Source organism: Miscanthus floridulus, chromosome 4 (assembly GCF_019320115.1).
Source record: "Miscanthus floridulus cultivar M001 chromosome 4, ASM1932011v1, whole genome shotgun sequence".
Classification (NCBI taxonomy): domain Eukaryota; kingdom Viridiplantae; phylum Streptophyta; class Magnoliopsida; order Poales; family Poaceae; genus Miscanthus; species Miscanthus floridulus.
Window position 1 is genome coordinate 114,096,781 of NC_089583.1, and position 70,621 is coordinate 114,167,401.

The following is a 70,621-nucleotide window of genomic DNA, read 5'->3' on the forward strand; positions in this document are numbered from 1 at the left end:
TTTGAAAGAAAAAAATCAATTTTAAAAATAGTTTAAAAAAGTGTTAAAAATAAAAAAAATCCAACCTGTCAGGTCATACTCTATTGAATGCAAGTGTGGCAACTCCAGGTACCATCCCGATATTTTTTTTTCTTTCAGGTGAGGAAAATGTTTATCATAGCTTTGACTCTGTCGATGACGATAAAAGAAATAACTACCCAGTTGACTCTCTGAACTCCATCACTCCAAATGGTCTCCCCCACATGAGTTCAAAGTAAAACCAACTACCATATAATCCTTCTCTGCGATTTTGATCCTAACAATGGTTTGTGCAATGGAATGAAACAAATGGTTAGAGCATTCCATGACAATGCAATTGATGTAGAAATAGTTGGTGGGCAGCATGCAGGCAAAAGGTTGTTCATGCCTAGGATTCCTATGTCTCCATTTGATGATATTTCACTTCCTTTCAAGAAAGAGGAAACAATTCCCAATTCTCCTAAGTTTTGCAATGACCATAAATAAAGCTGAGGGGCAAACCATCCCAAATGTTGGGATCTATCTTCCAAAGCCTATGTTCTCACATGGATAGCTCTATGTTGCATTGTCGAGGGTGTGTGTGTGTGTCCAGGCAAACAATAAGAATTTGGCTAAACCAGAGAAGGAATTAGATCCAACAGAGAAGACGTGGTAAAAGGTGGTAAATAATGTCCTAAATGGCTATTTCTTAATAAATCTTAATAAATGCTTCATATTTAATCTTTGTTGGCATATGTGTTTATTGCAGCTATATGCCATGAGTTACATTGGAGCTCAATAGATTGACATTTGGGCCATCTTGTGGAGATGGTCCTAGGCCTAAAGATGTTGCAAAAGAGTCCTTTGCTTTAGGTTAAATCCTCCTTTTTCCTGCTTTTATGCTTCCCGATTGGCCCTAAACTATCAGCGTGTGCTTACCTTTTGCTCGAAATTACTTTCACCACAACAAATGACAGTGCCCTAGAATGTAGAGAAGTACCAAACATCAGCATGATGGCTAATTTGCCCCATCTACAAATTACTTTCACCTACAACTAGCCATACCTGCAGATGGAGCAAGAGTGTGGATACAAAAAATAATTGTATCCAAGTTTACTAGAAAGTATATCCTAAAAATTGTACAAGCATTGGTGTACTTTATAAAAATCAATGCTATTGATACATGAGAAGCTAAGGTTAATGGTTTTGCTTTTCTGTGTAACTCATAACATGGAGAGAAATAGAAAGAGGAAACTAAAATGAATATTCTGAGTTCAGACTTCGGAATAATTACTGATATGATACTATTTCACTCACACTATTTCCATTGGTATGGAGTGAAGGATATACTTTTATCACATTTACCAAGCTGCTCAAGCATGCCCATTTCTATCATTGCAGCATCCTTGTAATGCCACTGCTGATCTTCATAGCCACCATTTCTTTCCTTTTCCTATCCCAACACTTCAACATCTGACCAAAGGTGTGTGATGTATTCCAAACATACACATTCAGTTATGAACATAACATGTTGCATGTATTGCATAGCATGCCCAATGGGAGTTAATCAATTATCTCAGAAGACATGGCCATCCAAATCGACCTTCTCCCAATTTTGCATTGATCTTATCTGCAACTGCAAACATGAAATTTTTTGCATTGATCCTTTTTTTCATTTTATAATCAGTTGTGATCGAGTCTGTCCTTCCTAACTTATGTGTTCCAAATAGGTAAACATATTCTGCTGTGAGTTTATACTTGACTATCCATATTTAGATTTTTATGTGATAATATTGTATTTCTATCGCTCATTCAGTTCTTGAACTGTGCAGTATGGCATCTTTTTAAAAAATTTCACAAAAATTAGAGGAAGATAGCTCAAGGAAAAATAATTGCCTTATTATGTTTAAATGAGGCACAACTAGATCAATATTGTTGATTTCATAGCACAGGCACACTACCAGCGTTAGCATAGCGTAAGGCCAATATTGTTTTAAATTAACTTTCGGACTTAACGTGACCTCTAATAGCACCGACAATCCCACGGTACGGCACGATACGGTACGGTAACCAATCAGCGTGGCAGCAACTTGAATCGTTCCGCGATCTGGGCTTCGTTTAGATTGAGGTTAGGAATCAGTATTTGGTACTGTAGCACTTTCATTTGTATTTGACAATTATTGTCCAATCATAGCCTAACTAGGCTTAAAAGATTCGTCTCGTAATTTACAATCAAACTGTGTAATTAGTTATTTTTTATCTACATTTAATACTCCATGCATGTGTCTAAAGATTTGATGTGATGAAGAAGAGGTGAAAAAACTTACGATCTAAATAAGGTCCTGGGTTCTGGTTTTCAGTGCCCGCGCGGCCGACATCCACGGGACCGGAAGCCCAGGACGGACGTGTCTGGTCGGCTACAAAGATTTTTACTAGAGTACTACGAGTGTCCTTACGTTGCAACGGACATGACATAAATTAAATAAAATATTGGTTAATCAAGTTAAAATTAAGAATATATCAATTTAATTTTTCACATGTATTATATCATGATAATGTTTAGAAACACATTTATTATCGTAATGAATCTGAAATAAAAGCTAGTCTTGGAGCTTGTTGTCTGAAAGTTACGACAAACATTAGTTGTCTCAAAGGCTGAAAATTTATTGCTAGGCATCGAATTGAATTTATCCGTGCTCTGCCTTGCCAAAACATGTATACTCGGACTTACAATATCCTAGCCCGCATGAGGCATGGCAATAATTCATTTTTTAGAAAAAAAAAGTATTTGTTGTCAACACGCAACGCGAAGGGCGACGAACAAGATTTGGATCACGATCATGATCATTGCGTGGTGATATTCGAATAAATTCATTTCTCTTTCCATAATTCTCTTTCCGTTTTATTCTATTTTATTTAGTTGCCTTCCAGTGTCTTCATACGGTGATTATTTGCCTACCGATGATTCCGTGAGTTTTATTTCATTTTATTTACTTGCCTTCCAGTGTCTCCATGTGGTGATTATTTGCCTACCGGATATGGATCGTATAAGATGCGGCGATTATTTGCCTGTCAGATATGGATCGCATGAGTGTTTTGGTCCTGTGAGGTAGATGTTGACAATCTATATGTTTTAGTTGTAACGAAGAGGTAGAGATAGAGATAGAGATAGAGATGGAGAAGAGATATAAACGCCGCCTAACCACACCAGTGACGCAGTGACGGCACCTTTTGGCTGTATTAGCCCTTACTTTTGGCCGAGCTAATTAGGAGCGGGCCACTTGGCAGACTGGGTGGCACCATGTCCACCATGCTTTCATCTGCCCACCACGATTCATTGAGGCGACCGTGCCAAGAAATCTGGGACGGTGGACGGAAGCTTGGCCGATTGCGTTGCGTCAAGGACGGCATGATCGAGCAGGCCCGGCCACAAGCCCACAATCACGGCAGAATCATGTAGTGACAGTACCTGCACTCGTGCGCATGACCCAGCAGCAGCCAGCGTCCAGCGGTATGAATGATTTTGCCGGGACCCTTTGCTCCGTCGCATCCCATCGTCTCTCTCCCTGCGTTGCTTGAGCGTGTCTTGAAAGCTTGCCTTGTAAAAAAGTGGTGGGGACTCTCTCATTTGGTGCGAGCGAACGAGCGAGCGAACAAATGTCTTTGCTGCTTCTTGCTTGGAACTGAGGAATCCCCCGTCGCGGTACAACGAATCTTGAGCGTCTTTTCGCCAAAAATGACATTTGTTCGAAAATTCACAAGGCTGGGCGTAGCCGTATCGAAAGTATGGGCCATAGTAACCATTTTTTTTAAGAATCTGGGCCATAGTAACCTAGCCGTCTCTCATAGACCTTTTTACGGGCTTAACTTTCGTAAAAGTTCGCTTTTTCTCCCTGAACCCTAAAACCGGGCAAAACATCTCTCTCAACTTTTAAAGCCGTTCATCTTATCTCCCTGACCCTGTATAAGCAGTTTTGAAGGCGATTTTATTCTTTTCTTTTTTATTTATTTCGGCTGAATCTTTAAAAAATCATAATAATCAAAGAAAAATCATAAAATAGAAAATCTAATTTTGTTGCACTCCACATGAGTAGATCTACACAGTGAATATATAATATGGCATACTTCAGTACAAAATTTTTGTTGTGGCTTTAGATCTATGCTTTTCTATAATTAATTAGAATAATTCATAGCTGCAGTTTCTATGGTCCAATTGTGATGAAAATTTTATGGTGGGCTAATTATTGTGAACTGTAGTAAAAATTTCATACTCGTTGGATCATATATAGCTTAGTTATAGATTTATTTATATTTAACAAGCATAAACCTAAATAAAATCTATAACTAACTCATACATGATCCAATGAGTATGAAATTTTTACTACAGTTTAAGCATACAATAATTAGTTCTCCATAAAAATTTCACCACAATTGGACCATAAAAACTGCTGCTATGAATTATTCCATTTAATTATAGAAAAGCATAGATCTAAAGCTACAGCAAAAACTTTATACCAAAACATGCCATATTATATGTTCACTATATAGATCTACTCATGTGGAGTCCAACAAAATTAGATTTTTTATTTTATGATTTTTCTGTGATTTACTATGATTTTTCAAAGATTCAACCGAAATAAATAAAAAGAAAAAGATAAAACCGCATTCAAAACTGCTTATAACCGGGCCAGGGAGGTAAGATGGACAGTTTTAAAAGTTGAGAGATGTGTTTTGCCCGGTTTTAGAGTTCAGGGAGGAAAAATGGACTTTTGCGAAAGTTGAGGGAGATAATGCGGACTTTTTCCCTTTTTGCGCGCTTGATCAGGCCCAGGTGGACAGATAGTTGGGCCTGCCCTTCATTGGGCCATGTCGCTTTCTCTCCTCTGGGCCGATCTGCTGCTTGAGCTTAACAAGGCTCGGGAAACATATTTGCACGTGGACGTGGTAGCAAGAGAAACCAGAGCCCAGAGGTTTCAGACGCTAGACCAAAAATGTCAACCTCTGAAGCTGACATCGAACTCGGTTACCACGGTCAGTGCATCCGTACGTGGCACTGTCCTGTCAATCAATTATTGAATCTCGCTTATTGATGCAGGAGGAAGAGATGAAGTGCATGGTTGCACTCACTAGAGCCACTGCACGAGTCAACACAAAGAGGTGAAAACACTGCACTGCACTGAAGTGAACTATCAGCACTGTAGAATAACACCACACACCCTAATCAGGGGGTGGCCTTCATTATATAGCCTAATAGGCTAGGGTTACAATGTACACAGACCAATGGGTCATACGCCCAATATGGGATGTTATAATTACATTCTAACACCTTCCCTAAGCGGGAGTGTCACGAACACAAAGACTAGACATAAAGTCAGTGAACAACTGTACAGGTAACCCTTTGGTCATAATGTCCGCGAACTGATGAGATGATGGAACATGGAGCACCCGAACCTGTCCCAAAGCAACCTTCTCACGGACGAAGTGAATATCTATCTCAATATGCTTCGTGCGACGATGATGAACTGGATTGGCGGTCATGTAGACAGCACTAACATTGTCGCAGTAGACGATCGTCGCCGAAGAGATGGGTGCGTGGAGCTCCTGAAGTAACTGACGAAGCCAACAAGTCTCAGCCACAGCGTGTGCAACAGCACGATACTCAGCCTCCGCACTCGAACGAGAGACCGTAGTCTGTCGTTTAGAGGACCAAGAGACTAAATTGTCGCCGAGGAAGACACAATACCCTGAAGTGGAACGCCGAGAGTCGGGACAGCCAGCCCAATCAGCATCGGAGTAGGCAGTCAAGCTTGTGATGCTGCCTGTGCCGATGTGAAGCCCGGTGGACAGGGTGCCTTTGACATACCGCAGGACACGCTTGAGCATCGCAAGATGAGGCTCTCGCGGGTCGTGCATGAAGAGGCAAACCTACTGAACTGCATAGGCAAGGTCCGGACGAGGCAGCGTGAGGTACTGTAGAGCACCAGCGAGGCTGCGGTACTGAGTGACATCCGCCACCGGAGCGCCGTCCATAGCTGAGAGCTTGGCCTGAGTGTCAACAGGAGTCGCCGTAGAGTGACACTCAGCCATGCCGGCACGCTAGAGCAGGTCCACAGCGTACTGGCGCTGAGATAGGAAGAGGCCATCAGCCGAACACGTGACAAAGATCCTGAGGAAGTGATGAAGATCGAGATCTGTCATGGCAAACTCGGAGTGAAGAAGCTCGGTGAGGCATCAAAGAAGCGAGGTCGACGAGGCTGTCAGGACGATGTCGTCGACGTAAAGTAGCAAGTAGGCGATGTCAGATCCCACTGTGTAAACAAAGAGGGACGTATCGGAGGCCGAAGCTGTGAAGCCAGACCGCCGGATGAAGCCGGAGAACCGCTAGTGCCATGCCCTGGGCGCCTGCTTGAGTCCATATAAGGACTTTTGCAGGAGGCAAACATGGTCGGGAGCTGTCGGGTCGACGAAGCCAGGCAGCTGCTGACAGTAGACCGTCTCATTCAAATGGCCGTGGAGGAAGGCGTTCTTCACGTCCAGTTGATGGATCGGCCAAGAACGAGAGGCGGCGATGCTGAGGACGACCCGGATGGTGGCCGGTTTGACAACCGGACTGAACGTCTCGTCGTAGTCGATGCCGTACTGCTGCAAGAACCCACGAACGACCCATCTGGCTTTATGACGAGCCAGAGAGCCATCAGCATGATAGTTGTGCTTGAAGACCCACTTGCCGGTGATGACGTTGGCTCGAGGCGGTCGAGGAACGAGACGCCAGGTGCCATTGTCCATGAGCGCCTTGTATTCTTCAGCCATCGTCGCACACCAATTCGCATCGATGAGCGCGGCGCGAGAGTTACCTGGCAACGGAGAAGCCAGACTGGAGGCCGCTACAGTGAAGCCATACAGCTGCATGGGCAGCGGTAGGGAACCCGTCTGGGAACGAGTCACCCACGCAGGAGGCTCCTGCGGTGCTGGAGCCTGGGGCAGCACTGCCTGCTGCAGTGGGGCCGAAGGTGCCGCCGATGGCGGATGTGGAGCCAGCAGCGGAGGCTGTGGAGCCGGCGGCGGAGCTGAACGACGACTGTAGTGGATGTCGAATGCTGCCGGGCAAGGGCAGGGGTGACAACACCTGCTGGCGGAGGAGGTGCTGGAGCCGCGGCCTGCCAAGGAGCCGAGGGTAGCCGGTGAGCAGCGCCATGCCACAGGATGGCAGGGTCAAGTCCGACGGGATCGCCAGTGTCGTCTGAGCCAGACGAGGTAGGCGCCACCGAGGTCCGTGAGTGCCAAACGTCTGAGGTAGATGGGGCAGGGGTGGGAAGTAAGTCCTGTAACAAAAAATCAAGAGAATCCAGTCGAGGCTTGGAGGCCGCAAACAGAAAGTGAGTCTCATCAAAGACGACGTGTCACGAGATGATGATCTTGCGAGTGGAGAGGTCAAGACACCGGTAACCCTTCTGTGATGGAGGGTAACCGAGGAAGACACATGCCGTGGAGCGAGGAGACAATTTGTGGCGAGTCATGGCACTAAGGTTGGGGTAGCATAGGCAGCCAAAAACCCAGAGGATAGAGTAGTCTGGCATCTTGTGGTGGAGGAGATGATATGGTATACCGTTATTTTTGGACGAGGATGGCCGCCGGTTCGTGAGGAACACAGTGGTGGAGAGAGCTTCGATCCAATAGGATGGAGGCATGGCGGCATGAATCAGAAGTGTGCGAACACCATTGTTCAGAGTCCGGAGCATGCGCTCAGCGGTGCCATTCTGAGCGGATGTGTAGGGGCACGAGGTGCGAAGGAGAATGCTGCAGCCAGCTGAAAGGTCCTAATATGGCTAGAGGGGGGTGAATAGCCTATTTAAAAATCTACAAATCAACTAGAGCAATTTGATTAGTATGACAAATAGCGTAAGCAAACATGCTCTAGCTCTACAAGGGTTGCAAGCCACCTATTCAACAATTCTAGTTGCAATGATTACTTAGGCACACAAACTTGCTATGTAATTACTCACTAAGAGCTCTCAACCTTGCTACTCTAAAGAGCTCAACTAGATGAATATAAATAATAAAGCAAGCTCTCAATTCTAATTACACTAAAGAGCTTGTGTCAACTAGTTTGCAAGAATGTAAATAAGTGAGTAAGGTGATTATACCAACGTGTAGGGGATGAACCAATCATAAGATGAATATATAGCCAAACACCGGGAGAATGCCAAAGACAAGAGACAATCGATTTTCTCCCGAGGTTCACGTGTTTACCAACACGCTATGTCCCCATTGTGTCGACCAACACTTGGTGGTTCAGCGGCTAAGAGGTGTTTCACAAACCTCGTCCACACGATTGGACACCGCAAGAACCGACCCACAAGTAAGGTAACTCAATGACACAAGTAATTTACTAGAGTTACCTTTCGGCACTCCGCCGGGGAAGGTACAACTCCCCTCACAATCATCGGAGATGGCCACGAACAATCACCAACTCGTGCCGATCCTCCACCACTGCTCCAACCGTCTAGATGGTGGTAACCACCAAGAGTAACAAGCGAAATCCGCAGCACAACACGAATACCAAGTGCCTCTAGATGCAATCACTCAAGCAATGCACTTGGATTCTCTCCCAATCTCACAAAGATGAAGAATCAATGATGGAGATGAGTGGAAGGGCTTTGGCTAAGCTCACAAGGTTGCTATATCAATGAAAATGTGCAAAAGTGCACCCTTGAGCCGGCCATGGGCCTATAAATAGAGCCCCAATCAAATAGAGCCGTTATACCCCTTCATTGGGCAAAACACGCTCTGACCGGACGCTGGCCCTCAGCGTCCGGTCGCCTGATGGACGCCACGCGTCACCAGCTTCAAACGTTGTTCGTCAGATTTCAACGGCTACGAAGCTAACCGGACGCTCTGGTAAAACTGACCAGATGCTGAAGCCCCAGCGTCCGGTCGTTTCCAGTAAGCTCCCCAAGGCATATTTTTTCGACCGGACGCGTCCGGTCCACCTTGACCAGACACAGACCAGCGTCCGATGCAATACCCTCGGTACTGTACAGACCCGTCAGTTTGACCGGACACGGCCTTTCAGCGTCCGGTCACTGCATGACCCAGCATCCGGTCAGTAGACCGACGCCAGCATCATTTCGACCAACTTCATTTCAATTCTAACTTCTTCAACCTTGCTCAAATGTGCCAACCTCCAAGAATTTGCATCTGGCGCAATAGAAAATAGGCATTTCATTTTCCCGAAAGCGCTGAATCCCACTGAGCTTGCGAGGCAGGAGGGAGAGAGGGACCCTAAACCCATCTCAACCCTGCAAACACCACCTCCTTTGTAGATATGCCAACACCATCAAGTGTATCACCTTGTGCACACGTGTTAGCATATTTTCACAAACATTTTCAAGGGTGTTAGCACTCCACTAGATCCTAAATGCATATGCAATGAGTTGGAGCATCTAGTGGCACTTTGATAACCGCATTCCAATACGAGTTTCACTCCTCTTAATAGTACGACTATCTATCCTAAATGTGATCACACTCACTAAGTGTCTTGATCACTAAAACAAAATAACTCCTACATTTTATACCTTTGCCTTGAGCCTTTTGTTTTTCTCTTTCTTCTTTTCTAAGTTTAAGCATTTGACCATCACCATGCCATCTCCATTGTCATGATCTTCGCCATTACTTCATCACTTGGGGTAGTGCTACCTATCTCATAATCATCTTGATAAACTAGGTTAGCACTTAGGGTTTCATCAATTAACCAAAACCAAACTAGAGCTTTCACCAGCCAAGAAGGTGGCGGTGGCATTATTGAGGAACTTGGTGCCATTATCTGCCTGAAAACAGCGGACAGCAAAACTGAACTGTGTGTGAGCGTAAGCAACAAATTGAACAATGTGTTCATGAACTTCAGATTTATGACGAAGAGGGAACGCCCAGCAATAATGTGTATAAGCATCAACTAACACAAGATAAAATTTATAACCAGAAATACTCACAACTGGAGAGGTCCAAACATCACAATGAATAAGTTCAAAAGGTGCTGATGTACTAGAGACCGAACTAGCAAAAGGCAGCCTAGCATGTTTACCTAGCTGCAAGCATGATAAATACGGCGAGCTGCTTTATTACACTAGATAGCTGATAGCTTATTTAGAGTAGCGACGACAGCAGGGGTAGGATGACCAAGGCGGGAGTGCCACAGCTCCGGGGAGACGACAACGACGTGACAGCGAGGTGGAATGCGATGTGGAATGGTGTAGAGGTCCCCATGGCTATTGCACCGAAGGAGGACTGTCTTGGTCTTGAGATCCTTAACAGAAAAACCAGAGGCGTCAAACTCAATTGAACAATTATTGTCGCGAGTAAGCTGTCGAACAGATAACAGGTTACGGGTGAGTTGCGGAGCGACAAGAACATTATCAAGATGAAAGGAACGATCAGCTATTTGTAAGGAAGATGTGCCATGACTAAAGATAGGAATAGATTGCCCATTACCAACCGTAATGGAGGACGGTAGTGACGGGAGACGGGAAAGAAGTATACCGTCGTTGGAGGACATGTGGGATGTCGCTCCGCTGTCCATGACCCAGGGGGAAGACCCCTGAACCGCCATCTGATTGAGGGCGGCAATCAGGCTGGTCGCGTCCCAGGAGCCGTACCCGTACCCTGGCGACGCGGTGGAGTACTGGGCCGGCGCGAAGGCAGTGTGCGCCTGCGGAGGGGGCGACGGCGATGGAGGAGGCGCGGATGGCGCGCCCCACTGCTGCTGCTGAGGAGGCCTGTAACACCCCTGGTGTTACGAGTTTATTTAGCACCGCGATTTAGGCCTAAGAAAAATTTCCGAAACGAGTTTTTCGGGTTTTTAATTTAAAACGTACTTGCTGCGACAAGTGAATCCCGTGTAACTTAGTTTCGTGGACTCAAATCAACGCTCAAGATAAATTACGCAGTGCGTAGAAATATTCAGGAATGTCCGATGACGATTCTAGAGAACGTTTTGTTCGGTTAGATTAAGCATGAAAATCAACTTTTATAAATAAAATAAAATCCATTAATAAATAGAACGATACATATATATATATAAACTCACGGATTTATTTTGTTAAGCATGAACTGACGAGAAAGAGAGCGCAGCAGCTTCATTTATTTTTTCGGCGTGCACCATACTCGCCTGAAATCAAACATGCTTCACTGTAGCTAGCACGTCGTGCACGTCGGGGCAGCAGCACCGCAGAGGAACACTGTAGCGTCGTGGAAATCACTGTAGCGCACAGAAAACACTGTACCACGAAGAAAAACACGGCTTCTGCAGACAACCATGACTTCCATGACCTCTGACAGCTCTTGACTATCTTTAGTATGCACCTACAAACTAAGTCATGTCTTCCTGCTATAGTATACTAGCTCAAGCACCAAAGTTTCCTATGAATTAATTAGCTGTCCCCAAAGTCAAGTCTATGACGTGTTATTAGGAAAAGAATGTGATGCATGAGCAGCATGCCACACACATAAGCAAGTGGTGTGGGAGCTGGGGACTATCGATGCAAGCAGTTAGTTGTTCAGCCTAGCTAGCTTCTCTCACTATCCGACGACGACTACTGTCAGGCAGTCACCATCTGCTGTAATAAGCCCGGTAAAAACACGGTAGCTGTAGCAGCATGGAAACACTGTTCATCCGAAGCATCCCGTCGTTCGTAGCAACGTTTTATTACCTTTAAGCAAGCTAGTTAGCCGCTAACCTTATGACGCGTCGCTGTCGCGCCTTCACGTCGTCTGCCTTTAAAAGGTTACGCTGAGCTGTTCCGCTCCACTGCTCACTTGCTTCTCTCAAATCAAGTTTCTCTGTTCTTGTCCGTGAAAGTTGCGTCTATCGATTTCTCTCGAGCTGCAATAATCAGCTGAGGTAGCTAATCTGCAATTGATCTTCTCATTCTCTAATGTTTCCTTGACTTGTGGTCTCCTTCCCCATTAATTCCTTGACCTGCATGAATGAATCGACACCTCACCACCAAGCACGTTTAGCCCAAAGCACACTCTAGTCCTGATGTGCTCGTCAAGTCCAAAGACCACTCAAAGTCTATCATTTGAATTAATGCACTCATGACCAAAGACCCACTCCAAGTTCATCACGTGAAATCTAATTCACATGACTAGCTAGCCAGATGCCAGCTCCACCTCCAGCCCCGCATCTCCTGCCTATAAAGGGCACGCTAAGCCTGCTGAGCCATCCCACTCCACCGCTCACCATCTTACTCTCTAAATCGAGTTTCTCTGTTCTTGCCTGGGAAGGCTACGCTCTGTTGATCTCCTTCCTCAAGCTGCAATAGACCAAGGTAGATAGTCTCCATACATCCCCTACCTCCCTTCTACCTCCCCATGCCCTTAGATTTGGAAGTCATGGCTAGAATCGCCATCAGGCGAAAGTCCAGCAGCTGTCCATGGTGGACGAGCTGAGGAGCACAAACACCCGGTGCTCTCTGTGTCTCTCTCGAAGAATCCTAGCCGTATACCCACTCTGCTCTTTGTTTAAGTCCACAACAGCAGCTTGTCCTATGCCATGTGCTAGTAGCAAAGCCGAGAACCAACTCAGCTCCTATACACATAAAGTCAAGAGTCATGAGCCATTAATCCACTCCACCAATTTCTTTATTCCTTTTCCCTTTCTAATAACCAGCGGCAGCTCGTGGCCACTAATCACGTTTCATTTTCTCTCCTTGTGATTAATTAGCGGCCACCTTGCACAATTAATATCTCCACAATGCTAACTCCGATTCCATCACTTCTTCTTCCTAAATTCATCTAAAATCGAACCCCACCTATCCATAAAGTTTCATAATTTTTGGAACGTAGTTGAATTTATGTGAATATTTAATTGTGTCTGTTTGCCGAGTACTGTGAGTTCGACGCCGACGGAGGGACGTCGATGGATTGTGGTGTCATCGGGAGTTGCTGGAGACATGGTACTTTTGGAAGCGTGATTGGATTTCTAAGAATTTCGGCTATCGTTGATTATTTACATATATGCATTTGCATCAATACATATCATAATAGGAACGACGGTGGATCGATGATATCAACTGGAGTAGCTGAAAGATGATGCTATGGTGATCATATCACGAAGATGGAATGCTAACTTTTGGTTATATTTTACCCAGGCAAGCCCCGGTGCATAACCTCTACTTTTTTGCAGTTTAAATTATATTTGTGCATTAAGTTTAAGGAGTTGAATGAAACCCACTTGCATATATATCTTTATTCCTATGAGTCTTACTAGTATGACAGGATCGTGTAGAATGCTATGCTACAGGACTCCGATAGAAGTCGAGTGATTATCTGTCACTCGCGAGAGATAGGAAATATATTATTGGATTACTATCACTTGGAAAATATCAAAATGGTGGAAAGGAAAATGGTGACCGGGCAGGGATATGGTTTGGGTATTGGTGAGTGTAAGGAGTTGTGTCGCCGTGGACACGGGGCATAGCTTGGTTACACTATTTTTTCCCTGTCTGGTCGGTTAAGGACCAATCGTTGCATATGACTCTAGGCAGGTCACAGACTTATTATCCCAAGCACATACTTGTGTATGGGCGCTTGGAAGACTTGTTGCTCTCTTGTCGCGGATCCGGCTCTTTCCGGACCGACTGTTAGGGTTTTATTTTGGTGGAGGAGGTCCTTGCACCGCACTGAGTCCGGGACTCAGGGGCGAGGGCTTGGAGTCCCAGTTTGGACGGGGACCTGGACACCCAGGACAGGAGAGTGATGGGTTGGTCCTGCTTGTGCCCGAGGTACAAGCAGGGCGTGTGTTTTCGGGGTACCCAGCCGAGGGCATTGATTCGCGAATCGCCGGGCTATCCGGTACGGCTTGTCTGCGGTTTAGCATTGTAGTAAGAACTGAAGATGAAAGATGAAAGATGGAAAAGGAAATCTGATTGCTTACCACCTACTTGAAAGTAGCACAGGTGCTTACATAGAATGGTTAGTTTATGAACCAATGCGGCTATTATTAAAAATCAAATATAAGGACGCACGCTTAGTAATGCTTTCTGCAAATGCAACCCACAAACCAGATAGCCTTGCATATCCTTGGAGTCTTTTCTTTTCTCCTGCCGGGTAAGTCTTGCTGAGTACAATTGAGTACTCAGGGTTTTATTCCCCCTGTTGCAGGTGACAGGTGGACGCTTGAGCTGACCTTTGTGTGTGGATTCCTCCTGGTGGGCTCAGAGAGGATTTCCTTTACGCTGCGATCGTAGTTGTTATTTATAACCCTCACCAAATACTTTTATAAATGAAAGTTTCATAATCTGTTGCCGTAGTCTATATATATCAATACTTCATCATGTCATTAATAGAGGTTTATTTCCGCTGTAACTCTGTTCATATGTTTCTATTCCGCTGTTCAATTAAATTGTTTACAACTCTGATAATATAATTTCATTCCGCTGTTATGTTAATAATTATTATACTCTGATGTTGTATTAAAAGTGATGTAAGAAATGGTTACGAAGGATGTAAGCTTTATTCTCTCATTTGTGATCCTGATGGCAAAAATGTGGATTTTTGGGTTCTCCCCTGGGGTGTGCCCGACGGAACCAAGTAATTTAGTGTTCTCCCTCGAGTGCTTAGTGTCTAATGGAAGACAAGCACTCCTGTGAGGCATTAAATTAGGCGGTTCTGCCATAAGGCCACTGCTGGACAGCCCAAGGGTTATAGCAGACCCAAGGACCGGCCGGCTGAGGAGCCTGACGTCCGCCTGGAGCGCCCTGATGGGCGCCATGCTGCTGGTTGCGCCTGCCGCCTCCGTTGTTGCCGTTGCCGCCACGCCCTCCTTTGCCCTTGCCCCCTTTCCCTTGCCACCACCCCCACGGTTGGATGGCGCGGGAGTGGGCTGGCAGGATGGCGAAGTGCAAGAGGAGGTGACGAGTGCTGATGCCGAAGCCTCCTTGCCCTCGGAGCCGAGGCGAAGCTCCTTGACACGGAGCATGTTGGTGGCAGCCGTGAAGTCCGGGAGCGGCGACGTGTTGGCGATGATGTCGGTGGTGGTGGCGAAGTGAGGATTGATGCCGCGCAGGAGGTTGAGCACAAGCTGCGCGGGGAAGATGGTGTGACCAACCTCCCGTAGGGCGTCAACAGTATGCTTCATCTGCTGGGCGTAGGCATCGACCGAGAGATCACCCTGTAGCATGCTGTGGAACTCCTGCCCGAGGACGACAGCGCGAGGCTCCTTGTTCGCCTAGAATAGGGCCTCGATGGAGACGTACAGGGCACGCGCGTCTTGATCAGGCTCCATGGCGAGGTCGAGGACGGTGTCGTCGCAGGAGCCGTACATCCAGCCATGGATGCAAGCGTCGGGCTGAGACCACGTGGGGTCAGCCGGGCGCGCAGCCTCCGTGCCATCGATGTGGCCGAGCAGCCCGTACTTGGCGCAGAGGGCGGTGAAGAACGCCTTCCACTTGGAGTAATTGGGGCGCTCGAGGCTGAGGGCGATCGGGACGTGCTGCTTGACGTTGACGGCGGCATAGGCGGCGTAGAAGGCAGGGGCGATGCCGTCCCCCATGGCGCCGGAGGTTCCGGAGCCGAGAACACCGGAGGTAGCAGAGGAAGTCGTCGAGGACGTCATGACGAAGTCGACGCGCGCGGCCTGTTCGCTAGAAGTAGGGGCGTGGGCGGGCAGCGGCCTGTGCGGCGCGACTCGCGTCGGGCGGCAGAGGCGGCGGCCTGCAGGTGCGTCGCGCGGTTGAAGGCAGCAGCGAGCGGCGCGGCCTGAGCGACGCGATGAATCGCGCGCAGGAGGCGGCAGCGGCTGGAGGGGCGCGCGGGGCAGAGGCGGCGGCAGCCCTGTGGTGCGGTGGCGCGTGCCCTCGAGGAAGGGCACACGGGCAGCGGAAAAGGAAAGGAGAAAGCCCGGGATCAGGCCCCAGAACTCGTGATACCATGTAGAATAACACCGTACACACCGTACACCCTAATTAGGGGGTGGCCTTCATTATATAGCCTAATAGGCTAGGGTTACAATGTACACAGGCCAATGGGCCATACGCCCAATATGGGCTGTTATAATTACATTCTAACAAGCACTGCTAATGCAGCAACGCTAACCGTATTTTGGGATGCACGATAGGAAGAACAAATTCTCTAGTTCACTTTGGAAAGGCAGTATATATAGTATATAGTATATCTTCAGTTCTCAGAGATAGTAATACAATGCAAGTCTTCATTCCATCAGGCAGAGATTCAGAAAACCCTGCAGGTGGATGCCGAACCTCATCTGCCTTGACGACATGCATGCACGACATATGCTGGCATGCTGTGCAAATTTCAGAGCCGTGGGCCTCCACCTTGACCGAGACTTTGGAGCCACTCTCTCTCTTTTTTTTTTTCCTCAGCTCTTCAACTACAAGTTGCAGTATCTGAACTTATGCACCAACTCTCACCACCACACGTATACACTCACATACTAGTGCACAAGCTAGACCTACACCTATACAAAGAGACTGCACGTGGCTGCTGCTGAGAGGTATCTGAAGTCATCAAGGCTTCGAACGTGACGGACACGTCACCCTAACCATTGTGGCGTATCCACCTGTGATGGCAACAGAAATTATTTTTGGGAACAGCTGTTCCCGGGTGAGGCAACTGCGCCGGCCAGCGCTCCAACGCGGGTGGGCTGCCCGAACCCAGTCGGAACTAGCCAACCGAGCTCCCGCTCGGTCCTCATTGGAGCCACTCTCTTGGTTGGCTAACCAGATTACCTGCCCTCTGTGGCCTTGTTTGAGTTAGGTCGTCCAGAGGCCTGCCTGCCAGAATCTGGCCGCTCTCCCTTGTCAGTCTTCCTCCATGTTCGTTTCCCCTCGTCAGAACTAACATCCCATTTTAGGTGGCCTGTCCCATCACCTCCACCTCCACCTACCTCGAACTTGGGGCCAGTTTGGTTCACGAAAAATTTAGCAAAATGCTACTGTAGCGTTTTCGTTGTTATTTGGCAATTAGTATCTAATCATAGTCTAATTAGGCTTAAAAGATTCGTCTTCGTGGATTTCAGTCTAAACTATGTAATTAGTTTTATTTTTTATTTATATTTAATACTTCATGCATGCGTCCAAAGATTCGAATGTGACGTAGAATCTTGAAAAATTTGGTGTTTTGGAGGGAACTAAACAGGGCCTTGATACTAACACGACTACACAAGCACTAAGCTTGATTGACACCCTTCACAGACCACAAGTCAAATATCTAAGGGTTCAGGCCTTCAGGGAAATCGGAGAACCAATGCACTGTGTTTTGTGTCAACGCCTGCCAATTTCCTGGCTCCCTGATTTAACAACTGCGACCACCAAATCGTGCAGGCGACCGGCAGCAACAAGAAGCAACCGTTTCCCTCCCTCCCTCCCTCCCTCCATCCTCCTACTAGGAGTATTAGTTATTAAACAACACGTACGGTCTTGATGACGGAGGACGAAAGCTAAGCATGCCTACCCAGTTCCAAAATCCAAACCAAACCAGGAGACTTTTAAAAACGCAGTGTGTCATATATATGTTGCGTGCTCCAATGGCAAAACCCAAGATGTATGTATGGCAAGCACAGGTGGGCGAACGCAAGAAGACGCAAGGAAACGGCATCTATCTATCTGGAGTCGGAAACAAACAGCTCACGACAATGACAACCTTTTCTGCTGCTGCTTCCAAATGCCGCGAGTGTGATGTGATCGCTGGATTGGGCGAGTTTGGCCACCTGTTGCGACGCACAAGATGGGGATCCAGTAGGGTCTACCTGCAATTAATCACTCTGTTAGTCTACTCTCTTCTAATCACCACTGCGGCGTTAGATGAGAATATCACATCACAGTCATAGGGGAGACATGAGCAAAGTGTTTGGTTCTTTAATCGCTCCTAAAATTCATGTCACATCGAAATATTAGATACTAATAAAGAGCATTAAATATAGATTAATTACAAAATCAATTACATAGATGGAGGCTAATTTGCGAGACGATTTTTAAGCCTAATTAATCTATCATTAGCGTATGTTACTGTAGCACCATGTTGTCAAATCATGGATTAATTAGGCTTAAAAGATTCGTCTCGCAAATTAGTCACAAATTATGTAATTAGTTTTATAATTAGTCTATATTTAATACTCTATGCATATATCTAAATATTCGATGTGATAGGAATTTTAGGAGCCTCTGGAAACCAATCAGCCTAAAGCAAAATGGAGGATAGTAGTAGGAGCTGAGCTGATGGATCATGGTCCATCGTGGCAGGCAGGCAGGGTGCAATCATGCCGAGAGAATAAAATCGCTCGCTTTCGATTGCAAGCCAACACGCTCGCTCGTCCATCCCTCCGCTGCCTTTTCTGTTTCGACCGTACGTGACCATCAGATTCGCCTGTCTCTCGTACGTACCATACCAGTGCTTACCTAGCCCGCTCAACGGTGGTGGTACGCTGCTTGTTTGGGCCGATGACAGGAATCCTGCAAATGATTTGCTTAAAACAGGCTTAAATTTTCACGGAACTTGAGAACACAAATTCGTGTTCATATCAGCCGTTCATCCCCTGTCTATTTCTGTTCTGGGGAGAGCCGAGAGGGTGCCCGGGTTATCGCCCTCGTCCTCACGTCACTGCAATCGTGAGGTGACTAGGTGAGTATGGCCGTATATATGTAGCTGGAGTAGTACGCCACTGCAGGCTGTATGTAGCCCATACCGATGCCGGTCAAAAGGTGGTGCTCCACAGCATCCTCTGCACACGCGCACATTGTATTGTATCATTGTCAATCAGCAAAAGCGACCTCAAGATGGACGGCAATGCTTGCTTCGTTATGGGGGCCACGACGCACGACAGCTGCAAAACAAAGCGAGGTTCCATCCAAAAATAGGAGAAGCGAAGCAACCAGCCTATTCGCCGGTTGGCTTCCATCGGATCTATCGATCATGATACAGTATTTTTCTCTCACAATAAATTAACATCAGTCGAACTTATTAGTCTAGAAACCAACCATCGAACATGCTGAATATCTTCTTCGACGTGTCTTTTTTTTTGACCGAAAAGACTGTGGGGAAGATCCCACGATGTCTCGAACTTTTATAAAATTTTCAAAAGAAAGTTACGGAGCAAACTTACAACGCGAAATTAGCTGAAGGCATCTAACCAAACGCAAAAGGAAGATCGTAGGTCTCCTCTAAATCTAAGCAACTAAAGATTACATTGGTTTAAAAAGTTTGCGAATAAAAGCAATTGAAGATTACATTGGTTTTAAAAGTTTGCGAGCCTGGTATTAAAGCTGGGGTTCTTGCCGTGGAAGATCTTGTTATATTCTTTAGATTGTCTAGGTGTAGATCCAGTGGGTGTTTACTTGTATTTGGGATAATTAGTGACTTAGAGATTTAGAGGGAGTAGGAGATATATAGAGAGAGAGAGAGAGGGAAATGTAGGAATATCTGACCGTCGGAGGGGTTGGAGGAGCTCCCTGCCTTCGCTGGTTCACCGGTGATGATCTTGCGTTAGGGCAGCGACGGGCGATGAAGTAGCAGGTGGGAGACCGGACTGTGGTGGAGGCAGTGGCGCTTCCCGCCGCTGGCAGTGCCACCCTCTGGATCGGATTAGGGTTAGGACCGTGGGGCTGTGGCGGCGGTGAACCTCGTATCCCGAGCCATTTACCCCACCTCCTATTTATAGGTACTGTGCGACGGGGGCCCACCAGCCACTAGATGGCTGGACGTCCCCGATCAGGACGCGGTCAAGGGGTCCATCTCGACCGTTGGGTCAAGATGGATGAGATCAATTCTAACATTCTCCCCCTTGATCTCAACTCATACTTTAACTTTAAACTTTGACTTTAATCCCTTTTACTTTTATTTGTTCCATCACGGATTAGTGCATAGAGCATGCTTCATCGTCACGGTCAATCGCCGATAGACTTAACAGCTACAATACACGTCTCTGTTCTGAAACAGATTATTTAACTTTTGGGCCCTTTATTGTCCGGAAATCATAGGCTATACCATAAACCCATGTCGACTGTGTGGTAAGCCTTTTATACGCGGATCCGCAAGCACTTGCTTGTTACTTTTATGTTCAATACTTTTAGTATGATTCCAGACTTTCTCCTTCACAACGTATAACTTTAACGTCAATGTGTTTGGCAGCACACTTGACCCTGTTGTTATAGGTGCGAACTTCTTAAATGGTTATTACTGTTGTATACCATTATCAATTCCAGGGTGTAAGTTCTTTTAACCATTTCGCCTGTCCTTAAGCCTCATAACAAGCTATACCATGGGTATGCATCTTTGATGACACCACAACTGTTTCTTTGGAGCTTTTTCACAATAAAACTCCAACTGCGAGTGTTAGCTACTATGTGGGTTTCATTAAACATCTCGCCAAAATTTAACTTTTGTACCCACAACTATTTGAGAGTACTTATTCTTTCTTACTCACCATGAGGCCTATAAATCTTTGCACAATTGTAAAACATTCTCAACTCCATTCTAGTGATCTATATCTGGACTAGACTTCTGTCAAAATATCTCGGATACATAAACTGTGTCAGGGTAAGTTCTTGCTTACAAGCATTCAATAAGCTTCCAACAGCTGAAGCATATAGGACGTCCATTTGATCGATCTCACATTTATTCTTGGAACACTTAAAGTTCCAAAAACTATTACCCTTGACTATAGGAACAGGCGCAGGTTTATTCACATATATACTTTATTTCTTTAGAATCTTCTCTAAGTATACACTTGAGGTAGTTCTAATACCCCTTTTCCTTTTATCTCGGTAAGTTCCAATTCCTGGAACGAATGATGCTTTACCAAGACCATTCTCATTGAAACTTAAGGACAAGAACTGCTTCTTCTCCAACAGTAGATTAACACCACTACTAGCGAGTAAGGTGCTACCCACATGCAGGATTAGGAAAATAAATTTCCCATATTTAAACTTTGCATAAATACAATTGTCCTCTATATTCTCTTTAAAACCCAAACTTTCTTATTGTACTGTCAAACTTCAAGAACCACTGTCTTGAAGCTTGCTTTAATCCATAAATGGATTTCTTTAGGCAACATCCCTTACGTTCTTTTCCTTTCACGACCAAATCCTTTTGAGTTATGCCATGTAAACTTTTCCATACAAATCCCTGTTGAGGAATGTGTCTTTACATCCTTCCGATGTAACTGTAAATCGTAATGTGCCACTAATACCATTATGATTCTAAAAGAATCCTTGCATGCTCATTATAATCTATTCCTTCTCTTTATGTAAATCATTTCACCACAAGTGACGCTTTATAGCTTTCCATATTCCCTTTGGATATCTTTCTATATTCCCTTTGGAGTCACCTTTGTCTTGTAGACCCATTATAGCCTACTGTTTTGGCTCCATTAGGAATTTCTTCTTAGTCCTAAACATCATTGGTATTGATCGATTTCATTTCATGTTCCTTTGCTTCTTGCCATTTAGACGAGTGAACGCCTCTCATGGCTTCTTCAAATGAGGTGGAACCACTCTCTATTTGAATTTCTTTCTTAACTTTTACTTCTTAGTCACCAGAAATATCTGATTTTCTTATTCTTTGAGACCTTCTAGGGCCTCGTGGCACTTCTTTCATATGGGGCTATTGTTACTCTTCATTGCCAAAAGACAATTGTTCTATAGCCTCCTGTATCACAAGATCCTTGTTTACTTATTCATCTTCTTTAAGAGCTAACATCTGGTGTTGTATATGTCATACAACATCAGCATGTATAAAGCAATTTGTGGCTCTAAAAACACTATAGTGGATATGTAATCCCACTTCTATTCAAGCCTTAGGTATCTACATACCATGCTCCCCTAGATTACTCCATCTTCTGTAAAGATGGTGTATCTTTAAATTTTTTATTTTGGGTTTAATCTGCTAAAAACTCATATGATGCGTTTAGCACTGCCTTGATAACTCTAAACTCATCTAGTATGAATACTAGCCGACTATGCTATCTTCCTATTAGAACTGTAAAAGGTCTAGGAATTTAGCTATTTCTTTACTTTAGGGGTATCGTTATTATGACCGTCTTACTCCCTCAACGATCACATTCATCTTTTATAAATCACTTTTACCTTCAATGCATAGTATGCATTGCATTATCTGAAGTATGGGGAAGTATCTTTCTTAATTGTCTTTCTTAATTAATCTTACATTTCTCCCCCTCGAAATGTGGTATGAACTTTTCTACCACAATTTCGAAATATTCAGAACTCTTGTGAATGAGGAAACTTTGATTACTTACTTCATCCACATGATTACATCATGCAAACAAAATTTGTATGAGAGTACATTTTCCTCATTACACTTCAAAACTCAACATAGTCTATTATTATCAATACTTCTGCAAGTCACACTTACATATCATTCTTATCTTTTGGTTCACATGCAACTTTCTTTTGTTCTTAAACTCATTGAGTACTTAATGACCATGACACAATCAAAGTGTACGGTCAATTCTAGGATAGCATAAGAGCTACCCCAAACTTCTCTCCATGTGTGGAATACACTTAGAGCACATGAGTCATCATATCCTTCTCCCGCCATGCGGGATAAGTACTATGCCAACTTCACCCCGTCATGTGGGTATTTTCTCAAACTTTTCCCGCCATGCGGGTACTATCACAACCTTTTCCCGTCCATGCGAGATAATTCCCTTGAACGGACATAATTGTCAAGATTGACTCATGTTCAATCATCAAATTCAGAAATAAATCCGAATATTCTTTTAACACACATGTTTAATCCATGTATATGACTTTTACAACTCTCATAAGTGAAACTAAAAATAAGTTCTTCTTCACAGAGAGTACATAAAAGACATTTCTCAATGAAGACTCTCATTGATCTATCTCTTTTCTTGGATCAATATCCTAGAATTCTTTTCTTTTGAAGCCATTCTTTAAAGAGAACACAGTCCCTTAAGCAATGGCATTCTTTCATACATAACTTGCCCTTAGGTATTTCATCATCTGAGTCACAAGTACCCAGCTCATTTCTTTTACTGCTTTCAAGAATGAAAGCATAGAGATCTTTTGTCTGAAAAAATATTCAACAATAATGCTCATTAAACTTTAAAATCTTTATGTTCTATTCTATATCACCGTTGGGCAGAAATAGAATAAAACACCATTCTTCTACATTAATTTCACATCACCGTTGGGCAGAAATAGAATTAACGTATAGAAATTCAATAATCTTGAAAACATAGAACTACTCCTCAAAATTAAATTCTCCCGTTGGTTCGAATTTAATTAGAAGACAATCAACTTCATTGCAGCGGAAACATGAAAATACATTTCTCTAGTTTAAGAGCATTCCTTGATCTTTATCTTTTCTCTGAAAAATTGGTCACTTTGATGCAAAATTTATCAGAGATTTAAACTTTAAACATAGAACTCATAGAATTATAATATTGTTATCATCAACGTTGGTCCGAAAATAACAATACCATAATTTAACTTTAACTATTAACTTACTATTCCTCCAAGTAAATTTTTTTGTTGGTTCCAATTTTAACTGGAGAATCAACTTTTCATCATTTTCTGAATTACTATAACTGCTCTTCAAATTAAATTCTCCCGTTGGTTCGAATTTAATTTGATGACAACAAACTTTAACTTCGCAGCGGAAAATTGACAAAATTTCTTTTCTACTTTTCAGAAGCATTTTACTGTACTTTTCTACTCTCTGAAAATTCTAACACGTTGGTGCAATAATTATCAGAGATTTTAAATCACTCTTTGAATGAAATCATCGAAATTTGCTTCTAAAAATAATAAAATAATTCTCAATCACCACTGTGCATTCGGCCCAACCGGAGATACGGCCCGACTTACTTTTCTTGAATTTTACCCACAGGAAAAATTCTCTTTTCTATTTTCTTTTGAGCCAATACATATATTTTTTTTATTTTCTAGCAAAAAACAAAAAAAAATCAGGCTCATTCTTTCTTTTCTCGGCCCAAGACTAGCAGAAGCTAGCTCGGCCCAACTCAACATTCAGCCCAGCCCCGCTCCCTCGCGCGCACGCACTGCCTGCCCAGGCCGCAACGTGGGCCTGGGGCGGCAAAGTGCCACTGGCCGCGCGCCCCGCCTGGGCCGCGATGTAGCCCGCTCAATCTCAGGTCGTCCGCGCGCATCTGACGGCCGAGCAGCGCGTCTAGGGCGAACAAAACCGCCGGGCCGACGCTTCCCCCCGTAACCCTAGCTCATTCTCTTCTTCCTTTCCTCTCTCTCCACTGAACGGAGCGGCTGCGGCGGAGGAAAAAAGGTGGCGGTGGCCAGCCGACAACTACGAGGAGGTGGCGCCGCCGCCTCCGCTGCGAGTCTCCAGCCGGCCAGCCTATCTATCTCCCTCCCTTTCTCCTCTGTTCTAGCCCCACATCGAGCAAGAGGTAGCCGCCCATGGCGACTGGAGGAGAGATGGCGGCGCCGCCGTGGGGCTCCTCGCTGGCGCGCGCGCTCGCCCAAGGCTGAGCGCGCCGCCGTCGAGCGGCTTTGTGGTGGTGCCTTTTACCGCCGAGCTCGAGACGTGGCCGCGCGGCGGCGTGACCACGACGGTCGGCTGGTGTTCCACTTCCCCACGCGGCGTCCAGTGCGACGGCAGGCGGTGGTGACGGCGCAGGGGATCCCCAGGTAGGAGAAAACCCCTTCCAATCCATCCTTTCTTTCTTGATTCGAGATCACAGTTAGGGGTAGGGTTACGGTCTGTTCTTTCCCTGATCCGATCCGGATTCGGTCAATCTTTCTCTCTTTCTTTTCCTGTCCCCGATCTAGATCTACGAACTAGACCGGGGATTTTAGGGTTTGGTGAAATTTCGGGTCGATTTGAATCACCTTCTCTGTCTAGATCCGAACGGATCTAGTCTATCTTTTCTTTTCTAATCGGTTTCTTGCCCCTGACAAGATCCACACACTAGATCAGCGGCTCCGATACCAATGTTATATTCTTTAGATCGTCTAGGTGTAGATCCAGTGGGTGTTTACTTGTATTTGGGATAATTAGTGACTTAGAGATTCAGAGGGAGTAGGAGACGGAGAGAGAGAGAGAGGGAAATGTAGGAACATCTAACCGTCGGAGGGGTTGGAGGAGCTCCCTGCCTTCGCTGGTTCGCCGGTGATGATCTGCGCTAGGGTAGCGACGGGCGATTAAGTAGCGGTGGAGACCGGCTGTGGTGGAGGCAGTGGCGCTTCCCGCCGCTGGCAGTGCCACCCTCTGGATCGGATTAGGGTTAGGACTGTGGGGCTGTGGCGGCGGTGAACCTCGTATCCCGAGCCGTTTACCCCACCTCCTCTTTATAAGGCACTGTACGACGGGGGCCCACCAGCCACTAGATGGCTGGACGTCCCCGATCAGGACGCGGTCAAGGGGTCCGTCTCGACCGTTGGGTCAAGACGGATGAGATCAATTCTAATAGATCTTTCCATTCCTCATCTTCCAAATTTCCCAAGAGGCTATCATTACCAAGTCCACAAAAAACGGCAGGTTTGAACTTGCTCTTGCCTGTGTCAGGCGGGGCAGTAGGCCAAGCTGTTCATTCCAATGTTTAGGGCATGACAACACCTTCTAGCAAAGGTGCAGGTGAAGAACAGGCGCTGTATATCCTCTACTGTCCCTTGTGAACAAGGACACAGAGATCACCATCTTGGGTATTGCAGTGACGTCTTCTGAGCATGTCTTTAGTGTTCAGTCTATCCTTTTTCGACGTGTCATTGCGCCCTGACCTCTTCTTTTTTTTTTGCTATAATAAAGAAGAACTAATACTAAATGTCACCCCCCCAAAAAAGAAACAACATTTACTGTTCTTTTTTTAGAACATGCATCAGCCAAATACTATGGGCTTACAGTTCGTTCAGGACATAAAAAGACCATGTCGCTCTTTCTTTTTTATTTGTTTTATTTAAAGTGAAATACACCATCGGTCCTTACGCTTGCCCGGAATACTAAATGGAACTCTGAATTTTAAGGCCTAGAGACATGAAACTACATGTTAATAACTTAAACACGTTTTGACGACCTTATAGCCAAGACCATCTTCACCAGATATCCTACCCGATTTGTTATACATAAAAAAAAGTATTTTAAGAGGACATGAAACTACATGGTGATGTCTAAACACATTTTGAGGACCTTATAGCTAAAAACATCTTCACCAGATATCATATATCCAATCTCTTATGCATAAAGAATGTATTTTAAGAGTTGTTTTAACATGTTCTGAGGACCTTATACCAAGAACATCTTCACTGGATATCATATCCAGTCTCTTATACATACAAAAATAGTACTTTAGGAGATGTTTAAACAAGTTTTGAGGACATTGTAGCAAAGAGTATTTTTATCAGATGTCCTATCCAATCTCTTCTACCTAAAAAGTAGTATTTTTAAGAGACGAAGGTGTTGCGGCAAATCTCTTACTAATCTTTTATACCTATAATTTTTAAGAGATCTCCTAAAAAAAGCATTATTTCTCCTAAATAAAAGGAGATTCCTCTTCTCCCATATCTCAAAAAAATATAGGAGACAAGTTTTAGGTAATCTACTAAAATAATACTTTTTATATCCTAAATTGATTTTAAGACACACTAGTGGATATGCTCTGCAACAATATTTCTTTAAACCGCTCTCTAAATCCTTATTTGGAGAGTCATTTTAATAAAAAAATATTTGTTATATCTCTCTACCCTCCAACAACTTCTCGATATCTTGCTCGTCACTCTGGAGAGCTAGGTCTGCTCTCTGCCTTTGGCGAGTGAGAAACAAGAATAGAAGATGGGTGAGAAACCAGGAATAAAAGATGAAAATATTTACACACCTAGTTAAAGAAATAGTTGGGGGGTCTCAAAATGTCGCTATTCCTGTAAGTGTAGAAAGATACGAAGAGTATTTTGCAGTTGCTCATCGGAAAAAATTATAGACTGTTGTTGTATTTATGTATTATTAACCGAAACCATTTTCTACTGAAATGGTATAAAATTGTCTTAGAAAAATAGGCTTGTAAATTCAATAATGATTCTCCACGGGCGTCCATCTCGTGACTCCCGTCCGGACGCAGCTTGACCTACGTAGGACCGGCTCCCATCTCTCTCAAAAAACCCACTCCGCTCATCCTCCAGCCCCCTTCTCTCACCATGGCTTCCGTTCCATCGGACGCGACGCGCCTCTGCCAGAGCAGTGCCCCCGCCCCCGCACACGCTGCACCTCTCCTGAGTCGCGTGCGTGCCCCAGGCTGCGCCGCACTCTATCCCTCGTCACGCCTCCATTCATTGTCGTGCCCCACTTTGAGATTCGAGCGGCGAGATCCGAGCGCCCCTATCCTTCTCCGGCGCTAGCTCGTGCAAGACCTGCGGCCTCCCCCCTTCTGTCTCCACGTCGACGAGCCTCCATTCGTCCAAGTAGGAAGAAGATGCTGCGCTGAAAGAATGTTGCAAGGGTATGTTGCAAGTGTTTCATGTGTTTCATACGTATGTTGCAAGTGTTTCATCGAGATGTTGCAAGTGTTTCACACGCATGTTGTAAGTGTTTCAAATGTTTCATATGGATGTTGCAGGTGTTTCATATGAATGTTGCAAGTGTTTTATTTGAATGCTGTAAAAGTATATCAGTGATGTTGCATGTGTTGCAATGGATACACACGTATGTTGCAAGTGTATGTTTTAAATGTTTAATCTATTCCGGGCGGATGTTGCGGCTGCTTTATTTGGATGTTGCAAAATAGATCTGGATGTTCCATGTGTTACAATGTCTTCACATGTATGTTGCAAATTTATGTTCCAAATGTTTTATTTATTTTCAAACGCATGTTGCAAGTGTTTTTCTCTGGATGTTGCAAAATTAGTTCTGGAGGATTGCAAAAGTACATATGCTTTTCAAATTCCCACGTGCGCGTGCAAAACAGAGCGAGCGGAACGGCGTGCGTGCATGGAAAGGAACGAGCGGGACGGTCCCACAGGGCCCCGACGCGCGTGCAACGGAGCGGGCAGGGGTGGCGCGTGAAACGAAGTAGGGGCAGGGCGGATCTGCCACGAGTCTGAGCAAATGGGGCAGGAGGAGGGAGCTACGTCCGAACGCACATCTCATATGGACGTCCGGATGCTAGGTGTTCCGTTGCAAATTTGGTTTACTTCTCCATGTTCCATACTATGCCTTTTTTTGTAAAGTAAAATAAAATAATTTCTGTTTTTGCTCTCCTATTTCAGCACGCCTTTCCTTTTTTACTCGAAGCCAAATGAAATCTCATCCCAATAATCTAGAACACTAATTACACTGCTCTAACAACCCCAGCGTCGTCATCAGCCGTCGAAATCTCGCATTTACTCCTCCACTCTCCAACACGCGAAAAGCAAAACACCAGACGCAGTCAGCGAAATATTTACTTCCGGTTCGCTTGGCTTATAAGCATAGTTTATTAACTAATGAATATTATTTTCCTTCACTACTAAACCAAGCATGATTTATCAACTAATGAACATTATTTTTCCTTCACACTAAACCAGGCTTATAAACGAAACCGGACCAAGCGAACAGCGCAGAGAGACGAGCAGCACCGCAAGCATACAAAAAGAGTGGAACGAAAAAGGAGACCTTTTTTTTGCATATAAAAGTTGGTCTTGTTTCTTGGAGCCTGCAGAGGAGTGGTGCAGCGGTGAAGGGGCAGTAGCAGGAGGAGGGCATAGGAGGGGAGAGGAGCGGCAGACATGGCTGGGGCGGCCGTTGGGGTCGTGGTGCTGTTCTTGGCTGCAGCTTCATTTGGGGTTAATGCCAACACGGACTCGAATGATGGTGAGTGTGTTCTGCTCCTTTTAGTAGTTTTCTTCTTCTTCTCTCAAAGCACTCTTGGCTTCCGCGCATCAAGAAACGATGCATTTCGTCATGGTTTAGTTTGGTATTCTCAGCCATAAATGGATGCGAAAGGCTCCTTCTTGTCTGTATCCCCCCTGCTCTGGTCAGTCCATTGAGTCCGAAGAACAAGAAGTACGGGTTCTGAAATTTCGGGTTGGCATATATGACTGGTTTCGTGAAATTTCGGTTCATGTACAGGCTTGCTGTCCACAACTCCATAGGAAATTTTCTTGTTGAATCAGTGAAGTTGACCAAGGGAATGCTATCCCTTCATTTTGCTACTTGCGAATGCGAACATCTTAGTTCTTTTAAGAAAAATGTTGTAGAACAGCAAAATATGACTGAAATCTACCATGTTACCTGAAACATCAATCCTCCGTTGTTACTGATTTGTCCCAAACCTTGTTCTTGCATGTGCAGTGAATTCCCTCAACGTCTTCTACAGAACCATGAATTCGCCACCGCAGCTGACGAACTGGGTGTCCCAAAATGGGGATCCCTGTGGGCAGTCGTGGCTGGGGGTCACCTGCTCGGGTTCCAGAGTGACAGCAATGTGAGTTAGCTGAAACCTTCAGAAGGGTTGGTTGTTTTTGTGTCACGGCAATCGATCCTTCTCGACTGATTTTCCTTTTTCCTGAATAATGCTCAACAGAAACTTATCTGGGATGCGGCTTAACGGCACCTTGGGCTACAACATGAACCAGCTGACTTCACTCGTTCAGCTGTAAGAGATATCTCACATGCTCTTAAATCTCAATGCGTGGATGGTTACAGACAACATGCCATTGTTCGGTCTTAATCTAACTTTGGAGTTCTGCAGGGATATGAGCAACAATAATCTTGGTGGCAGTGACATTCCTTATAATCTTCCTCCGAATCTCCAGAGCTTGTGAGTCATGTACTCATGTTTGTATGTGTACCTCATCATTCCTATTTATGTTTTAAAAAATATTTTTGAGGTCTTACATAGAACTACCTGGTATGCAGAAATCTTGAAGGAAATAACTTCACTGGGACAGTACCTTACTCCATCTCCCAGATGGTTGCACTTAGGAATTTGTAAGTTGCCTATTGGGATTTGTACTAAGCTGTTTTCTTCGACAAGATTTGGCCAAATTATATCTTTCACTCCTTGCTGTAGAAATCTTGGTCATAATCAGCTCTCGAACATCAATGATATGTTTAGTCAGCTCACAAATTTAACAACGCTGTGAGTGACTTTCTTTCTGACTGCTTATGCATGCTGTTGTCTTCATTGCTCCACAATCCACAGTGGTAAACATGAACCAACTGTTCAATTTCCAGGGATCTATCATACAACATATTCTCTGGTAATATTCCACAAAGCTTTAACTCCTTGACAAGTTTGAAAACACTGTGAGTACTCCACATGTTCTGTTCAACTTCATCAATTGGAAAAAACATCACATGGTTACTTACAAATCCAATCTCCCCTCTTGTCAGTTACCTTCAAAACAACAAACTTAGCGGCACAATAGATGTTCTCACCAATCTTCCTCTTAATGACTTGTAAGTTGACATGCTTACCACCTACTCCAATTACAGTACAAGTTTAATTTCTTAATGCACATTTAACAATCCTTGCAGAAATGTCGAAAACAACCAATTCACCGGTTGGGTACCTGATAAACTAAAGGGAATCAATAATCTCCAGTAAGTACCTTTACTGCAACTATTGCGGCGATTGCTATTTAACCATTTGGGATGGATACAACAATCTAGTCGTCTTTTTACAGGACAAGTGGAAACTCGTTTAACAATGGCCCTGCTCCACCACCTCCACCATCAACACCAACACTATCACCACCATCACCAAATACCCCTCCTCCCTCCTGGCGACCTGCTGTTCCAAGTACTGCTGGTAAAGGATACCCCAGCCGAAGATGGTGGCAAACACTCCAAACTTGATGGTGGTGCAGTAGCAGGAATCGTAATATGTTTGCTGGTTGTTGGCGCAATAGTTGCATTCCTTGTGATCAAAAGGAAATCTTGGAGGTTATCACAGGGACAAGACCCTGAACAAAATGAACCTCTCAGCCCTCTTGCTTCTGGACTTAAACGTAAGTATGACAGTAGTTGTGTTTTCATCTTATTGCTGCTGTTCTAGTAGGAACCACAAGCTCATATCTTTAAAGATGAATTGTGCAATTTCTCCCTTCTGTATTCTTTTTCTTGTGGAAGATGATTACATAATGTGTTATCCTTGTGCCTAAAACCATGCTATTCAGAGATGAAATCGATCAAATCTATCAAAATCATATCAACAATTGGCAAAGAAGAATTGCAGAAGACTGTTTCGATGAGTTTGAAGCCTCCAACAAAAATCGACCTGCGCAAGTCCTTCGATGAAAATGATACCACTAACAAGTCCATCTCAAGGAAAGTAAGTTTGTCTTCCATCACAATACCTGCATACACAGTGGCAGACCTTCAGGTGGCAACAGGCAGTTTCAGTCCTGACAGTCTTATCGGTGAGGGATCGTTAGGCCGTGTTTACAAAGCAAAATTCGGTGATCAGAAGGTATATGGCTAATTCTTACATGTTCAAACCAATTATTAGGCTATCATATGTTGATGATATGCTTCATTTCAGTTTCATGATTTTCAAATTATGATCCAAACTATTACGATATCATCACTTTCTGGATGGTAAATTTCAGGTCATGGCTATAAAGAAAATAAACTTTTCTGCATTTCCAAGCCATCCTTCAGATTTGTTCGTTGAGTTGGTTGCAAACATTTCAAGGCTGAATCATCCAAACCTTGCTGAGCTTGCTGGTTACTGCTCAGAGCATGGACAATGCTTGCTGGCATATGAATTCTACAGAAACGGTTCTCTCCATGACTTCCTTCATCTGAAGGATGAACGCAGCAAGCCATTGTCTTGGAACAACCGTGTCAAGATTGCGCTTGGATCTGCAAGGGCATTAGAGTAAGTGGTGCAGCCTTTTCACCACCCTTTTTTTTAGAACTGACAGGTTATGGTAACCATATGAACTTTTCAGGTACCTACATGAGACTTGTTCACCCTCTGTGGTGCACAAGAATTTCAAGTCATCTAACATTTTATTGGATGGTGAGCTGAATCCCCACCTCTCTGATTCTGGGTTTGCAGGCCTTCTTTCAAACCAGTTCCAGGTACTTTTAATACATCTGTGATTGACTTCTCTGCAGAAGAAATGCTTTACATTATTATTTCTTTGTGGAAGTACCTAGTGTTTTTAATGATATATAATTATGTATGAAGTTCATACTATTCAATTACAAAATGCTACATCAAGTCACCAAGAAGTAAAGTAGCAAGCATAGATTATCATTACAGTAACAGAACTGAAGAGATTCGGGATCTTATGGCTAGCACAATAGTTCTGCATACCTAGCTGCAAGCTAAGCTTTGATCAACAAGCTATATGATACCAAGTTGAGCTCAACATAACTTTATAGCACGAGTGCTAATTTAAGGAATGTTAGTGTTAAGCTTTCTGCACAAGATTACTAAATATATAAGCAACAATTTCAGGAATCAGATGAGAACTCAGGATACAGAGCTCCTGAGGTGACCTTGTCTGGTCGGTACTCCCTGAAGAGCGACGTGTACAGCTTCGGAGTCGTCATGCTAGAGCTTCTGACTGGCCGGAAACCGTTTGACAGGTGAACACAGATCAATCCGCCGCAGCATACCTTCTTTTCCTCTCTCGCATTTGTTCTGAAGTGCCACAAGAACAATCTGAGACAGGTAATTCTAGTTGTAGCAACACCTGTAGTCAGCACTTTCTCTCTGAACTTTTGCAGGTCCCGACCGCGGCCTGAGCAGTCACTAGGCCGATGGGCAACTCCACAGCTGCACGACATCGACGCGCTGGACCAGATGGTAGACCCCGCGCTGCAAGGGCTGTACCCGTCCAAATCCCTCTCCCGCTTCGCCGACGCCATCGCGCTATGTGTTCAGGTGAAAAATTATCTTCAGTGCATCCAGCTCTCATTGCCCCCATATGTGAGCAACAATTCTGACACTGCTGAAATGTGGACGCTGGTTCCTGGCTTCCTGCAGCCCGAGCCGGAGTTTCGGCCGCCGATGTCCGAGGTCGTGCAGTCGCTGGTGCTCCTGGTGCAGAGGGCGAACATGACGAGGATGCACGAGAGCCAGTCGCGGCGGCACGGCGAATCCGGCGGGGACTACGAGTTTTGAGCGAGACGAAGCTGTGCCTGCCTTGTGAATACACAAGTATTTTATGAAAACAAAAATGTATTCAGAGAGCTTTATTTGCGTGCTCGGCGGACAGCGGCTGTGTAAATCAGTGTCGTTTAAAGACGCAATTTGCCGCGCTACTGCTTCATGCTGAGAGTGTTCGGCCAGTATTATTCAGCACTGTTCAAGCTAGAATTTACTGTTTACGCTGGAAGATTGTGAGAGAGAAAACACTGTTTCTGACTAGAAAAAAAAAACGAACCAGCCAGTCGAATATCACCAGCCGAACACTGCCGTTGATCGCAATCGGTGTCGTTTCCTGACATTTTTTTTTCTAAAGGCAAATAGTTATAAACTCTCCTTGAGAGTTTTCAGAGTAAGTTGGTTTCAAATGTTTACATTTAAGTTTGAATTAGATAGGTACTAGTTCAAAATAGGTATTGTCTGAAATAAGTATTGGTTCACGTTTGCCTTTGCCTCGCAGGTATTTGGTTTTGCTAAATACACTCCCAAAACATTTGGAATGAAAACTTTTGGTTGGGATTTCGATGTAAAGGAGGATAATTATGACTAGAGTTTGACCTAGCCAAAGTTATGCGATCATGGCACCAAGCATTTTAAGAAAAAATAAAAAAGAATTCACATTTTTTTATTTAGGGTTATTTTTGTGAAATGTTACAACGGAGGTGGACAAGGCAAAAGCAAACTGAGGATGACAAAAACGTTGGAAAGAGCGCTATGGCCATGGTTGCAATGAATGTGGTATAAAGATGTATTCGCTCATCCAAACAAGAATATAATCTCGTTTTTCAAAGAGTTAATATAAATGATTTAAACTTTGATCAAAATTATAAAAAACATACTAACATTTATAATACAAAATAAGTGCAATTAGATTAATTACAGAATACCTAGCCAAAGTTATGCGATCATGGCACCAAGCATTTTAAGAAAAAAAATAAAAAAGAATCATATTTTTTTATTTAGGGTTATTTTTGTGAAATGTTACAATGGAGGTGGACAAGGCAAAAGCAAACTGAGGATGACAAAAACGTTGGAAAGAGCACTATGGCCATGGTTGCAATGAATGTGGTATAAAGATGTATTCACTCCATCCAAAAAAGAATATAATTCTTGTTTTTCAAAGAGTTAATATAAATGATTTAAACTTTGATCAAAATTATAAAAAAATACACTAATATTTTTAATACAGAATAAGTACAATTTGATTAATTACAAAATATATTATCATAATAAACTTATTTGTACACATAAATGTTAATACTATTCACTATAAGTTTAGTCATTTTTTTAGAATTACACACTACAATGCAGTTGCCCACAACACGCACGCACACTCACCCCTATGAACATACGTACGCGTACGTGAAAGTGCATCTAGCCCTTTAGTGGGTTTTGGATGATTGAATGACAACGTGATTAAAGGACTAACCCGTTTGCTAAGTGTGAACAGGTAATAGGTTATCTCACGGGTACTTAATGAAAGCCAAAATGATGTGTTGTTGTATAAACAATCTAGTTCAAGCACAAGACAATAATGCAAATGGAATTCAAGTGAAGGCTTATTTTTTGTGGGATTTCCATGTACTATATGAAAGCAAGCTCATGATAATTAGTTAATGAGACATGAGGGATTGCATATGGAATTGTCTCATATTTGAAGCTTGCTAAATTAAAATGAAAAAGATAACAATACATATGAATGGATGATTCAACAACAAAATGTGACTTGATGGCTTGAGATGGTGAAGATAGCAAGGAAAGGCTTCGAGGTACTAAGCAAGGGTGAAGGGCAAGCGACGGCTTGGCGGCCGAAGAACCTAGCTAGGGTGAAGAAGAAAGTACTTGCATTTAGTTGAGGTACTAATCAAGCTAAGATGGTCATATTGATGTGAAGAATCAAATCTATAATGATGTATTTGATGGAAGTGACTTGATACATTTAGGATTATTCAAATTTAATGAATGGAATCAAGTCACATGCTCAAGATGGCTATGCTCAAGTGAAAAGATCAACATCAACTTGTTAGCACCCTTACTTGATGAAGATTGGAAGGGACGGCATCAATTCAAAAGAAATCAACTCAAGTGGTATAAATTCATTTTTGTTTTGATCTTGAGTTTAATAGGTATGCCGTACTACTAAGAGGGATGCATCATGTTGATAGATAATGTTTCATAAGTGCTCAAGCCAACCCATGTGAGATTTGAGTGTTTGAGAGACAAAAGAGCTAACTGACTTGTTGCTGGTCTGGCCATACCGGACGTGTCCTGTATGCATACCGGACGTGTCCGGTATTTGCCCAATAACTGTAAAAATGTTGTTCTCGGGTTGGTTCGTCGGGAGTTCCGACATAGGTCGGGAGTTCCGACGGTCGGGAGTCTCGACATGGGTCGGGAGCTCCGACGTCTAGCACTTCAACTAATTTGGAGGGTTCACTGTCCTGGTCATACCGGACGTGTCCGGTATTCATACCGGACGTGTCCGGTATGGATGACCAGAAGCCAACGGCTAGTTTTTAACAGACTTGAGGGTCGGGAGTTAAGACGTGAGTCGGGAGTTCCGACGGTCAGGAGTTCCGACATACGTCGGGAGTTCCGACACCTCACTAACTTTAACTCAGTTATATGTTTTTCAAAATTGCTGAGGGTCGGGGGTTCCGACTTGAGTCGGGAGTTCCGACGGTCGGAAGTCCCGGCATTCTTCGGGAGTTCCGACGCTTCACAACATCACTGTAACTTAGTTACTGTTGGCGCAGTATGAGTCATACCGGACGTGTCCGGTATTGCAACGGCTATAAAACGGCTAGTTTTCCAAGGGGGCTATAAATACCCCCAAGCCTCCACCTTTGGAGGCTGCTGATTCTGCCATGAGAGGCACACATTTTTGAGCCTTGCCAACTCTCCTGAACCCTCTCTTAGTGAGTGTGTGATTCAAATTGCAAAATTAATTTGTGGGTTAAGAGAGAATTTGAAAAAGAGAGCAAGCCACCACTTGAGCACTTGTGCATATTGTCAATCTCGTGATTCGCATTTGTTACTCTTGGACTCTTCGGTCCTAGACGGCTAGGTGTCACCGGAGAGCAACCGAGAGATTGTGGTTGCTTCGGAAAGTTTGTAACGGTCGATTCCGCCGCCTCGGAATCAAATTAGTGGAAGGAGGAAAAGGAGTTAGAAAAGACTCCGGCTAGAGTGACCTTCGTGGTACCCTCTAGGGCTGACCTTCGCTGGGTCGCCCGCAGCTCCCTCAACGGAGAGTAGGACTCAAACGAGTCCGAACTTCGGTAAAACAAATATCGTGTCTAAATTCGCATTTCATTTGATATTTGTGTTGCTCTAGCTGTTCTGCAGGTTCTCTGTGTATATTGTCATCTCCATTAGGTGCCTGCAGTTTGGTTTGAAGATAGAAATCGAAAGGAGCAAGTTCGGGGCCGATCTGCTGAAATCGTGTATACCGGACACGTCTGGTATTCATACCGGACACGTCCGGTATTTCCTGCCTGCACTGAAAATATTTATTCTCTGTTCTAACTTGTGTTGCAGGGTTGTAGCTTCTAGATATATTCTTTATACCTTATTTACTTTGTGGCTAACTTGTGAGGGGTGGTAGTACTCTTAATTTGGAGTTTCCATTTTGGAAACTCCCCTTTCTAATTGTTTCCGCATTTAAAGGTGTTAATTTTCAGAAACGCCTATTCACCCCCCTCTAGGCGGCATCCTAGGTCCTTTCAATTGGTATCAGAGTAAGGTTCTCACCTAAAGCTTCACCGCCGTGAGAAAAGGATGTCGACGCCTATCGAGTTGGAGCCGGTGCTTCTCTAAAATGATGGTTCAAACTTTCTAACTTGGTCAATACATGTACTCAATGCTTTTAGAGATATTAGTCCTCTTGTTGAGCATATTGTGGATGCAAGCATACCTCTTTCTATAGTTGATTGGAGCAACTACAAAAATTTGTTAAACGAGGAAGAGATATGCGTGCAACTCAATGCTCAAGCTATTAATATTATTTTGAGTACATTGAGTGTAGAGGTTCAAGATGAGGCAATCTTCAATGGACAACCACCTCCAGAGAGTGCTCATCTCATTTGGACTAGACTTTTTGATTTATATGGAAAATCCAAATGTGATGATGCACTTGAGATCGAGTCAATGGAAAGTATGTCTATTGTGTCTTCATGCAGCAAAGAAGCCTCATAAGACCTCAAGAGCATCGAGCCGGAGCAAGAAGTGCAAGCAGCACATGACGTGTTGTCTGCCTGCACATACCGGACGTGTCTAGTATGCCTACCAAACATGTCCGGTATGGCCGAGGCAGCAGACCAGCAAGCAGCTGTTTGCAGCGATGCTCAAGCCCGATGGCGACCAAGTGATGAGTCAACCTCAGTATCTCATGATACTCATCACTTGTGTCTCATGGCCAAGAAAAGCAAGAAGAAGGCTAGCAAGAGAGATCAAGCCAAGGAGATAGCACGAGTAGATGATCAAGTGGAGAGTGATGTTGAAGTTGAAGACAACTACAACCTTGATCATCTCAACCACAAAGACAAGTTCATCATCATGAAGATAGTCGAAAAGAATGATGAGCTTGAAGAAGAGATTGAGAAGCAAGAGCAATCGCTTCAAAATCAAGAAAAGTTTCTCATCTCCAAGATGGAAGAACTAAAGGCTCTAAGTGAAAGGTATGAAAAATTGTCAATTGAGCATGCTTTAGTTACCAAATCCTCTTCTAGTGTTCCACAACTAGAGAAGGAAAACTTCGAGCTCAAGACAAGGCTAGATGAACTATCAAGCAAGTACAATGTGCTACAAGCTAATTATGTTCATCTAAAGTGCTCTCATGAAGAATTAGTAGAATCAAACATTATGCTTGAGGTAGCACATGAGGTTGTGATCACATCGGTAAAATCCTCTCAATCTCTCACACATTTACTCACTAGTACACCATCTCAATTAAATATTTCTTGTGCTAATGAGTGTGCTCCCCAAGCAAGCCAATCTTTGATTGAGCTAAATCTTATAGAAAACATAGAGCTCAAAGAAGAAGTGCAAAGATTAAAGAAAGATGTGATTCGGTTGAAGGGTAAGGAGAAAGCACAACCTTCTCAAGATAACCATGATAACATGGTGAAGAAGCTTGAGAAGGGTTCAAACCTTGCTTCCTCCAAAGCCAAACAAAAGAATCACATCTCAAGCAAGGCCAACACAACCAAGAGCAAGAAACATGGAAAAAGGATATACTATGGTTGTGGATTGTATGGACATGAGTGGGCTATGTGTCCACACAAGAGTTGGGCCGACAAGGTTAAAGCCGCTAATCAAAAGGCTTCTACCAAGGAGGCCAAGCAAATGAAGAGTCATGGACAAAGTGCTTGTCTCATGAGCAAGAAATTAGAGCATCCTACCAAGAAATGCCCAATGCACAAAGAAGCAAGAAAGGAAGCCCAAGTTGCAACTAGAAGATGCTATGGGTGCAATGAGATGGGCCACAAGGTTGATAGATGTCCATACAAGCAAAGCAAGCATAGAGCACACAAAGGCCGCATATGCTATGCTTGTAGAAGAAAGGGGCATCTAAGCTATGAATGCCCAAATGGTAAAACTCCTAAGCCAAATACATTTGTTTATAATGATATGCTTAGGAAGACCATAAATGGAGTTAGCACTTATAAGGTGATGTGTTCACCACAAACTAATGCTAAAGCCATTTGGGTGCCTAAGCACTTGTTGACTAACTTAAAAGGACCCAACAAGAGTTGGGTACCAAAGTGTGCTTAGGTTAATGATGTAGGTACTTGGTGATGAGATGAAATCCTCGGGGTGGTTGAACAAGCAATTTGATAATATTTACTCAATCTACCAACCAATTCTTATCATAATCCCTTATATGGTTGACCCGAAGATAATTCAATAAATATATCATCTATTTCATCCTCATCATTGGTAACAAGTACCTAAACTTTATATCATAGCCACTTTGTTCGGTTTGTGTACAAAAGGTCACAAATAGACATATTTGTAAAATATTGAAAGTGGTTAATAAGTTTTACTTGATGTTTATCATGTTTGCCATATGATGCTTTTATTAGCTCTCTAGTAGAGTAATTTATTTGTTGAGATGCAAGTATACATTAAATAAATAAATATTACAGTTAAAACGAAGAATCACAAGCAGCAAATTAATTGGTTCTGTCTTACACCTATCGGACGTGTCCGGTATTACTATCAGACGTGTCCGGTATGGCCAGGGATAGAAAGTCAGTGTTTCTGTTCTGTGTATTCCGGACGTGTCCGGTATACTACCGGACATGTCCGGTATTGCATGGACCAGAACACTAATTGTGTTGCAACTGAGTATTCGATCCATACATTTTTTATATATCCCTAACTTACTTTTATCAAATCTAAGTGAATTATGAGCATCTCTTAAACTCACTTTTAACTATGGCAATCTTATTTGGTTTATGGTCAAAATGAAAATTGGCTCTCAATTTCTTATTAGAATAAAAGTGCTTGTTGAAAGTCAGTCAAAATACTTGAAGCACTTATTTAGGGGGAGCTAAATTTCTATTTTGCACCATTGTGGACTAACAAATTTATCTAGCACTCTTTGTAGTCCTTTGGATGAAAAATTGAATTTGTATCAAGCATGATTACTTGGCAATCAAGGTCAACATAAAGATTATCATGCCATGTATCTTCTTAGTGGTATTCTTATGGGCTCAAGGCAAAGGTATGTGGTTACATACATACATTGTAAGTGCATCTAAGGCCCTTTATATGTTAGAATGTGCATTTGTGTGACATAGGAGAGATATTTTTCAAAACCCCTAACTAGCATGAGTAGGAAGTGTGAATTTAAAAAACTATTTGAATCTTGGTCTTTGTGACCTAGCCTTGCCATGTGATGATTATAGCTCTCCTTGATTGTTTGATCAGCTAATCACACATGACATGGCTCTCTTAAGTCCACAATCTACTTTGTCTCACTTCATCTCTCTCAAGCAAGCAAATTATTGATTATGCCATATATTTGGAAAAGAGAAAATAAATTGATGGCATTCGATAAGAAAAGTGATAGTACTCGATTTGAATCAAGATCATACACCTTCTTGGACTGAGCAACAATAGAGAAAGGGATTGGAAGAGTGAGAACACATTTTGGAATTATTTGGGCCAGCCCGTGTATACCGGACATGTCTGGTATGCTACCGGATGTGTCCGGTATGAGCGGGACTATAAAAACAGAGCATACCCCTTCGGCCCAAATAGACTTGCCTCCTCCAAATCAACCAGCCGATGCCCTTCTTCCCACCTAGGGCGACCAAGGATTTCACCAAGGAAAAGAGAGAGAGGGAGATTGCATTGGAGAAGGCTTGGATCAAGGATTGAAGGCCCGTGGATTTGGATTTCACATCGCTCTCTCTTCTCTTCTCTCAAGGACAGCAGCCATGAGTGGACGACAGGAGCCGAGGTCCAAGCACAGGCATGATCCAGCACTTGAGAAGTATAAGAAGGCGAGATAGGATATGCATCCTGGATTTCAGCCAACCAGCAGGAGGTCCACCAGGGCTACCTCTAGTGCAGTAGCTCAGTATGCAGAGGGGTCCAGGAGCTCTTCTTCTGACACAGACACTGATGAGTTCAGAGTGGAGTCTAGAGATAAAAAAAAGAGGAAGAGCACCGACAGAGGATCAGATGGTGACAGCTCAGATGGGGAGCAAGAGATTGAGGAGGAGGAGTCAGTTCCTCCAGTTCAGCACCAGCCTGGTCAGGGGATGCATTATGGTCTTCTTGAGACACGTCTGCCCAATGTACCCTCCTATGTTTCCAGGGTTGATTACAGAGGAAAGGGTATGACTAGGAGAGCTAGAGATGAGCGAAGGGTTGATCCGAGGAGCTTACCTAAGGTTCAGTATGATCACCGCTTCTAGACAGCCTTTCACCTGGACTTCTACTCCAGTGTGATTCTCACCAGGAACCATGTGATTGCCAGATCTCAGTGGATTGACTGGCAGTATGTTACAGAGTTGCAGAAGGCCTCAGTTGATCATGCCATTGCCATTTGCCAGCGCACTGGGGTTTATGAGATCATGGAGTTCCAGCATGACTGGAACACAGAGGTAGTAGCTCAGTTCTATGCTACTCTGTTTGTTGAGGAGGATGAGAGGCGGATGCACTGGATGCTTGAGGGCCAGTGGTATAGTGTTGACTATGATATTTTTGCCGCCCATCTTGGCTTCTCAGAGGATGATCTCTAGAGGGACAGGATCCACACCAAGCAGGTGTTACCCCCTGAGCAGCTCACGTATATGTATCCTCCTGGTGGTGAGAGAGGAGCTGTGGGGAAGGTTCTAGGTCTTCACCCTACCTATAGGTACCTAGATAGGATGTTCAGGAAGACTATTGACTGCAAGGGTGGAGACAAGGGCAACATTGCAGATTATTCCAGGAACCTACTCCATAGGATGGCACCTGATGCTCGGCCTTTCAGCGTGTTTGATTTTATTTGGTCCGAGATCAGGAGTGTTGGAGAGAGGCCCCTCAAGGGCTGTGGTTTTGCTCCTTATATCATGCATATAATTGAGCAGGTGACAGGGCACACTTTCGAGTATGATAAGATTCACAAGGCCCTAAAGATTATTGCAGATCTGCCTGAGACAGGGTTACCTCCAGCAGGACCAGGAGGAGCAGCCGCAGCACCAGAGGCAGATGCACCTAGGAGTGGTGCACCAGCAGGAGCTTCACCTTCACCACGTGCTCCTTCACATTCTACTTCACGCCGTGGCAGTCCTCCCTCGCCTATCCGCAGGCTTTTCAGCTCCATATTTGGGATGTGTCGTGACATCCAGACTAGGCAGCAGAAGGAGAGGGAGGCTAGGAGGAAGGACACTCGGACTTTGAAGCAAATTACTTCTAATCTTGAGCTTGATCCTCCTAGGTCTCCTTTATCAGATGAGGCAGCCAGTGAGCCTGAGACTGAGGAGCAGTAGCAGGCTAGATATGATAGAGAGTATGTTGAGTTCATACAGCGACAGCAGCAGCAGTAGGCACCTGAGCACCCTGACACTCTACCTCTTCAGGCTTGTGTGCCTACTCACTCTCAGCCATGTCCCAGCACTGCCGACGACTATGCTACAGATTGGTGGAGTGACCTGACAGGTGGTGGTGGCTTCTACGGGTCTGGTGGCTATGACCCGTCTGGTGCAGGTGGTTCTCGTCCAGCCAGTGTTGCACGCTCAGATGATGAGGATGCTGGGAGAGATGATGATGATGATGATGTTGAGTGATGCTAGAGATTAGTGATAGCTTGTAGCCCCTTTGTCCTTAGTATGTCATTGTTGGACCTTTGTGGTGATAGATGACAAAGGGGGAGAGAGACTGATTAAAGCTTCAGAATAGTTTCATTTGCTTATCTTTGTACCTGAAGATATGTACTACAGGCTGTAGTTTGTTTTTGAGCTTCATTGATTATATCTTGTGAGAGATGAGACTTATGCTTTATCTATGTGTCTCTTGAGACATGATCTTTATCTATATATCAGTGGTTTCTGGACTTGAGAAAATTTGTAATGAGTGCTATGTGTGAATTACATGTGTCATATTTATTTTTATAAGGACTATGCATGCTAGAATGAAAATATTTGATATGATGCCTTTATATTTATTCTTGTATGATATATCTTGTCATATGCATCACGGTTTCTCTTTGTCACACACACATGCACCCCACGGATGCAATGATTTAGGGGGAGTCTCCTATTTGTTTTAGTATGTGCAATTCACATTTGAGGTCAGTTTGTGAATTCTAATCATAAGCACATATTAAGGGGGAGCCTCTCATAAATCATTGAACCCAAAAGTTTAAATGTTTATATCATTTTGTAAGCTTTAATCAAGTTGTCATCAATCACCAAAAAGGGGGAGATTGAAAGTGCATCTAGCCCTTTAGTGGGTTTTGGATGATTGAATGACAACATGATTAAAGGACTAACCCGTTTGCTAAGTGTGAACAGGTAATAGGTTATCTCACGGGTACTTAATGAAAGCCAAAATGATGTGTTGTTGTATAAACAATCTAGTTCAAGCACAAGACAATAATGCAAATGGAATTCAAGTGAAGGCTTATTTTTTGTGGGATTTCCATGTACTATATGAAAGCAAGCTCATGATAATTAGTTAATGAGACATGAGGGATTGCATATGGAATTGTCTCATATTTGAAGCTTGCTAAATTAAAATGAAAAAGATAACAATACATATGAATGGATGATTCAACAACAAAATGTGACTTGATGGCTTGAGATGGTGAAGATAGCAAGGAAAGGCTTCGAGATACTAAGCAAGGGTGAAGGGCAAGCGACGGCTTGGCGGCCGAAGAACCTAGCTAGGGTGAAGAAGAAAGTACTTGCATTTAGTTGAGGTACTAATCAAGCTAAGATGGTCATATTGATGTGAAGAATCAAATCTATAATGATGTATTTGATGGAAGTGACTTGATACATTTAGGATTATTCAAATTTAATGAATGGAATCAAGTCACATGCTCAAGATGGCTATGCTCAAGTGAAAAGATCAACATCAACTTGTTAGCACCCTTACTTGATGAAGATTGGAAGGGACGGCATCAATTCAAAAGAAATCAACTCAAGTGGTATAAATTCATTTTTGCTTTGATCTTGAGTTTAATAGGTATGCCGTACTACTAAGAGGGATGCATCATGTTGATAGATAATGTTTCATAAGTGCTCAAGCCAACCCATGTGAGATTTGAGTGTTTGAGAGACAAAAGAGCTAACTGACTTGTTGCTAGTCTGGCCATACTGGACGTGTCCTGTATGCATACCGGACGTGTCCGGTATTTGCCCAGTAACTATAAAAATGTTGTTCTCGGGTTGGTTCGTCGGGAGTTCCGACGGTCGGGAGTCCCGGCATGGGTCGGGAGTTTCGACGTCTAGCACTTCAACTAATTTGGAGGGTTCACTGTCCTAGTCATACCGGATGTGTCCGGTATGGATGACCAGAAGCCAACGGCTAGTTTTCAAAAGACTTGAGGGTCGGGAGTTCAGACGTGAGTCGGGAGTTCCGACGGTCGGGAGTTCCGACATACGTCGGGAGTTCCGACACCTCACTAACTTTAACTCAGTTACATGTTTTTCAAAATTGCTAAGGGTCGGGGGTTCCGACTTGAGTTGGGAGTTCCGATGGTTGGAAGTCCCAGCATTCTTCGGGAGTTCCAACGCTTCACAACATCACTGTAACTTAGTTACCATTGGCGCAGTATGAGTCATACCGGACGTGTCCGGTATGCATACCGGACATGTCCGGTATTGCAACGGCTATAAAACGGCTAGTTTTCCAAGGGGGCTATAAATACCCCTAAGCCTCCACCTTTGGAGGCTGCTGATTCTGCCGTGAGAGACACACGTTTTTGAGCCTTGCCAACTCTCCTGAACCCTCTCTTAGTGAGTGTGTGATTCAAATTGCAAAATCAATTTGTGGGTTAAGAGAGAATTTGAAAAAGAGAGCAAGCCACCACTTGAGCACTTGTGCATATTGTCAATCTCGTGATTCGCATTTGTTACTCTTGGACTCTTCGGTCCTAGACGGCTAGGCGTCGCTGGAGAGCAACCGAGAGATTGTGGTTGCTTCGGAAAGTTTGTAACGGTCGATTCCGCCGCCTCGGAATCAAATTAGTGGAAGGAGGAAAAGGAGTTGGAAAAGACTCCGGCTAGAGTGACCTTCGTGGTACCCTCTAGGGCTGACCTTCGCTGGGTCGCCTGCAGCCCCCTCAATGGAGAGTAGGACTCGAACGAGTCCAAACTTCGGTAAAACAAATATCATGTCTAAATTCGCATTTCATTTGATATTTGTGTTGCTCTAGCTGTTCTGCAGGTTCTCTGTGTATATTGTCATCTCTATTAGGTGCCTGTAGTTTGGTTTGAAGATAGAAATCGAAAGGAGCAAGTTTAGGGCCGATCTGCTGAAATTGTGTATACCGGACATGTCTGGTATTCATACCAGACACGTCCGGTATTTCCTGCCTGCACTGAAAATATTTATTCTCTGTTCTAACTTGTGTTGCAGGGTTGTAGCTTCTAGATATATTCTTTATACCTTGTTTACTTTGTGGCTAACTTGTGAGGGGTGGTAGTACTCTTAATTTGGAGTTTCCATTTTGGAAACTCCCCTTTCTAATTGTTTCCGCATTTAAAGGTGTTAATTTTCAGAAACGCCTATTCACCCCCCTCTAGGCGGCATCCTAAGTCCTTTCAGTACGCAAACCCTACCCCTCTGAGAACCGCCCCCCTATGAGCACCTCCGAAGGACTGAGCCGGCAGATCTCGAGATTCACGAAGTCACCACTGGCTCCTCGCTGTCGACGGAGACATCGCCTACCACTGAAAGTATAGCAGCCGTTAAATCCTAGAATAAATCCAGCAAAATGCGAGCACCTGTGCCAAGTCGAGGATTTGAACCTGGGTGGGCAGGTTCCACTACAAGGAACCTAACCAACTGGTCTATGATCAGTTTGACTACAACAAATTCTACAATTACATTCTTTTTGGAATGGAGGGAGTAATAATAAGTAATGAGTCAGCATGATCAGACTATACAGTAGCTAGTAAATAATATATCTGATGATTGAAAATGTTGCTTTTTCCAGATACAGTAAAGACTAAAGACAGCGAATATGGACCATGTCACAATTATCTAACAACAAAACAGAGATTCTCGAACTTTAATTAGCACAATTGTGAGGCATAACAATAGACATTACATCACAATTCACCAGTTAGTTGGGATACAAACTCTACTCGGTGAGTCAGACTCAAAACTTACTAGTGAAATGAGTGACCAAGCCACAAGAACTTCCATTTTACACGAGCCAAAATTAAGAGTGCCAAAGCTTCTACCAGACTTTGCGGGCTTGAAGGCCACCTCCTGCCCTCCCACATCCTTGCTATCATCTTGCCATGCCTTCAAACAAACTTTCAACATCCCAGTAACTTCCACAGATACAACATGACGAGAAAGTTTTTATAATGCCATCACCACCAATAGGCAAATTGCTATCTAAAAAATAAAAAAGGATGACTTTCTCATTATCAATACTAGAGGTACTAGCTACAAATTGACCATGAAAACCCTCTGGCCAAGATCCATCAATCACTCGAATAAATATAGTAGCCTCCACTGATAAAATAATGTGTCTGTAAGGAAAATGGATCATAGGCCCATTTACTTTGGATTTTGGTGTTTGATGATCAACACAACTAAAATTGGACTAATGAATTTGCAAGTGATTGTTTTGTAGTTCAATAGGATGCAAGACGTGACTTGGACAAAGGCGACGTGATGATTCGATGATCAACACCTCAAGCAAGACCTTAGGAGCACAAGAAAAGACCCAAGATATCAAGCAAAGTCCAAGCATAAAGATATGAACCAAGCCGCACGCAAGATTGCGAAGAAACGAGCTCACAGAAGCGACCGGATGCTGGAAGAAAGTGACCGAATGCTCTGATCAGTGGCTCAGCAATAACAGGCGTCAGCAGCAGCGACCGGACGCTGAACAAGTGAATCGACCGGATGCACCGATGGCACTGTTCATCAGTCCGACAACACACTCAGCAAGTGACCAGACGCTGGCGGCAAACCGACCGGACGTAGGACAACAGCGTTCGATCGAGTACAGAGAGGTTCCAGAGTGGCAAACTTGCGACCAGACGCATCCGGTGGCAAGTGACCGGACGCTGGCAGCGTCCGATCAGTTGTTCACGGCTCCAACGGTCGGGACAACTGGACGCGTCCGGTCAGGACGACTCAAGCGCCCGATTAGTAGCAGAAAAGCGGGATTTCGTCCCCAACGGCTACTTTCTCAGTGGGGCTTATAAATACAACCCCAACCAGGCATTTGGTAGTAGTGGAGCTAAGGAAACATATCTAGGGTGTTGATACACCATTTTAATGATCTCCACTTGTATAGTGCTTAGTGATTCATTAGGTGATTAGCGTAGGTGCTTTTGCGAAGTGCTTAGGTTGATTAGACCACGGCTTATGCGCTTGCTCTAGGTTTAGGCCTAGTGTTTAGTGAGGTTTGCATACCTCTTACCACTCGGTGCTTGCTGAGCACCATTGTTGTACATCGGAGGGGCTGGTAGTCTTGCGAGATCACACCAACCGCGTTTATGGTATGGCCGCCACAGTGTACCAGGAGGGAACAAGACCCACTGGCGTTTCGGCCGTAAGCTTGATAGTGAAGACGATGGGTAGCATCCGGGTGAGGCTTGCCGGAAGGCACGTCGGAGACCCACTTGCGCGTGGGGAAGGCCCGAGGCTATCCACGGAGTTACCCGACCGGGAGCTTGGCCCTTGCGAGGGACTCCAACGAGGACTAGTAGGAAGCTTGTGCGCTTCTCGATACCTCGGTAAAAATACCGGAGTCGTCGACAGGAGTTTGCATATCTCTACTTTGTTCTTTAGCTTCCGCATTTACATTGATTGTATTACTCATTTTTGCGGTAGAGATAGCAATACACTAGCAAAATCGTAGTTGCACATTTAGATAGTTTATCTATTACATAGGTTTTGTTAGAGTAAAAAAGAGGTCATAGTTTACAAGTTGAATTTTAAGTTGTCTAATTCAACCCCCCCTCTTAGGCGTCACTGGCCCCCTTCAATGCCCCCAAGTAAACAATAGTTTGCCACGCTTGCTACTGTAACCACTAAATAATGAAGATTTAGGGACTAGGGATAGAGATTAATAGTGATCTAAGGCTAAGTAACCGTGATCTAATGAAGAAATGAAGAAAAAGGAAATAAACATTGTGTGGAGCAAAGTGCATTGCATAAATGATGTGCAATGAGTAACACAAAATATAGAAGAAAACATTGATAATGACTTGTAAGCAAACCTGAAACATTTTCATGCAAGGATTCAAATAAAGAAAATGTATAGCACTATCACGTACAAGAATATATGTGTTGCTAGGCTGAGGGAAAGAACCTAGTGATCCTAAGGGCATAGTCAGAGTCAAGTAAAAAAATTGCAGGCATTCTACTGCTTGCTCTCCCAAATCCCAATACCTGACAATGTGCATCTGCTTCCTTATTACTCATTTAATGGAACCAAGAACTAAAGCCAAGGTGTTGAATTAGATGGGCTCAGCCGCTCAATGCATGCACACCTATTTCTATTAGTAACCATAGGAGTGTCTAATTTAGGCTACAAGGTAGTTATTTCATAGTGCACATGTCTCTACGATCAATCATTAAAAAAAGACTGAAATTTACAATATGCATGTCTTATGATCAGCTCGGTAGTTTGTGCATGGTTCCAATGCAAGAAAAAGTTACCACATTTATGTGACTACAGTAATTTCTAAGAACAAAAAGCAAGAAGATCTGGTAGACTCTTCCACAGGCTCATTAGATGCGGTCATTGACAGAAATTAATGGATTAGCTACTGTTGTAACCTACAGTTTTGTGCGAGTTAGTTAGCTGGTCAGAGGGCGCTGCACGTCAGCCACGAACACGAGTCCGCGCCCCTGGCGCGTCATGTTGTAACGCATATATATTTCACAGATGAGGCAATAGAATCTCTGTTGGCTCCTATTCCTATTCTCTACATGGTATCAGCCGCGCGGGTTTCCTCCTCATCCGATCCATCGCACTCCTCGTACTCGCCGCGCCGCAACCGCCGCGATCACCGCGGCTGCCTTCCTCTTCCCACGCGCTCGCCGCTGATCCGCTGCCATGGACGTCAACGCCAACCCGCTCTTCAACGCCGACATTTCTGACGTCGAGTCCTCCTCCACCTCCTCCGCCTCCATTTCCAGTGACTCCTACACCGCGCCTGCCATGACCATGCCGGCGGCGGCCGTCCTCCAAACCGTCAACATCAAAACCCATGTCCCTGTCGAGCTTGACATCGCTGAATCCAACTACACGGAGTGGTGTTGCTTCTTTGATGCCTTTGTGGGCAAATTTGGCCTCAGCAACCACCTCGCTACCCCACTGACCCCTGCCGATCGCCGCGACCCAAATTGGATCATGCGTGATCAGTGCATTCTTTCTTGGCTCTATAACTCCATCTCCAAAGATGTCCTTGCCATCGTTCGTGCCCCAAAGCTACGACGTTCACCATCTAGAATGCCATCCATGATCAGTTTTGCGGACAATGAGCTCCACCGTGCCGTCTACTTGGAGGGGGAGTTCCACAGTCTGGTTCAAGGTGACATGGACGTGACGACGTTCACCGGTCGCCTCAAGAAGCTTGCCAATGCTCAGCGCGACGTCGGCCAACCGGTGTGCGAAACCTCGTAGGTTCTCAACATGCTCCGGGGTCTTAACTCCAAGTTTCGCCATGCCGTTCCTGTCATCACCTCCAATAACCCGCCACATACCTTCCTCTCCGTGCGTTCGTATCTGCTGCTGGAGGAGCAGTACGACCGCAAGCATGCCAAGGCCACCCAGCATCAAGCTCTACTGACCACTGGCAGATCCCTGTGGTGATGGTAGTTCACGTGGTGCCCCTACCGACGATGGCAGTTCCGGCACTAGCTCCAACACCTCGGCTCCATGGCCTCCTCCAGCTGGCTATGGTGCCTCTAACCGCCCGGACTCCAACCGCAATTTCAAGAAGAAGGGCGGTCATGGTCATGGATCAGACACTGGCAGGACTATCCTCCAACGTGCCTCACCCTCAGCAGACTGGCTAGATGCCTGGCCTCAATCCGTGGATTGGCATGGTGCAGCCGTGGCCAATGCCATTCCGCGTTCCAAGGGCCGGCGTCCTCAGCCCTCGTCTAGGAACACCTACCCAGCAGGCGTACTTCACCAGCTCTCTCCCTCAAGCTCCTGGCGGCATAGTTCCATAGCCACCTGTGCCTCCTACTGGTGTTCCACCTGTTAGATTGATCTTTAATCCCAAACTGGGCCCAACAGCCCAGTTGGGCCTTTGATCCGCACCCTGATCGGGGGCGCCTAGCCCACTATGGCTGGAGGGCCCCTATCACACTACGCTATATATAGAGGTGGGGCCGGTAGCTCTGAGTACGAGGTTCGCCTGAGCCGAGCTCCAAACGATAAACCCTAACTCGATCTAGTGAGGGGCGCAACCAATGCTGGGAAGCACCGCCACCACTGCACTGCGCCGCCATCGATCCTGTTGAACCTATTGCCACACATGAGGGGGAGCAACAACAACCTCAAACAGAAGATGTGCTAAATATGAAGGCCCCTAGAAGGTCTCAAAGAGTTAGAAAATCAGCTATTGTTGCTGACTATGAAGTATACGACACTAAGAAATTTCAAATGGAGGATGATCCCACCTCATTTGAAGAAGCCATGAGAAGTGATCATTCATCAAAGTTGCTTGAGGTCATGGAAGATGAAATGAAATCTATGAATACCAATAAAGTTTGGGACTTAGAAATAATTCCTAAAGGAGCCAAAACAGTAGGCTGTAAATGGGTCTACAAAACAAAACTTGACTCTCAAGGGAATATAGAGAGATATAAAGCGCGACTTGTGGCAAAAGGCTTTACACAAAGAGAAGGGGTTGATTATAATAAGACCTTTTCTCCAGTCTCATGTAAGGATTCCTTCAAAATTATAATGGCATTAGTGGCACATTATGATTTAGAATTACATCAGATGGATATAAAGACGACATTTCTCAATAGGAACTTGGAGAAAAATGTTTACATGGCACAACCGAAAGGTTTTGTCATGGAAGAAAAAGAACGAATGGGATGCCGCCTAAAGAAATCCATTTATGGATTAAAACAAGCTTCAAGATAGTGGTACTTGAAGTTTGATCAGATAATAAGGAATTTTGGGTTTAAAGAGAATATAGAGGACAATTGTGTCTATGCAAAGTTTAAGAATGGAAAGTTTATCTTCCTTGTCCTGTATGTCGATGATATCTTACTTGCTAGTAGTGATGTCAGTCTACTACTGGAAACAAAGAAGTTTTTGTCCTCAAAATTTGATGTGAAAGATCTTGGTGAAGCCTCGTTCGTTCTAGGGATCGAGATTCACCGAGATAGAAGTAAAGGGATATTAGGGCTGTCACAAAAAGCATACATAGAAAAGATCTTAAAGAAATTCAATATACACAAATATAGTCCATCACCTGCTCCTATAGTCAAGGGTGACAGATATGGGGATTTTTAATGCCCTAGGAATCAGTATGAGATCGATCAAATGAAAACGGTTTCATATGCTTTAGCTATCGGAAGCTTGTAATATGCTCAAGTATGTACGTGCCCTGACTTGGCATTTGTTACCGGGTTACTTGGTAGATTCTAGAGCAATCCTAGAACAGAACACTGGAAATTAGTAAAAAAAGTCTTACGTTATTTGCAAGGAACGAAAAGCATCATGATGACGTATAGAAGATCAGATTCACTCCATATAGTGGGATATTTAGATTCTGGTTATGCGGGAGATGATAGAAAATCCACGTCTAGATATGTATTCACTCTTGTAGGGGGAGCTATTTTATGAAAAAGTTCAAAGCAAACTGTTATTACATCATCCACAATGTATGCCGAGTTTGTAGCGTGTTATGAGGCAATAGGGCAGGTGAACTGGCTAAAGAAGTTCATACCCGGTTTCAAGGTGGTTGACGACATCTATAGATCACTTAAGTTATACTGCGATAATAATCTGGCAGTACAGTATGCTCACAACAATAAGTCAAGTGGTGCTACCAAATTCATTGACATAAAGTATTATGTTGTAAAAGATAAAGTCTGGGATCATGTCATAAGTCTTGAGCATATAAGTACTGAAAAGATGCTCGCGAATCCGCTTACAAAAGGCTTACCACCCAATGTGTTCAGAGAACATGTAGCCGGCATGGGTTTAAGGAAAAGCCTATAATTCCTGGATAAAAGAAGGCCCAAAGTTAAGTATCTATTTCAGAACAGAGTGGTGTGTTGTAGTTGTTAAATCTATCGACAATTGTCCGTGACGATGAAACATGCTCTATGCGCTAATCTGTAATGGAATGAACAAAAGTAAATGATATAAAATTAAAAGATGGTAAGAGATCAAGAGGGAGATTGTTAGATTGATCTCTAATCGCAAACTGGGCCCAACGGCCTAGTTGGGCCTTTGATCCGCGCCCTGGTCGGGGGTGCCTAGCCCACTATGGCTGGAGGGCCCCTGTCACACTGCGCTATATATAGAGGTGGGGACCGGCGGCTCTGAGTATGAGGTTCGCCTGAGCCGAGCTCCCCATCGATAAACCCTAACCCGATCTAGTGAGGGGCGCATCCAATGACGGGAAGCACCGGCACCACTACACTGCGCCGCCACCGGTCTTCACCACCTATCGTCACCGTCCTCACCGACTGTCGCTGCCCTCGCGCAGACACCGACACAACTACCATGGCTGACGTCTCTAGATTGAAGGCCTACGATGGTTGGTAACCTAGCACTACTCCTCCCTCTAATCTCTGTCTAGTTCACGTACTAGGACTCCTCGCTCTTCGGTGCTCGAACATCGCCAGCGACGCCGGGGACTCCTCGTTCTTTAGTGCTCGGACATCGCCAGCGACATCGAGGACTCCTCGCTCCTCGGTGCTCGGTCATCACTAGTGACGTTGGGGACTCCTCGCTCTTCGGTGCTCGATCATCGCCAGCGACGCCGGGGACTCATCGCTCCTCGGTGCTCGGACATCGTCAGCGACGCCAGGGACTTCTGCTCCTCGATGCTCGGTCATCGCCAGCGACACCGGGGACTCCTCGCTCCTCGATGTTCAGTCATCGCCAGCGATGTCAGGGACTCCTCGGTGCTCGGACATCGCCAGCAATGCCGGGGACTCCTCGCTCCTTGGTGCTCGATCATCGCCAGCAACACCGGGGACTCCTCGCTCCTTGGTGCTCGGACATCGCTAGCGACGCCGGGGACTCCTTGTTCCTCGATGCTCGGACATCGCCAGCGACACCGGGGACTCCTCGCTCTTCGGCGCTCGGACATCATCAGCGACGCCGGGGACTCCTCGGTGCTCCCTTGGTAGTCAGATCTTGCTACGTCTTATCGGTGTGCTATCAAGCTGCTTCATGCTGTTCGGATCAGGGTGCTGATCTTAGGCAGTACGTCTGGGGTCTTGATGCGCGCATGTCGGACGACGTCGGCAAAGCTTTCAGACTTTTTTTTCTTTGACCCTGCTACAAGATTCATTCTTCATCTTCCAGCAGGCTCGGGGACTAAGTGGGCACACTTCACCTTGCGGTGAATGTGCTTGTTCTCATCTCGAGGCTACGTCCGGGGACTGGCTGCTTGCTCGGCTAGTCTTCTACTTTCTGACCCTGGCACCACGTGACTACGTCACTTACTGTCAGGCTCGGGGACTAACTGTGGGGGTATGGCCCCCGGTATCCACAAGACAAGACATGGGCCGCACCATCAGAGGTGGCCCAGCCCACAAGATCAAGGCATGCACGGCGCTGCTCGGCGTGCACCGCAAGATATTGTATAGTACTAAATAGGCTACTTTCTTTGTAACCCTACCCCTCCAGAGTATATAAGGAAAGTCAGGGGTCCCCTAGTGGACACGATCCATACATCTCAATGCAATACATCAGAACACAGGATGTAGGTATTACGTCATACTGACGGCCGAACCTGTCTAAATCTTGTGTCTTGGTGCTTGTATTACCATCTCGCTCCTGATCTCGCTCACCTCTACGACAGATCTACCATCGTGGGATACGCCTCGGTGGACTGCCGAGCATCTTTTGTCGACACACATGGACGGTGCTCCTCTGATGTAACAACGCCGGCGATCTGTACCCCTTGGCGTCATTGTCACCGGCAACTCTGGTTGCCACTGCGTCCTCCTCACCTTCTGTTGAGCTATGGCATCTCCGGTTGGGGCATCCCGGGCGTCGTTTACTTCAACAGACGTTGCGTCATCTTGATTTCAAATGTTCTAAGTCATCTAGCCATCTATGTTCTGCTTGTCAGTTAGGGAAACATGTTCGTTTACCCTTTACTTCTTCAGACACAGTTAGTTATGTTCCATTTCAGGTTGTTCATGCCGATGTCTGGACATCTCCGGTTACTAGTTGTTCTGGTTTCCAGTACTACCTTTTCTTATTGATGACTTCACTCACTATGTGTGGACGTTCCCACTGCGTAACAGATCAGATGTGTTTGCTTGCTTACTGTCCTTTCATGCCTATGTCTGTACTCAATTTCAACTTCCTCTTATTGCGTTTCAGTCAGACAACGGCAAAGAATTCGATAACCATGCTTTGCGTTCACATCTTGCTGCTCATGGCATTGCCTTTCATCTCTCGTGTCCCTATACTTCTCCTCAGAATGGCAAAGCCGAGCACATTCTGCGTACTCTAAATGATTGCGTCCGCAGCTTACTGCTCTATGCCGGCATGCCTCCATCTTTTTGGGTTGAAGCCCTCTCCACCGCCACGCATCTTGTCAATCGGTGGCCTTGTCAAGTGAGTGGCTCACTGACTCCTTACCAGCTCCTGCTCGGTGCACCACCATGCTATGATCATCTCCGGGTATTTGGATGCCAAGCTTCTGTTGCACCACATAAACTCAGTGCTCGATCAACAGCATGTGTCCTCCTTGGCTATCCTAGTGATCATCGTGGCTCCTATTCCTTATCTCTACAGCTACGATCCTCAAGTGCAAACCTACTGCTGCAAAGAAGGCATATTATGCATGGCGGCATGATATGGCAACTAACAAGGGCAGAAAGCTGGGACAGTTGGTAGAAAACATGATAACAGTGTTGGGCAGCACTGCATCACAGAAAGAAATAACAAAAACAGTGAAGCGGGAGTAACCATTATACCTTTTCAGTAAGAGCTTGGCAGTTGTCCCTTGTCCGGTAAAAGATAATGTTGCGATTTCGGTCAACAGAGTCACGTAAAGAAACCATACCGAACACATCAAGTGGCCACTGTAAGTCCCCTATTATGTCTGCAACCTTGACTGAAAAAACCTGTACGGTATCGCAGAGCTTGGCAGATGGAGGCGGAGGATCATATGTAAAACGCACGGGATCAATGATCGCTGCACATAATTGTAGGAGATTTGGAAATGAGTTAGAATTTATAGAACAATAACTGCAGCTGTAATAACAACACAATGACACAAGATAACACATGTGCAGTGATGATGCATTGAAGCTATTTTTGTTTACTGCTGAGTTCTTCCTATATCAAATATATGTATCTCAAACCCATTAACAAACATCAGACTAAAATAAGGGGCAATAGGATTTTCTACCATATTCAGGAGGGATAAAAGCAATCCCTAGATAGGATAAGTATCAATGGATCGAGATCCTATAGACCACTAGTTAAATCGAATAAAAACTAGCCCTAGTAGACGCATAACATTAAATAAATTAAATCAAGAACTCACTGATGTCATCAAATGATCCGTAGCTGCCGGACCATTGAGTAATCCAGCTCCTGCGAAATTGGATAGCTTGCTCAGCTGCCTCAGCATCAGCATCTGACATCAACCCTGTGTGTTCTAGGTCCCTCGTCATCTCCTTCCCTCGATCCACTTCTGCAAGTTCAACTATCTTCTTCATAGACAGAGTCGTCGACAGCGTCCCCAAAAGAGACATATCCGTCTTCTTCCACCCTCCTTCCGCCTTCGAATCGTCACGTTTCAATTTCTTCGCGAGGAATCGCCTTCACAGCTCTGGGCCTGGGTAAGGAACGCTAGATATATGGTTATATTTTTGCCTCTCAATAGGTTACGTAGCAGCACGAATAATAACGCCTCGACCCAATCCGATTACGAACAAGAGAGTAAATCTATATCTATCTATACCTCGACCTAATAATGAAGAGTCAAAATTTCTTACCACAAATAAATTTTCGTCCAACCTAATAATCCTAAAGTGGCTCGGTTTTGGCAATCATGCAACTATTTTTTTTCAAGTCAATTTTATGTCCGCCGATCCTATTAACCGTGTTCTCTTCGGTTTTTGTCTAATAAATAAATAATAATTTTCTTTTCCTACGTTGGTTCCTGTACGTTTCAGTTTCCATCCATTTTTTGGATTTTTTTTGCTATTTTTTTGGTTGTCCGTTTATCCGCTCAGGTTATCTTTTTCTTTCTCCAATAAAATAAATAATAAATAATAAATATAATATTATGGATATTTGAACCATTGACTTTTTGCAATCTCTAAAAAAATAAAGATTTATAATACCAAACTGTTAACATCTTATTGAAATCTAGATTAGCCGACAGTTCAACTAATCAAAACGTGAACCGAAATCTTGAGCACTTTATTACTTATCTAATCCAGTCTAAATAAATACATGTGTACAATGCATGTTGAGGGCTACCATGTGAAAAGTTGAGAGAGGTCTCCCGTCATAATCATCGATGGATAGACCAACCTTGGACACGTCGGTAACTAACTCCTTGTTGATAAAATTTTATGGGTCCTCAGAGGTCACGTAACTCGATATTTCATTATACCAGCACATATATAGAACAAAAATTAAAGTTATAATGTATTTATATCTAAATATTTATGTGCTTTGCAGTAGGAGAAAAACCATCAAAATTGTATTTTTAGTTCGATATAGGCTTAATAGCTTTTGTCATAGTTGCCAACAATAAATCATATTATAGATGTCATGGCCATCACAAAATAAATTGTAACTTTTATTTTTTGAATTATAAATGGTGAAACATAAATAATATGTACCATTCTTATTGTCGTTCCCAAAAATATTTAATAGTTTTTTTTCTCCCATCGCAACGTACGGGCATATTTGATAGTATAAATAATATACGAAACATCATGAGTAAATCTACGAAACAACGCCCCGCAAATCACCATGTGAGAACAGTCGAGGAACAGAATCGAACCAGAAGGGCATGGGTTTCCCGCGTGAACAGATCAGTCGTAATAACTCTTAATCTCAAAGAAGATTGATTAGACGCGCACCTTGGCCGCGTGGGAGACGGGTGCTGTCCGCAATCCTGCATTTGTGATCTCCATGATTGATAGCTACTCCCTCCGTTTTAAATTATAATTCGTTTGACTTTTTTTTTTACTCTAAGTTTGATCCATCGTCTTATTCAAAAAAATTATGCAAACATAGTCAAATTTAAGTCACTCTTGAAGAACTTTTGTTAATAAAGCAAGCCACAACAAAAGAAGTGATATTTTACATAATTTTTTGAATAAGACGAGTAGTCAAACTTAAGATAAAAAAAGTCAAACAATTTATAATTTGGAACGGATTTAGTACCGTAGAAATGTGTCACTCTTTTGTAAGGCACACGGCTGTTAGATGGAGATCGCACATTACAACTAGTTTGTTCCATGCAATTGACACTAGCTACCGTAGGAATTCTGTACTAGCTAGCGTAGAAAGAGATCGCACATTACAACTTGTGTTTCATGCAATTGACACTAGCTACCGTAGAAATTCTGTACTAGCTTACCGCAGAAGTTCTGTACTTGTTGAGATAGTTTCTTCTAGTCTTGTCTAGGTTAATGTGTCATTTACTTTAGCAAGCGAGGAATGTGGTAACTTATCGCGGGAAGTGCTTGGCAAGGTCAGTAAATTACTTTAGCTGTGATTTCATTCGCTGTAAACCGCAACGCTGCAGAAGTTTATATTCTTTGTTGCCCTTAAAGCTATTTGATCCATTGTGTCTGTCAGCCAGAAATTAATGTTGAGTAGCCAATCTTGGTGCCCAACTGCCGATCATGCACTTCCCTTCTTCCGTGAAGAAAAAAAGAAAAACTAAGAGAAACGAGTGCCCATGACGCAATAGGGTCATTAAAGAAAACTCTGAACAAGAACTTATGCAACTGAAACACCCATTGCGAAAAATCAAAGTTCATGGTAGTAGGCGAAAATCGAAGGTCATGGTAGTGGGCACAAACAGGCAACCTTTTAACATTGCAACAGGAAACATATGTTTGATCTTTCATGAAACAAAAAGAAACATATGTTTAACACCAGCAAGAATGTAGCTAAATAAGATGCAAGATTCGCCTCAATGTGGCAACACAAAGGAAACATTGCATCCGTGCAGGTGCCACAGATAAATATAAATCACATGAGGTTTTGCATTTTCGCAATGGAAAAAGTAAGAAGTCCTCAGAAACTTAGTTGATATCATGGACAAACAGCCATCTCGATGACAGTTTAATCATCTGGCACTTGCAGTTCTCAGAGTTTCATCAATGGACCAATACGACAAAGACGAGGAGGCAACAATTGAGTTTATTGAGAGCAGAAAATGCAATCCAAATCAGTTCAAAATGAGAACAAAAACTATACAAGAGGTGAAAATTAGATTTCATAATTGGACAGTAGAACTCTCAGAAACCAAGCATGGACTATAGATTTGGCCTGTCATATTACACTTGGGATACATGATATTTCCTCATTGGCTATGTCAAAGCACAAACATATACAAGCAAGCAGGTATACTCCAATCTATCCAATAAATCTGAAATAGAGAAGTTACAAGGAAATCAGACTTGTCAATTTGAATTACTGAAATGTAAAAATCATTTTGATGTCATTTAATGGACAAAGAATACAAAACAGAGGAATGAAAAAAAGCAGGAATAAGATGGAGTGAATAATGGAAAGCTATAGGATTTCAAAACACATGAATAAATACTTTGATGAGCTGTTTGGAATGGAGGAAAAAAACTACAGCAACATGAGCAAGCATAGCAAGAGAGGAGGAGCAAAGATTCTTTGCCTGGAGTTGGAGACGGAGTGGATGTTTTATTTCCTTTGTTTTACACTACTATGGATTCCTTTCCTTTGGAAAGGAATTCAACATTCCTTCGTTCCAAACACTATGAAGTGATTCCTTTCCTTTGGAATTTATTCCTCAAAAATTCCTTTGAAAATCCTTTGATCCAAATAGGCCTACTACTGTTTGGAACGGAGAAATGAAAAACGGAAGAAAGGAAGAAATCACAGGAATAGGAAACGAGTGTAGATAGAAAACAGAGGATTGAAAAAACACAGGAATTTTATAGGATGGGTGTTTGGAACACAGGAATATAAGAACATGTTTATTCCTCCATTCTAGTGAACAAGGGCTTGCTCATCTCTCCATTCACATGTAGGAAAAATTTCCAAGAGCTTAGAGTGGATGCTTTATTTCCTCCATTTCATGAAGGAAAGCAAGCCTTTCCACAGGAAGAAAAACTTCATTCCTCCATTCCAAACACCATGTGATGTAAGCAAAACATAGGAATTGGATTTCTTTGAAATTCCTATGAAATTCCTCCGATCCAAACAAGCCCTCAACCTTAACCCCCTTGGCTACTTGTTCCAAGCAACACAAATTCAACCCATGATTCATGGAAGATTTTAGAAAGGAGATGACATGAGGAAAACATCAATTCTATTTTCTGGTTTATATATTAATAATACTTATTATTGGTGTGATATGAGGATCCCCTGCGCCACCATTTTCTTATAAAAACTGGAGATTAGTATCTATTCGACCAGGTAATTAAGGTTTCCCATCTTATACCCTTTCGCGATGCTGCAAGTACTTTACAGCATCTGCACTATACCCAACATTATGGATCCTTACTATGTTAGCACCATTCATAATCCCATCTGCCACAGCTATAGCAGTAACAGCATCTCTCTCAACTGGATCGGTATGGTTGCATATTTCACCCAAAAAACTTTTCCTTGAGGTTCCCAGTAATATTGGCACATGTGAAGCACCTATACTCATTTTACCAATCTCCCTCCTAATGGATTCCAAGCCCTTAATTATTTCAAGGTTATGTCTGGTTTTCTTGGAGAAACCAATGCCAGGATCAATGACTATCCTCCACAGTGGAACCCCAGATAGTTATCTCACTGATAAGATCAGTAGGTCTACTCTTCCATCAGTTCCATCACGTGGGGTTTCACCGAAGCGAACTACAATGTCCTCTGCTGCAAATACCTTGTCAAGAAGTATTGATCTTGCTGATAAAATTGACCGGCTGGTCTCTTCGTCAATGTCATCACAAGGGGGGTCACCAAAAAAGTCACCTTCTTCTAATGGTGCAGATGACGTGTCCAGAAAGGTCGGTGTTCGTAAAGATCTCAAACTTTCATCCTTGCAATTTCATCAAGAAGGGTGTCACCAATAACAACAGCTGCATCAGATGGCACTAGGACCCTATCAAAAAGCATGGATCTTACTGAAAAGGATAACAGTACACTCTCCTCGTCAGTTTCATCACCCAGTGCATCATTATCAAGTGTGTCTAATGCTGCATCGCAGACTACTACAAAATCATCCGAGAGATTAATTGGACCTTGGCATGTGGATTCTCTGATTGTTCAGGAGTAGCTCTCCCTCTCAATGGGCTCCTCTTCCTATCAGCTGGTGCTGCATCCCTTGTCTTGGCCTGATCTATAGAAGAGCTACTGGAAATCCTTTTCCCCTTTGATTCGGTCTGGAAAGAAGAAGACAGACTTCCGCATTGAAGGCCACGGCGGCAGCAGCCAGGCAGCCCACGCACCTGCCTGCCTACTCTTACGTGAATATAACTGGAGGGCAATACGGTCCTTCCATGGCAAAATACATGTATTTGAAATGAGAAAAGTGATTAAAAGGACCAAATGTCATGTAAAACAAAGTGTCATCGTTTCTAATGTCGTTTTAGCGAAGTCGATGATTGAAGTCTTATAATAGCGAAACCCATTGTTTCGCGTCTTATAATAGCAATTTTCTATGAGACTCCGTCGATCGGAATTGCAATCTTGTCTTCTACCGGGCAAGGGATACAGCCTGTTCGGCACCTCGTATTCGGTTTATCAACCTTGGCTTATCAGCCAATGAACAGTATTTTTCTCTCACACCAAACCAGTCAGCAGTACTTTCAGCCATGGCTTATAAGCTAATCCAGCCAAAATGAACAGGCTGATAATTGCCAGACTCTTACTCAAAAGGTTTGTAGTGTGTTCTCTTACACTTTTTGTTTTGTTTTTTTTTCGTGCCATAATGTACACATCTTACATCTCTATTGTATATTTCCAATGCAACTGCCGTCAATATACTGGTTGCCCACCCTATGGTCCTGTTCGGCTTACCCCATATTCGGCTTGTTCGGCTTTTTTTTTCAGCCGGAACAGTATTTTTCAGCTAGTTTCAGCCAAGTTTCAGACCAGCGAACGGGAAGCCATAGATAAAAATACTTTCCTCACGATTAGACCAATTATTAGATTCTCTTCCATAAGCTCCTATGTGTTGACTGTTGTCTTACCCCCACATCGTCTATGCTATTATTGTTGCACTTTGACGTACAATGTTTCTCTTTTTCTGCTTCAGTATATTCTTATCAAATATGACTATTTAATGTGGTGTCAGAGCATCTCTAGGAGTACTCAATATTTTTTTTAAAAAACATAGAGTTTTACAACTCCTATCGGAAGGAATAAAGAAAGTCATCTCCAAGAGTTTCTAATAATCCACTTCTAAAATATAGAAGATAATTTTACATCAGGAATCCTACACTATTTCTAAATTATCCTAACCACTCTTATATATTCTTTCTTTTGTACATTTGCATCAGGGACCATTTTCTACTCTTTATTCTTTCTACGTCCTTCCACCTTTAAATTGGCCGACAAACACGCGCGGGGAGAGAAGATACGTGCTATTCGGAAGCGCGTAACTTTACGCGGAACAGGGTGACTTTTCCTAAGTTTTAAAAGATTAGGTGGATGGATTAGGAGTTGTTGGAGAGGGGTTTTTTCCCATCTTGCTAAAAAACAAGAATTAGGAAGTGATTTAGGAAACTCTTGGAGATGGTCTTATAATATTTCTCTTTTTCTGCTTCAGTATATTCCTATCAAATATGAGTATTTAATGTGGTGTTTCATGCAGGATCAATGCTTAGAACTGTCATGTCCGAGCCGTGCTGTTGTGTTAGAGGACCCTGTGACCATCGAGGTTGATTTGAAAGTGAAGGGCGCTATCGAATCCAAGGATACAGACTTGAGCTTGCTAGCAGTGCCATCGACATACTCTGGTGGGTCTGGTTCATGCCCGTTTGAGTACACTAGCAAGCACTGCACACTGGAGTTTATGCTCGGAGAAATAGTTTCATCTGTGGAGGCCACAATATTTATTCAAGTCATCGATGGGTCATGGCCAGATGGTTTTCATGGTCAATTTGCTGCTCATACCACCAGTATTGATCACGAGAAAGTCATCCTTCTTGAATTTGGACATGACAAAATGGTGCCAGGCAAGCCATGATTGGCATCTCGCGCGCCTCCGCAACGGACGCCTCGGCGCCTCCGCCCCCCGCTTGTCCCGTCCATCCCAGGTGTGAATAAGTAAACACTAAGATCAATATTGTTCTTACGGCCCCCGAGCTGCTGCATCTGCGGCCCTGCGGTGGCTGCTGTCCGCCGGACCACCGCCTCCCCTGCTGCCCTCGAGGATGCGGCAAGCCGGACGCTGGCTCCTCTGCCGTCTGCCGTCTGCCCCCTGCCCCCCTGACGAGTAACGAGGACGACAAGTCCATCACAACCTCCTGTGGGCTTCGAAGAAATCCTTCCTGGCGTCCTGTTCGGTGCGAGAGCTAGAGGATGAAACTTCTGTGAAGTCTGAACACAACCTGTTTGGTGTTTTGCCGCAGTGGGGTGCGGAACTGCCACGCTCTCGCCGGAGCTCCCCTGCCTGCTCCTCGTCAGCTCTGCATCTTGCAGTACCCAGAGCGGTGCCAGTGCCGGCTTTTGAACCCCTCTTGCACCATGGACCTGCCTGGCCTCAGTTTTCGTCCAGGTTTGGGCATTGAATCTGTGGTCCGTCAGAGATTTGGTCTTTCGGTTTCACCTGCTAGTTCTGCTCATCGTCCGTTTTTCTTAGTGGCTTCCTTTGGTCGCTGTAAGTTTCGTCTTTGCCCCATTTCGGTTGGTTTGATTCTTCAAGCAACCATTGGTGGCTCGGCTCCTGCTTTTGATGTTGTTCAGCTTGCCGATCGTGTCTTCCGGTTTTCTGTGGCTGCCAAGCAAGTTGGATTCCACATTTTCAAGCTCAATAGCTTTTCCTGCTCTGGTTACAAAGTGTTCTTCAATCTCTGGAGTAATGGTGGCCCTCGATGGGAGTTTGAGTTTGCTGAGTTCTGCAAAGAAGAAGACATATCTTGGTCTAAAATCAGAAGAAACTCCTCCTCTTCCAAGCAAAGTTCCTCAGCAGCTGCAGCCCAGAGATCAACATGCCAGCGCTCTTTTGCAGATGCAGTAAAGTTTGGCCCTCTAACAGGTGCAAATAGAATCCCACTGAGAGTTTCTGCTTTTGATAGATTGCAGTTCCCGAATCATTCTGGCCAGATCAATGCCTCAGCTCAACTCAAAGATCGTTCAGTTCATGCCAAGTTCCATTCAGGCTCCGGTCAAAAAAGAGGCAGTCGAGACAACAACGGTGGGAGTTCAAATTTGAATTTGAGTCTACGTCAACCGCCAGGGACACAATATCTCTCAAAGGGAAAGGTTCCCGGGATTTTCTCAAGATGTCTCTCTGACAAACATCCTCGGCGTGCCTGCATGAACCCAATCAAGTGTTTGGCCTGCATGCGATGGGGACACATAGCAGTAAATTGCATTGCTGCCTGCTACAAACGCAACGCGCTCCAAGAGCCTTCACTTTGCAATAAAGGAAAAGATGACCTCGCGCAGCCCAGATGGTTTTCCAAGAATGCGCGTGTGGCTTTTGGGCCGGGATCGAGCAGCCCACCGCGCTTCTCCTCCTTCACAGACTGGTGGAAATATTCACTAATGCCTCAACATTCAACGAATCCGCCGGAGCCTCTTTTAGTACCTTGGAAGCTACCTAATAACTCAATGACAGTGGGCCACAACGAAGCTAAGACCCACAACACAGAGAAACATGCAGATGTTAGCACTAATCTAACTCTTGGTATCCTTTTGCCTTCTAGGGAGACTAGTAGTGCTACACCCAGCCGTACAAGTGTTGATACAATGCTCCAAGAAAATGATGAAAATCCCATTCCGGCCTATGTACAGACTCAGGGACAGCCTGAATTTGATTTCTTTGGGTTGGGACAAAATATTCTAGATCAGCAAGAAGAACCCCCTCAGCAGCAAATCCAGGAGCCCATTGGCAACGCCCCTGATGATGGGGTTGTTCCTGAACAAAATAATGATTGGCCAAGTTGGCCTGAGGTGTTGCTAGCTGCACAACCAGAACAGACTGCTATAGAAATCAACTTAAATGCCGCACCTCCTGTCTTGATTCAAGATCTCAATGAGTTGCCAATGGTGGAAGATCCCCAAGAAGTATTGATTCATCTAAATATCCAAGTTAACCAAGCTCAAAACAATTGGGAGATGGATCAGGATGATAACCAGCAGATGATGCAGGAGATATTAGTGGAACAACCTTCCCAACCTGTTCCCCAAGCGGAAGTGTCTGACAATGTGGTTGATGTACCTCCCATCCATCCGCTGGACAAGCAGAACAATTCCTTTAATCTGGATATTCATGAGAATGACATTTTGAATGAAAATGAAATTCAGGAGGCTGAAATTGAGCAAAATATGGACTCGCGGCAGAACCAAGTAATCCAGGAAAACAATATCCAACTACGAATGGTCAGGATCATTGACAGAGTCCACCCAACCCCCTTTGCTGCTGAATTCAACAATCAAAATGCTGAAAATAGTTTCCTCAATGTGGGTGCAGTCTTCATCAGAGATGAATTCACTGTTGGCCCTGCTTTTTATCAGAAACAAAATGGGTTGATGACTGGAGCCACAGATTTCTGGCTCAGGGCATCAGAAAACCTTTCTGGCAGGAAAATTACTGCCCCAACTCAGTGGGCACCTTTTTTCACCTCTATGTTACTCTCACCAAGCAACTACACGTGGGCAAAGAACTTTATTCTATCAGATGCTTAGAAATTCTTCAATCAAAGTCTGGCAACCACTAGCATTAAGATCCCTAATCATTGCCCCACACAAGAACTCTCATGCATCAGCAAGAGGACTGATAATCTTCTAATGCTTCTGGAGCTTGAGAATTCAGTTAATCAAAAATTACCTGATGTTTCTGAAAGAGGCAAAAAGAAGGCCAAAGTACCTCTGGTTGAGACTCAAGTGAGGAGAAGCCCAAGAATAAAAGAGAATAACAAAGGTTTTAAAGCAGACATCTGTAGTAGCAAGAAGTGCCTGGCATGCAATCCAAACCCACCAGATCTGTCCCCAGCCATGATAAATAAGCTGGGTACATCTCTCTATCAGATTGATGAAAACATCATGTCTGAAAAGGTCCTGAATCTGAAGAAGAAGGAAACCAGCAAGACCATCACAAAGAAGCAGCTAAAAGAAAACAAAAAACCTAAAGAAAATGAAAGTGTCTCAGCCTTCCACGAAGAAGATGGTGCCAGCCCCTCCACTCCAGGGATCCTACACCAAAGAAGAAGCCATCTACCTTTGTGTAATTATGAATAATCAGGCCCATAGATTCTGGAAAGTGCTATGCTGGAATGTTCGAGGTATTAATTCAGATGAAAAGTGGAGCCTAATCAAAGATACTCTTACTGAAGCTAGATGTGATGTTTTTTGCTTCCAAGAAACCAAAAGGGAAGCTTTTGACCTACAATTTCTCAGAAAATTCAGTCCCTCTAGTTTTGATTCCTTTGAATTCCTGCCTTCCATTGGAGCATCAGGGGGGCTCATCACTGGATGGAAAAGCTCCATCTTCAGTGGCCAGCTAATCTTCCAGAACAGTTTTGCAATCACAATCAAGTTCTCTGCTAGACACAACAATGATTCCTGGCTCTTGACCAACATATATGGGCCCTGCACACATGAAGGAAAAAGAAATTTTCTGCAATGGTTCAAGCACTACACAGCGGCTGTTGATGATAACTGGCTTATAGTTGGAGACTTCAACCTTCTAAGGAAACTAGACAACAGAAACAAGCCTGGAGGAGATGCAAATGAGATGCTCCTATTCAACGAAGCTATAAATGCCCTAGGCCTGGTGGAACTTCCCTTGTATGGCAAGAAATACACTTGGACAAACAAGTAGCCATCTCCTTTGCTGGAAAGACTAGACTGGTTCTTCACCTCTAGTTCATGGACTACTGCTTACCCAGATACCTCTGTGTCCACTCTTATCATGCAAACATCAGATCATTGGCCTTGCAATATTACAGTCTCAACCTCCATCCCTAGAGGGCAAGTATTCAGGTTTGAAAACTATTGGATGCAGTACCCCTCTTTTCTGCAGATTGCTCAGCAAGGCTGGAATGAAGTAAGCAATCAAACTGATAAGGCCAAGCTAGTTACCGCAAAATTCAAGAACTTAAGAAAAGTGCTAAGAGCCTGGCAACAACAACTTTCAGGTCTCAAGAAGATTCTAAGTCATGTCAAGATTGTTATTTCCCTCCTAGAGACCATAGAAGAATTCAGAGATCTGACAGTTTTGGAATGGAATTTCAAGGAAGTACTTACTGAGAAACTGAAGCAGCTTTTGGAGCAACAGAAAATCTACTGGAGACAAAGAGGCAATATTAGATGGGTAAAAGAAGGTGATGCTGGGACCAAGCTTTTTCATGCAACTGCAACACTCAAGCACAGAAATAACCTGATAGCTCAATTGCAGAAGCACAATGGTGAAACAGTACACGATCACATAGACAAAGCAGCTGTACTTTGGGAAACATTCAAAGAGAGGTTGGGACATTCTGAATTTCAATCAATAGCCTTCAACCTGAATTTTTTCCTAGAAAACAACACAGACCTTGCATGGCTGGAAGCTCCTTTCACTAGAGATGAAATTGATGGAGCAGTCAAAAACCTAGCCAATGACAAAGCTCCTGGTCCTGATGGATTTAACAATGAATTCATCAAAAAATGTTGGCACTTTATTAAGGAAGATTTCTATGCTCTTTGTCTTGCCTTCCAAAACAACCCAGTTTGCCTTCAGAGCATAAATGACTCCTTTATCACTCTAGTCCCTAAAACCGATGGTGCACAACAAGTGGGTGAGTTTAGGCCAATCTCCTTGCTAAATTGTTCTATCAAGCTGATCACAAAACTTCTAGCAAACAGACTACAGAGTGTGATTCTACAGTTAGTACACCAAAATCAGTATGGCTTCATCAGGACAAGGACCATCCAGGACTGCATTGCATGGTCACTTGAATATCTCCACCTATGCCACCACTCAAAAAAGGAGATTATAGTCCTGAAACTTGATTTCGAGAAAGCTTTCGATAAAATAGAGCATAAAGTGATTTTGGAGGTAATGGCACACAAGGGTTTTGGCATGAAATGGAGATCCTGGATTAATTCCATTCTAAGTTCTGGGACATCTACAGTTCTGTTAAATGGAGTCCCTGGCAAAACCTTCCATTGTAAAAGAGGAGTCAGACAGGGGGACCCTCTCTCTCCTCTGCTCTTTGTCTTAGCAGCCGACTTGCTCCAGTCCATCATTAACAAGGCAACACAGCATGGTCATTTAAGGCTACCAATTTCAGCCCCAACATTGGATTTTCCTATCATACAATATGCTGATGATACATTGATCATCATGGAAGCCTCTGCCACACAACTCTTCTTTCTGAAAGGGATCCTACAAGCTTTCAGTGACTCAACAGGTCTGAAGATCAATTTCTCTAAATCAATGATGGTGCCCATCAATGTGAGCAATGAAAAACTAAATCACCTTGCTAGAACCTTTGGTTGTGCAACTGGTTCTTTCCCTTTCACTTACTTAGGCCTGCCCATGGGTTTAAGCAGACCAAAAGTTGATGATTTCCTTCCTCTCATCAGTGAATGTGAAAAAAGACTGAGTTATGTCTCACCTTTCCTCAGCCAAGCTGGTAGGCTTGAACTCACTAATTCAGTCCTGACAGCCCTCCCAACTTATACAATGTGCTCAATTGCTTTGCCAAAAACAGTGATCAAACAGATCGACAAATACAGGAAATATTGTCTTTGGAGAGGTGCAGAGGAAAATACAAGGAAAATGGCAAAAGCAGCTTGGCCTTTAGTCAGCTTACCAAAATGTGAAGGAGGATTAGGTGTGCTAAACCTCCAAACCCAGAATGAAGCACTACTACTTAAACATCTAGACAAATTCTTTAATAGAAAAGATCTGTCATGGGTGAACCTGATCTGGGATAAACACTACAGGAATGACAGGCTGCCAAACTCTACAGCCCCAAGAGGATCTTTCTGGTGGCGTGATATCTTGAAGCTACTGGATAAGTACAAAGGTATGGCAAGTGTGCTGGTCTTTAATGGCAAAACATGTCTTTTCTGGGATGATGTTTGGAATGATCAAGTAAGAAGGATACAGTACCCAGAGCTCCATTCCTTTGCAAAAAACAAAAGGATAAGCCAAAGCACAGCCCATGATACAGATTATTTCCATGATCTGTTCCACTTACCATTATCAATAGAAGCTTACAATCAGATGCAAGAACTTCAAGTTGAACTATCAGATTTAACACTGGACGATGTGAATGACAGTTGGACATACATTTGGGGCTCCTCTCACTTCTCCTCCTCCAAGGCTTATAAAATTTTAACAGGCCACTCTCAGATTGACCCTATCTTCAAATGGCTTTGGAAGACTTCATGTCAAAGCAAACATAAAGTATTTTTCTGGTTGGTACTCAAAGACAGACTAAGCACAAGAAGCATACTGAGAAGAAGAAGAATGCACTTAGATGATTATTACTGTGTGCTTTGTCAGCAACCTTCTGAAGAAACAATAATGCACCTCCTCTTCTACTGCCCTTTTTCCAAGGATTGTTGGGGACTGTTTAATTTTCAATATGCAGATCAACTCACAATTCCTGAAATATTTCGAGAATGGCAAATCCTTCACAATGCTAGCTTCTCACTTGACATCTTCATACTGGTCTGTTGGGCTATATGGGTGATGAGAAATGATATTATCTTCAGAAACAAAAACCCCACAGTTGCTGATTGCAAAAGGACTATCATGGTGGAATCACTCTTGTTGTTGCACAGAACAAAGGCTACAATCACCCCCAACTTAGAAGCATGGATCAACTCCAATTTGTAATTCTCTTAATTTTCTTTCTCTCCTTCTGTGTTCCCTGAAATCTCTCTCCGGTGTGAGTGACAATGGGAGTGTTTTGCTCGCTGTTCCCCTGTTTTTCCCTGTAATCTTTGACACTTTGCTTTCTCTTTTATTTTCAATAAATTTGCAGTAGGAGCCTCTGGCTCCTTCTGATTCCTCAAAAAATGGTGCCAGTTAGCGCTGATGGCATTATGAAGCTTTCTCGTCATGTTGTTTCTGTCGAAGTTAGTGGAACGCTCAAAGTTTCTTTCAGAGCATGGCAAGGTGGCTGCAAGGCTGTGGAAGGAGAGGTCGCGTTCACGGTTGCTAAAGCCGGTAGAAGTTATCGTGCCCTTCACTTTGGTTCCTGTAAAATGGAAGTCCTTGTCGCTTGGTCTCTGATTTCACCAGAGCCTGAACCTGACGACTACTGATGTAATGGCTATGTGGTTATTGATAGCTATGCCCATTAAAGGTCTAGAATCGTTACCATAGCTGTTGCTTCTGAAATGGTATTTTATACTACGGAAAAAAATCGTATTGTTTGGATGTAGGAAAATGCAGAGAGTGATGAACATCAGCCAACAACCTGAATGTTTTTTTTATAACCAACAACCTGAATGTTAAAGCTGAGTTGGAATTTGACAGCCAGGATATGGACATCTAATTGTTCATATTGATACAGACGTTTGTGAAGTTGTTCAACAAAAACTCGTTGCACGTGTTGACATTACTTTTCAAGACATCTAAATTTTATGTTTTGGTGGCCAAAGTTTCAAAAGTTTAACAAGACCTCGACCAAAATGCAAAGTATTTATGACCTGAGAGAGTAGTTTTCTTTAATTGTTGTCTTGGGCAACGATATATTATGTTACTCTGGTGCGCAGGCACAAGGATGCAGCAAAAATTGCTAGTAAATTACAATATTTATTATCATATAACACAAAGAAAATTTATATGTTACTTTTTTTTATAGAAAATTTATATGTTACTTGGTGTATAATGAGTGGTGCACCACTTTTATTTTGAGGCTAGCTTTGCCTCTAGTAACATCTTTACCCTCCATTGTAACGTTAATTGGTTGGATTTGAAATTTTTTGGGCTCCATGACTGCGTATTACATGGTATCCCAACTTCAGACAATGTCTACACATCGGTCAATTCAAACACCCTTTTTAAAAAATATTAATAATAATTGAAGAGTTGCCTATACAAAGCAGGGTATGACCTAGGCGGGCTATGGTTTTATTTTAAGTTCTGTTATAAACGCCTATTTCGGTCGTGATCAATATGTCTTCATCACGTTGCTATACTTTTCTTTTACCGGATGAAACTTTGACAGCCAAGTCTGATTTTTTCGCTCATGACAAATATGTCTTCTTCACATTTCTTGCTTGTCTTTCATCAAGAAAGCATTGCTAGCTTGCTTGTTTGT

The 70,621-nt window shown here is 43.8% G+C and overlaps 1 pseudogene; it reads left to right on the forward strand.

Moving 5' to 3' along the window:
* Window positions 1–28,566: 28,566 nt before the first annotated feature.
* Window positions 28,567–33,219, forward strand: LOC136550390 (protein STRUBBELIG-RECEPTOR FAMILY 7-like; annotated as a pseudogene).
* The last annotated feature ends 37,402 nt before the right edge of the window (window positions 33,220–70,621 follow it).